This window comes from Lineus longissimus, chromosome 16 (genome assembly GCF_910592395.1).
Source record: "Lineus longissimus chromosome 16, tnLinLong1.2, whole genome shotgun sequence".
Lineage (NCBI taxonomy): Eukaryota > Metazoa > Nemertea > Pilidiophora > Heteronemertea > Lineidae > Lineus > Lineus longissimus.
Genome location: NC_088323.1, coordinates 1 through 53,416, shown reverse-complemented (window position 1 = coordinate 53,416; position 53,416 = coordinate 1). Strand labels below are relative to the sequence as shown.

The 53,416-nt window shown below is 45.0% G+C and overlaps 2 protein-coding genes and 1 long non-coding RNA gene across 15 annotated transcripts; 2 read left to right on the top strand and 1 right to left on the bottom strand.

Annotated features, from left to right (window-relative positions):
• Nucleotides 1–2,041: 2,041 nt before the first annotated feature.
• On the top strand, nt 2,042–40,063 carry LOC135500102 (partitioning defective 3 homolog). 11 transcript variants are annotated; one of them, XM_064791284.1, is made up of 23 exons: nt 2,042–2,161; nt 3,748–4,165; nt 9,756–9,860; nt 10,975–11,173; nt 12,275–12,438; nt 18,702–18,884; nt 19,530–19,810; nt 20,108–20,532; nt 21,093–21,232; nt 21,537–21,674; nt 22,014–22,229; nt 22,431–22,445; nt 23,020–23,451; nt 23,653–23,774; nt 23,929–24,128; nt 24,382–24,426; nt 26,124–26,246; nt 27,955–28,200; nt 28,990–29,167; nt 29,370–29,531; nt 34,011–34,029; nt 35,537–35,774; nt 35,938–36,076. In XM_064791284.1, the coding sequence occupies exons 2-22, from the start codon at nt 4,046–4,048 to the stop codon at nt 35,726–35,728; spliced, it is 3,705 nt and encodes a 1,234-aa protein (XP_064647354.1). In that variant the 5' UTR covers nt 2,042–2,161; nt 3,748–4,045; the 3' UTR covers nt 35,729–35,774; nt 35,938–36,076. The 11 variants fall into 11 exon arrangements, with proteins under 11 accessions (XP_064647354.1, XP_064647345.1, XP_064647347.1 ...); XM_064791275.1 differs by lacking the exon at nt 34,011–34,029 and having other exon boundaries at nt 22,029–22,229; nt 35,938–40,063; XM_064791277.1 differs by lacking the exons at nt 26,124–26,246; nt 34,011–34,029 and adding an exon at nt 27,029–27,112 and having other exon boundaries at nt 35,938–40,063.
• Nucleotides 40,064–42,650: 2,587 nt separating this feature from the next.
• Nucleotides 42,651–45,879, bottom strand: LOC135500622 (uncharacterized). 3 transcript variants are annotated; one of them, XR_010449494.1, is made up of 5 exons: nt 45,534–45,879; nt 44,680–44,895; nt 44,276–44,341; nt 43,492–43,543; nt 42,651–43,269 (listed from the first exon to the last, which is right to left on the bottom strand). XR_010449494.1 is itself a non-coding variant. In XM_064792170.1 (5 exons), the coding sequence occupies exons 1-5, from the start codon at nt 45,624–45,626 to the stop codon at nt 43,122–43,124; spliced, it is 543 nt and encodes a 180-aa protein (XP_064648240.1). In that variant the 5' UTR covers nt 45,627–45,879; the 3' UTR covers nt 42,651–43,121. The 3 variants fall into 3 exon arrangements, 1 of the variants encoding a protein (XP_064648240.1); XR_010449495.1 differs by having other exon boundaries at nt 44,680–44,892; XM_064792170.1 differs by having other exon boundaries at nt 44,680–44,863.
• A 2,298-nt stretch (nt 45,880–48,177) lies between these two features.
• LOC135500438 (uncharacterized) lies at nt 48,178–50,359 on the top strand. The gene is made up of 3 exons (XR_010449452.1): nt 48,178–49,143; nt 49,375–49,525; nt 49,918–50,359. It is a non-coding gene; the product is annotated as an uncharacterized LOC135500438 (long non-coding RNA).
• Nucleotides 50,360–53,416: the final 3,057 nt, after the last annotated feature.

The window sequence follows — 53,416 nt, the reverse complement described above, 5'->3', positions numbered from 1 at the left end:
GGTACGGGTACGGCAGTGGCGTGCGTCTTTTTCATTGAAACGACCTCGCACGGACGGCACCGACATCGTCGTTGATGATGGAGAGAGCGGTAGCCGGTACATATTGAGCACAGTTCACTAGCAGTTTAGTCAATGTGATCACGTGACGAGAGCAAATCTCACGGGTGGGGCGGAAATTCGCCATATTGCTGACATCATCGGCGCCAACAACTGTTTCTTTTGACCCTGCCGGAGTCTTTCAAGACAATAAATGATTGTGTCTGACCCTGCTGACCTCGATTTTGAAAAACTTTTTAAAAAAGGTCATTCAAACGTTAAATTAACTGCAAAGGTAATCTTTTATATCACTGAGGTATATACATACGATATGTTGAGAAAAATCTGTACAACTATCGAAATATACGATTACTTGGAACTATTTCGGCTAATCACTTTGCCACCTGCGCGACCTTGTCACTATTGTGGCGCGCTCGTTTGCATAAGAGGCGAATAAAATCTCTATTCAACATGAAAGCCTTGACGGTTCAGCGCTGAAGGTGTTTGACTGTGGATCGGCTGCTCACGGGTTCGACCCCAGTGAATCTGACGAATTTTTTCTTTTTTCTTCTTACTTATCTTGTTATCTAATCATCCTTCATCCCTTTTTCCTTCCTGCACATGTACAGTGCTTAGAAAATGTCTTTTTTACATTAATGTAGCACTTAAATAGAATAAATTATTATTATCATTGTAATCATTATTATCCATGTACAGATGTCGTAATTTTCATTATTATCATTATCATACCTCGCACCCAAACTTTTCAAAATGCAGCACATACTGACTCCAGGCGTTCGAGTACTACCGAGGATATATCGATCGGCAACTGGCATTTTCGAGGATACATTGGGGCAAAAAAGTATTAGTGTCGGACCGTGCCTTTTCCAATCAGAATTAGTTAAAAGGTATCCTGAGCTTCAGGCTTTTTATACGCCTTAGTCATATCGAGAGGCGGAGGATATTGAAAACCACTGGTGCCTAGAGTGGGTAAAGGGGTATGCTGGCCATGGTCATTGACGTATATTTACTGTTGGTCCAATTATAGCTAGTTCCTTTTTCTAACGCCAATCAACTCCAATAGTCAGTAGTCACACGCTCGAGCGCTATCTGTATACAATTGGTACGTGTACGTTTTCCCAATCGCTGCATGTTAGTTCAGGTTATGTGTCCACTTGGTTTGTCATATGAGAATACATGAACTGTGGGAAAGATGTATTGTTTCAATCACCGCAAATCTGCCTAAGATGGCAAGTTTTCTCAGGTACCAGTGTAAAAGAAATGCAAGTCCCCCCCCCCCGTAATTTAAGTCCGGTCCTTTTGTTAAAGTGAATAGAGTAGCCGAGTTCCTTTGATGAAGATTATGTAGCTAACCCTAACCAAACCATTAACCACATTCGTTGACAATGAACAGCTATTGTATGGGGTCCTGCATTCCTTGGACGTCCATTCCTTTTATACCGGCACGGGCACATATCGTCGGTGATGATGGAGAGAACGGTAGCCGGTACATATGGAGCACGGTTCACAAGCAGTTCAGGTGGCACTACACAGTGGGGACGGACGGGGTCCGTTTTGTCCCCCCCTCCAGAGAAATGTAGTTCTTGGCCGTTTCCATGTTCATGAATGGGTCCAACTTGTTCCAAATACTATTTACTTTGACGGTCTTAGTTTCCATGTGCAGAGGGATCTTTGGCGATTTTATGAGCCTGGAATCTATGCTATTTGAAGCAGGTCTCAATCCCCAGTTCGGCCTCAATATGTAACATACCTTCCATCTGCCACGCGAGGTTGGGCGTAGTTGTGCGAGTGTTAAATTATGCTCGTCCAAATTCTAGGCCATATGACGAAAAATTGATTGATGTACATAATAGTACCAACCTGCCTGGAAAAAAACCTTCGCTTCCCGGTGTATTTTCTCTATCCCAACAAAAAGTCTCAGGGAGCGAAACGACTTCGACCTCGAGCGAAACGGCTGGGGGCGAAAACGTCCGGGAGCGAAACAACCGCAATTCCGAATCAAGATGAAGACTTGGTGTCTCAGGGCTTGTGATATTCCAGGAATTGTGGCAGCTATCTCGATCTCGCCCATCCTTGTGGACAAGCAGGCTCAAGAATGCTCTATGTTAGTGATTCAACATGAGAATGTTTTTTTCCAATTCGGATTTCGATGTACTTTATCTTTTTATAGTGGTGAGGGAAATTGAAAATTGTATGTGTACGATCCATTCCATGTCATGAATGTGTACTGTGATGCAGACTGCAGTGATGTCGTCTGATGATATCAACATGAGTGATAGGCCCATGCCCAGCATACTACTAGCATAAACATTGTTCTATAAGCCTATGTATACGTATATACACAGTCAATACTGTCATAAATGTCTGATGAGGACATTTTAACAAAGTTTGTTTGGCATTGTCTTATCTTGGCTGACTCTGTACAGTATTAAGTTGACTAACAACAGTACCACGGGCACGGTACAATAGGCCTTCTGAGTCTCGTGAAGTTGACTATCAACAGTACCACGGTACAATAGGCCTTCTGAGTCTCGTGAAGTTGACTAACAACAGTACCACGGTACAGTAGGCCTTCTGAGTCTCGTGAAGTTGACTAACAACAGTACCACGGTACAGTAGGCCTTCTGAGTCTCGTGAAGTTGACTAACAACAGTACAACGGTACAGTAGGTCTTCTGAGTCTCGTGAAGTTGACTAACAACAGTACCACGGTACAGTAGGCCTTCTGAGTCTCGTGAAGTTGACTAACAACAGTACCACGGTACAGTAGGCCTTCTGAGTCTCGTGAAGTTGACTAACAACCACGGTACAGTAGGCCTTCTGAGTCTCGTGAAGTTGACTAACAACAGTACCACGGTACAGTAGGTCTTCTGAGTCTCGTGAAGTTGACTAACAACAGTACCACGGTACAGTAGGCCTTCTGAGTCTCGTGAAGTTGACTAACAACAGTACCACGGTACAGTAGGTCTTCTGAGTCTCGTGAAGTTGACTAACAACAGTACCACGGTACAGTAGGCCTTCTGAGTCTCGTGAAGTTGACTAACAACAGTACCACGGTACAGTAGGCCTTCTGAGTCTCGTGAAGTTGACTAACAACAGTACCACGGTACAGTAGGCCTTCTGAGTCTCGTGAAGTTGACTAACAACAGTACCACGGTACAGTAGGCCTTCTGAGTCTCGTGAAGTTGACTAACAACAGTACCACTGTACACTAGTAGGCCTTCTGAGTCTCGTCAAGTGCGCATTCGTATTCTTGTTGAAACCGTTCTGTCCTGTGCTTGTGCAAAAAGGCTATTAAGAGGTGCAGGAAATTTCTACCATTCTGATCTGGCATAACTCAATAGAGACCCTTACCCCAGTTGGAGGAAGTCACTGCTGACCACACAAGCAGCAAACCACACCACATGATCTTTTGTTTGTTGCACCTATATTTAGTTTGGACCAGCAGTGGCTTCCTCCCCCTGGTGTACTTGAGGGTCTATCGAGTCCTCACTGCTGCTCTTACTACAGTTTTTGGTAGCATGCTACAAGTTTGCCTTGTTGCTACCCAGCCCTGGCTGATGTTAATAATATCTGTGATGACATTATCGTCTTGTGATTAATGACAATGTGTTGTGACATGACTGGCATGATTTTGCCTCTTCCACTTTTCTTTTCGATAGATCTATGTTTATTCTCGTTTATATTTCAGACTGGTGAAGGATATCCATTTTGGAGTAAGAAGATGAATTTCAATTGTTCAGTTAAGTGATGAAATGACAAACAAATGAGGAAGCTGTGTCAATTTCAATTGGATTTGGAATACTTTCTAAGTTTATGATTCTATGTGAAGTGGATTGATCGACTGTGTTCATTGTAAGGAAGTTACTTGTGGTCTATTGACTCACTCTTTTCACGAGAAGTTGTCATTTCTATGGAATATTTTATAAAGTTTGTCACTTGTAAGTTAGAATTTCGTCAGGAATCAGACTATGGAATGATCATAGACCATGAAAGTAACAGTCAGTTTTGGAGATGTACGTGTGATAGTGCCGTGCGGGGACGGAAGCTTACTAGTCAGTGATCTGATTGAGAAGTCTAAAGTACGCTACAGAAAAGCCAGTCGAAAAGTAAGTAATTGGTTATTAACTTTCCAGTTGGAAAGTGAGGATTGAAATGTTGTGTAAACCAACCCACGCAGCTGCAGCTGACATGGTTTGGCTTCCCCGGTTGAGGGGGATGTTTCCAATCTGTCTGCTTCCTGTTGCTGACAGCTACAGCCTGGTCACTGACAACTCAATCATGATCAGAGATTAACTGCTGGTTACTTGCTAAGCTACAGATGTTGGCTGGTTACCTGCTAAGCTACAGATGTTGGCTGGTTACCTGCTAAGCTACAGATGTTGGCTGGTTACCTGCTAAGCTACAGATGTTGGCTGGTTACCTGCTAAGCTGCAGATGTTGGCTGGTTACCTGCTAAGCTACAGATGTTGGCTGGTTACTTGCTAAGCTACAGATGTTGGCTGGTTACCTGCTAAGCTAGTCTATGCAGTTGATGCAAGAGGGTAAGAGGACGAAAGCAAAGATGGGTACATGTAGTGGCTATGCAGTTGATGCAAGATGGTGAGAGGAGGATAGCTAGGATATGTTAATGATCTGGGTACATGTAGTGGCTATGCAGTTGATGCAAGATGGTGAGAGGAGGATAGCTAGGATATGTTAATGATCTGGGTACATGTAGTGGCTATGTCGACAAACTGTTGGTGGAAGGTTTGTTTACCTTCCCTGGTGCATTCAATAATCCTGACCATCGAGTGCATTTGTAACTCCTGCTGGCAATAACTCCCAGCGCTCCTCGAGTCCAGGCTTTGGCTTTGGGTTGCGATTTGATGAAAAACACCCTTTTCACCTGGTAAGTTGTTCGTCAAATGTCTACTTGTAGCGTCTGCTAATGTATCTCTTCATCTCTCGAGGTTTCAACATGGACTGGTTCACTTGAAACCCATGTTTCATGTTCATACTCTCAAATTGTAAGTGGAGGAGACATTTCTCAGGTTGGGAGGAATGTTTGTTTACAGGTGCAAAGTAACAAACAAGAGTTAGTAGACATACTTGATGTTGATTTTGTATCCCAATACTCAAGTATTGGGTGAATTTGCCAGTTTGCATGTCTCCAAGTCATGAGACTTTGATTGAAACAGGTTTTTCAGTAAAACTGGAAATGTGAATCACCTTTGGTATAGCTCAGATCAAGGGTCTTCTCACTTTTCATGGAAAAGTTATGTTTTGAAGGTACATGGAAACATTCAGGGTTACTGGAAGAATGCGACATTTTGTTTGAGATAGTGTCCATGTTTCTTCAAGCTTTAGATCCCATTATTTACATACTGTAACATCAGACCCATTTGGAACCCAGCAATAGAAATAAGGGAATAGCAACTTTGACCAACAACTGTGCCTTATAAAGTACTGCATTTTGGAGTGAGCATAACAACAACATGTTTTGAGCATGTCAAAGCTACAATAGTGTACAAAAGTGAGCTAATCATTGATCTCTTTGTTCGAGGATATTGGTTCAGTGATTATGCAATGTAACAGTGCCTTGAATGTGGGATCAGTGGTGCATGATTTAGATGCCAATATTGTTTGTGCTTTATGGAATAGTTTTAGGAATAGAATCTGCACACTGTTTTGGACCAAATTGTTGTGGCAAGCTAATGTATTGCAGGATATGGTCTATGACTGTAGTGTAAGACAAGGTACTGCCATCAGTAACAGCTTCATGGAGACAAGAAATTGAGCTCCTGTGATACATGTTAATTGAATTAACATGTCAAATTGATATCATGTCTGCCCCAGGGGTGAGAGATTGTGTATGCCCTTGTCTGCCCCAGGGGTGAGAGATTGTGTATGCCCTTGTTGTGCCTTAAAACTGAGGACATCCATTCTACGTAACTTTCTGGCATACAGTGTTTCCACTGTTTTCAGTTTTTGACCCAGAAGGGTGCAGCTGGGACAGTCAAGACTGTTTTCATGAACATCTCGAAGTGCACACTGTCTTATTTGTCCTTGCCTGTGTCTCTGATCAAGGTGAACATTTCTCAGCATGTGGGGTGTAAATCCCTCAAAGAAATGCCTCCACATAATGGCATAGGCCTATGTAGAATTGATCCTGCAAGTATATGTATTAAGGCAAGAACTATATATATTTGATGTGCTTACCATACCAGGACATACAGCTCACCTGACATATGCACCCATTTCCCTGTCTGAATTCGTTTGGGCGTTATGGTCGTATTTTATTTGGAATTTTGATTTGTTGAAGAAATGTTCAGGACGTTTCGTAGTTATCAAGAACTGCCCTTTCAAAGGAATAACCTCACTCGTCAGTCTTCAGTTGTAAGTTGGTTTGAAAATCTATCTCTCCTGTGTCAGACAGATCGACTGGTACTAGTTTTGTGGTGGCCATTTGTTTGTAGGCTGACTATAAAAGGGCTAGCCCAGGAAAGGATTTGAGCCAATAAGTGCTTGCAAACCATCCCGTGTTGCTGTTTCAGTGCAGGGCCAGTCCAGGAAAGGATTTGAGCCAATAAGTGCTTGCAAACCATCCAGTGTTGCTGTTACAGTGCAGGGCCAGTCCAGGAAAGGATTTGAGCCAATAAGTGCTTGCAAACCATCCAGTGTTGCTGTTGCAGTGCAGGGCCAGTCCAGGAAAGGATTTGAGCCAATAAGTGCTTGCAAACCATCCCGTGTTGCTGTTACAGTGCAGGGCCAGCCCAGGAAAGGATTTGAGCCAATAAGTGCTTGCAAACCATCCAGTGTTGCTGTTACAGTGCAGGGCCAGCCCAGGAAAGGATTTGAGCCAATAAGTGCTTGCAAACCATCCCGTGTTGCTGTTACAGTGCAGGGCCAGTCCAGGAAAGGATTTGAGCCAATAAGTGCTTGCAAACCATCCAGTGTTGCTGTTGCAGTGCAGGGCCAGTCCAGGAAAGGATTTGAGCCAATAAGTGCTTGCAAACCATCCAGTGTTGCTGTTACAGTGCAGGGCCAGTCCAGGGTCATGTCGTTGACCCCTCGTAGAAAATGCAGTTCGATTCTCTGAATGGCACTTCTTTGAGCCCCAGGGATGAACTTCAGTTTCTGCAACAATTTTACCTGTGCTTGTCACATGTTTGACATGAAGGAGCTTTCTCTCTCTACCCTTGCCAACAGGCCTTGCCACCAAACAAAGTATGAATCGTCTTGATGTGGATGAACTGTACATGTAAAAACCAGTGAGTCTGTCAGGTGTGTTGGGGCAAGACAGATGATGACCCCTGTGATGCACTGACCCTCATCAACCAGAACCATTCTATATTTACTTTACTTCTATTCAGGCATTGTTCTTAGAGAGGAGTGACTGGTCAATCACTCAATGGGTTGAGTATCTTCAGGGGTTCACATTGCACTGATCAAAGCAGTGGAGGTCAAACCACCTTGTTGTTCATGTGTGTTAGTAGTGTGTGTGTGGGTGATCTCATGTTCATGCATTGTACTTCATGGAGTGCAATGAAAGAGTGTTGGTTGCATATGAGATCTCATAAGGTGTCTTCTCCTGGGTGACTTTACAGCCAGATCTCATAAGGTGTCTTCTCCTGGGTGACTTTACAGCCAGATCTCATAAGGTGTCTTCTCCTGGGTGACTTTACAGCCTGATCTCATAAGGTGTCTTCTCCTGGGTGACTTTACAGCCTGATCTCATAAGGTGTCTTCTCCTGGGTGACTTTACAGCCTGATCTCATAAGGTGTCTTCTCCTGGGTGACTTTACAGCCAGATCTCATAAGGTGTCTTCTCCTGGGTGACTTTACAGCCAGATCTCATAAGGTGTCTTCTCCTGGGTGACTTTACAGTGATCACAGATTGCCTCAGCTTGGTCGAACTGAAGTCACAAGCAGCTAAAACCTGGCAGTGATGTGCTACATTATTTCTCATGCACATTGGAATAAAAATATTGCAGCTAAGATGAAAAATGGAATACATTTCATACTTTATCACCCATCTGTCACATTCCCAGCAAAAGGTCACATGACTACAATAGCCCCCAATGGTCAGTGTCTCTGGTTCATGTTGTGACAGGTGGTTTGTTCATAGGAAGTTCAGGGCTGAGTTGGGAAAGGGTCGAAAAAAGGGTGGGAACTTTAATGGGTGCGTGGGCTGCGGGTGTTGACACAAATGGGCCCCTGTGCTGGGTCCATTCAACTGCACAAGTCAGAGAATATCAAAATCATGCTTGCCCTGGAGAGCTGAGGGGGACACTCAGCCCTGTTATGTGCAGCCTGAGCAGGTGGCTGTGGAACACAGACATAAATTATGGCAGATAAAGTCTCTTCTTGTGATTCCATCCATTTGCATATCATGCTTTTGAATTAATCCTGCAGTAATTTTGTCAGGTTTTCTGTGCTGAGAGTATCCAGCATCAAAGTTGTAAAAAAGGCAAATAAAAAATCACCCACCATACTGACGAAGCAAAAACCTTCTGCCAACTCAGGCCTCTGAATTGATGGTTTTGGCGCCAGACTTAGGAGCCATTCTGGCCTCGGGTACTGGGAAATGTGAGAGAAGGTTTGAGTGGGAACGAACGAGAAGGCCATTTTGGAGAGCACCGACTGCCATTGCAGTGGTGGCAGTGATCAAACCCCGCCAACTGAGTCAGCCGGGTGATGTGACTTTGATAGGATGTCCAGATTCCTCTGGTGTTATTCACTCATAAAAATAGTCTGGCCCCAGGACACAGATCTAAGTGTAGGCTTGAGTAAGAGAAGATCTCTTGAATAGTCTATTCATGAAAGCCTTCTCTCCCATTCCATATCCACAATTCATAATAAGTGTGACATAGCTGAGGTCTTAGCCAGCTCTATGCCTGACATGCTTGAGGGTCCACCATACAATAACAGCTAGACATACCTGTATGTAAACGGATATTGTGGACACACATCAAACCTTTGGGGTGTTTAGATGACACAAAAGGTATTGGCAGGTGGCATGGCATCATGCCATTCTAATTTCACATACACACATCCCGTATACAACTCACACTGAAAACAGAAGGAAATGTTGTCATGTGTTGACACTTTTTGTGTTTACTTGTGGGTTGGACAAGTCACCACCAATTTCACCAACTTTTCAACTGTTGATAAACCGGAGCCTCGGCTTGGTTGGCATCATCAGTTTCATGAGATTCGGAACAAAATATCCTTGACAGTTCATATAGTTTCTCCTGTCAGACCTTTCTAGAAACTCACAGGAGACTTGGACTTGGAGACACATGAATACATCATGTACATCATGACATATAATGAGTAAAGATTTGAGCGTCAACTAATAAAGAATGTTTACAATGTATTTAGCTGTACATGTACAAACAATATTAGGTGATTTGTACTGTAAAGTAGGAGGAAACCGGAGCCCCCAGACGAAACCTGCGCTTCTGAAGGGAGTGACCCTGTCACATGAAGACATGGACCGACTGGAAGTCGAACTTGTAACCTCGGAGGTTAAATTCCCCAGTCTCACGACTGCCCCACTCTGACACTTAGTGACAGCCCTGGTATGAATTGTTGACCAGACCCTAACAGAATACGATTTTCTCCTTTTCTCCTGAGGTAGCTCCACTATGCCTTTGATGATATTCTGAGTGTTGAGTATGCGAGTTGTTTTATGTTGACCTCCTCTCATTGCAGCCCCTCGACCACTGGATCCATGTGCATACTCTGAAGACAGCCAACGATGACGGCATTCTCGATCCTGATGATCAACTGATCGATGTCGCAGATGACCGTGAACAGGTAAGTCATGTCAAGGCCAACTTTCCCTCCACACCTTATGTGAAGCCTTCAGCCTTCCTGCAGACACAGACGTGTTGGCTGTCACACGCGTTGGCCTACCAAGATTTATACCAGGACTTTTCATAAGTGGGGTGTGGGCATCTTCAATGCCTTGTCCTTCAGACAGGTCGCTTGACTGGCATGTATGTCTGAATTCTATTCGACTTGAGTTCCCCTGGTTTTCCCAGTGTCTTTCCTGTAATACATACAGCAGACAGCCTGTAATGCACTACCTGCCAATATGTCTTGTATGGACTTATAATGCCCCTGATACGTGACTTGATTGATCTGATGGGCAGCAGGCATGCCAGTCCAAGTACGAATCAGTTGATTTGGGCCATGGTTTGATCTCTTGTTCACAGCTGGTGCAAGTACCTCGGCCGTGCTTCACCTGATAGATTACAAAAAAATCCTGTGCCAAATTTGACAAAAACTAGGTCATTGATTATATTTGATATAAATTTCTTCTTATATAAACAAACCCTATTATGTATTGTACTGTTTATCAAGCACAATGTAGGTAATGTCAGGGCCAACAAGCACCCAATTATGGTATGTGATTGATGGAAGTTAATCTGGGTGCACTTATCACGATGATTGATAAAGAACTTGTTGATGCAGGTCTATTGTTTCATTCACACCATTTGTGGTGTGTGGCTTTGTGGCTTGATAAGTGCCCATTTGTTTGGTTGATGTTGGAGCTAGTTCCAAGGCATGTTATCCTTGGCAAAGTGAGACAAATAGATTCACCATTGCTGCTCCACTGTAAAATAAAGGCTGAGTGTTGTGCTGTCCATGGTGCATACACTTAGGATCCTGTGTTATTTCAGTCCATGGTGCATACACTTAGGATCCTGTGTTATTTCAGTCCATGGTGCATGCACTTAGGATCCTGTGTTATTTCAGTCCATGGTGCATGCACTTAGGATCCTGTGTTATTTCAGTCCATGGTGCATGCACTTAGGATCCTGTGTTATTTCAGTCCATGGTGCATGCACTTAGGATCCTGTGTTATTTCAGGGCAGAGAATTTCCAGTCGACCGACTGAATGTTGTTTCCATGTTATGTCTTTCAGATTATTGCCTATTTTGAGGAGCAACGAGCGCCCTCTTTGCCCCATAATGGAGGCGATGGAACGAGTGCAAGTTCCGCTGGGACGGCTAGTCCCGACATCTTCCATGGGGGAGACTTGCAAGAGAAGGCATTCCGTCCGATGTATTCATCCAGAAATCATCAAAATGATGTGCTCATCACCCCGAATGATTTAACTTTGGGTATGTTTCTTATAGTCATGTACATGATGACTAGCTAGATCTATTCCCCAAACATTCCAAATAGCACCTCAATGTGTCATTACCATATTTTGCATTTGAATCAGAACTTGATGATTAAAATACACGCCATAAATTTGCATGTAAAACTACCATTGATCTAAACTTTGCTGTTTATGTAAATGTAGCTGCCAGTATGCTTTTGCCTACCAAGGTTTTGTTACCATTATTCTGATGGTAATATTCCTCATCACAATTTCTAATAATTGGCTGTTTTCTAACTTGACCCAAAATTGTTCATCTTGAACTGTTAATATTTTGAGTCAAGTAGGAATGAGAGCGTTTTGTGGAGAGAAACAAGATGGAGTGTGGTTTAGTAACTGCTGCATGTGAATGACATACTGAGGGCTGTGTACAGCTGAAAGTCAGTGTTCATGTGAATGACATACTGAAGGCTGTGTGCAGCTGAAAGTCAGTGTTCATGTGAATGACATACTGAGGGCTGTGTGCAGCTGAAAGTCAGTGTTCATGTGAATGACATACTGAGGGCTGTGTACAGCTGAAATCAGTGTTCATGTGAATGACATACTGAGGGCTGTGTACAGCTGAAAGTCAGTGTTCATGTGAATGACATACTGAGGGCTGTGTGCAGCTGAAAGTCAGTGTTCATGTGAATGATATACTGAGGGCTGTGTACAGCTGAAAGTCAGTGTTCATGTGAATGATATATTGAGGGCTGTGTGAAGCTGAAAGTCAGTGTTCATGTGAATGACATACTGAGGGCTGTGTGCAGCTGAAAGTCAGTGTTCATGTGAATGATATACTGAGGGCTGTGTACAGCTGAAAGTCAGTGTTCATGTGAATGACATACTGAGGGCTGTGTGCAGCTGAAAGTCAGTGTTCATGTGAATGACATACTGAGGGCTGTGTGCAGCTGAAAGTCAGTGTTATTGTTCATTGATGGAAATGAAGTGCGCAAAGAAGTGGTTGGTGTGTTTCATATCATGAGTCCTGATTAACACAACACCTGTTTAACAGGAACATATCTCCTCTTCTTTGCCATCTTATATTTTGCTATCTTGACGACTGCTTCCTTCATTCCAGGCACCAATCTAACCGTCCGCCGGGGCAGTGAGCCATCACTCAATCAAATCGGCACCAGCGATGAAAACCAAGGTGGAAATAACACTTTACCAAAAAACAAAACCAGTCGTTGGTCGGCCATTGCTTCCATTGAAGATAGTCCAGGACCGTCCAATGATGCGAGGGTAAGTGAATGTAGTTTGTCATCTAAAATGTGGCATGGCTTCTGGTTACTTCGATTACTAACAGCTTGCTGAATACTCCAAGGTAACGTCTGCCAAATTCAATTCCGTCTCATTGATTATGTGTAACACTGGGAGCTCATGTGATGGTGAGATGAGTTCCAGTTGAATGATCAAGCATGGTGTTTACATCTGCAAGACAGTCCTTCTGACAATAAGAAATAGGACCCTTGAACTTGTCCCAAGGAACGAAGTTTGTACATAAGTTTGGTTGGTCCTGTGGCCTCTCCCCTTGGCATGCCCTACGGCACAGAATGCAAGCATGTTTACCCCTGTTGAATGCCAAACAAGGCCCATGTATCAAGTCACACACCAATCAACCAGTGGACCATGCTATGAACTTACCTAACCATTGTGCACAGTAATTATGTTTGCAAAATGTTCCCTATCAAATTTTTCCACAAGACCTCAAGGTAATTGTCTGCATTGTTCACGATCTTTATCTTAATTTATTTATTGAACCTATTTCATACAGTCCATTATGCCACTTCCTGTATTGTGTGCTGGTTATTGGTTCCTCGTGTTGGCATGCACATTCTGTATGAGAGACAGTGGAATGCCCATGGGTCTTCAAGTGACACTGTGATGCACTCCATGCAGTGATCTACTCTCCAGATCAATATGCATCTTCATCGCTTATTCACTGTCATCATCTCGCCTCTGCTCAAGATTTTTTATTCATCATTATTGCATTCAGTCATGCCTGATTGAATTGATTGATTGATTTTAAACATGCAATGTATCTGGCTAGATTTCCTCAGCTATTAACAGGAAAGCGTGTGCACTGATGACCTGGCATTGATTTTGAATGGTCAGAGAATATCCGCCAGGTCTCCAGTCGTGCTCCTCTAAATTTCCAAATCATGCAGAATATTGAGAGATTTGACACGACTGCCTCTGATTCTGAAGAAATTCGTTGAAATCTCTCTACCTGAAAGTGCAGATGAATGTGTTACATCAGTTGGGCTTTACCATAAGGTCCATGTAAACTTCTTTCAAAGATTAGGGAAGTGGAGAGTTTGTATTTGTATGTTTCCCTTGTCTTGAAGAGATGATCTCAAGAGGAGACTTTGGAGCAGATTGTGTCAGTCTAGGGGTCCTCTGAATCTAACAAAGGCAAGGGTATCATTTTAAATAGGATGGGCCCTCAAATCCGCTTGAGACCATGGGTCACTGGTTGAAGTGGCCCTTCAATTGAATCCCTCTCCCTGACCCCAATCCATCACCAGGTCAAAATGCATCTTAAACTCTGAGGGACCTCACTGAAGGAGAAAATTACTGCAATTGTCATGAAACTGTATAAAACACCAAGATAGGACTGAACAGCGATTATCTAACTTGTCTTATTCCTTTGAATAGACAGGTGATTTTGATGAGTTGGTGACCTTTTCCCCTCACTGCTGTACTCCTCTCACCCTTACAATGATCAGTCTGAGATGATTGTGAAATAACCAGGATTCCTACTATCTGCTGCCATCCTCGTCCTGTCGGAGATAACTGCGGTGATACGTCATCAAGAGTGAGTTGGCATTGCCTGTCACAAGATACAGCGGCAGTTACACAACCCAGGCTCTCTTTCTCCCACTGTCGCCTTGAATATCTCTGCAGCTGAAACACTCTTTCGTAAAAGCAGAAAAAACACAAGTTTTGTGTGAAATCTTGGTTCTGTACAGCAGCCGCTGGTCCATGAGTCATCTTCTGATGAGTGATGCATAAAGCTGCAACCCTGGATGTTGTCAGTTTATCCACCAGAGGATAAAGCATCCATCGCTCACAGCATTGATGGAGCAGTTTTGAAGAGATTCTGTGATTTTGAAATAGGTATTGTTCAAATTGACGGACTGGTGGTGGTCAAAGTAGGCCTGAGAGCCTAGAGATTAAAGGGGAGGGGGCAGGAGTAATATCAATGAATGTAGGTAAGAATCCCTACGGTAAAAATCCCAAAAATGTTAAGGTAGACCGTAAAAATCCGAAAATTATTTATAAATTTTTCAGAATCTTTTATATTCTGAGATATTTGGAATATTTTGAGATATTCGGAAATATTTTTGCCATTTTTTATCCATTTTGGAATGTTTTGGTTTTGGGATGGAAGGAATTTTTGTTAAATTAGTTTTTTTAAGAAATAAATTTTTTGTTTTTTTTGAAAAAAAATTGGTAACAATGCTTAAATTGGGTATTTTTTACATGTATAGTGGAGTTTTTAAATAAAATTTGAAAAAATGGAAGGAATTTTTGTAATTAGTTTTTTTATGAAATAACTTTTTTGTTCTTTTTTTTAAAATTGGTAACAAATACTTAAATTTGGGATGTATAGTGGAGTTTTCACATTGATTTACGGTTGGCTGTGCTGATAACTATTGATATTATGTTTGAATTTGATTTGTGAGCACTGATAAAAATATTGCCTACTTTTAGGTGTAGACCCTCTGTTCATGATTGTGTCAGAGTAAACTTGACAGCTGGCTCACCACTTGATGCAATATTCAAAACCTCTTTCATCTTGTCCATATGCTCATTCATGGATATAGGGCCTGTTCATGATTTAATTAATGCACCACTAGGCCTTCTGTTCAATGTTGCAAAGTATTTAATGTGAACTGTTACCCTGCATGGAAGTTCCTCATCCAAATACAGTTAACTCATCAACAAACAGTGCTGCAACCATATTTTGACTTCATTTTGCCCAGTTTTGGCAGCAACTTCTGTCCTGGGTTGTTTAACAGACGATTCATCGTCGTCTCCACAAATCCATCTTGTTGCTCACTTTCTTGTCAGGGTGAAAATGAATTTGTGTGGTGCAGGGCTTGTGGGTGTTGGGCATGTTTCCGATGTCTTCCCGGCATGCCCGGGGAGTGACACGACCTCCCTCACACTACCAAGTATAGTTTTACATAACGATGGCCAATATCTATAATTGGGCTTTCATTGACACCAGTATATCATATCACTTGTGGTTCAACTCCAGTTTTTGTAGGAAATTGCTAAGATCAAATTCCTGACAACCTCCACTTCACATATAACTCTATGTTGATGTGTTCTCTCACTAACTGAGATAAACTGCACATTTGCCACGGTCTCGTTCCCGTTATTGCCTAGAATTACCATTGGAACATTCCTTTATTGAGCTCGAGTTCATTTAACATGATGGAACTTTGTCTCTGCATCAGCTGTGTTCTGAGGCAAGTCACTGATCTGCAGCAGCCATTGCACATTCTTGAATGCTTATCTTTCTGTTTCTGCTTTCAAAGAAAATAACACCTACATTGTATCTTGTTATGAATATGAGTTATCATCTGTGAAACTGGGTGACGCCTGTGCACAAGAGGCAGGGTTCATGTCACTGTAAGTGATACCTTATGTATGGTTCCTTATGTATATTGAGGCTCCCCATGCAGGGATACATCAAGTTAGCCTGGTAGCTGGCTTTCTTGGGGTGGACTTTCCCTGGGAACATAGTAAACATGAACTGCTTGATAATAACTACATTACAAGATATGTTACAGTGGTATGTTTGGAATTTTATGGAGAGAAAAAGTGGATGGTCTTGCTTGTATTGCCGCTGGAGGCAAGATAAGCTATCAGCAATTGTACCAGGACTTTAACCCCTTCAGACCAATTTGACTGATAAGTGATTATGGGTCACCATTTCTGCTGATGTATGGAGGCAGCAACACTGTTAGACAAATGGACGAAGGCTTGTAGCTCTGGAAGACATTCTGTCAGATGGAGGAAGAGCCCTGGGTGTGACAGTCTGTCAGATGGAGGAAGAGCCCTGGGTGTGACAGTCTGTCAGATGGAGGAAGAGCCCTTGGTGTGACAGTCTGTCAGATGGAGGAAGAGCCCTGGGTGTGACAGTCTGTCAGATGGAGGAAGAGCCCTGGGTGTAACAGTCTGTCAGATGGAGGAAGAGCCCTTGGTGTGACAGTCTGTCAGATGGAGGAAGAGCCCTTGGTGTGACAGTCTGTCAGATGGAGGAAGAGCCCTTGGTGTGACAGTCTGTCAGATGGAGGAAGAGCCCTTGGTGTGACAGTCTGTCAGATGGAGGAAGAGCCCTTGGTGTGACAGTCTGTCAGATGGAGGAAGAGCCCTTGGTGTGACAGTCTGTCAGATGGAGGAAGAGCCCTTGGTGTGACAGTCTGTCAGATGGAGGAAGAGCCCTTGGTGTAACAGTCTGTCAGATGGAGGAAGAGCCCTTGGTGTGACAGTCTGTCAGATGGAGGAAGAGCCCTGGGTGTGACAGTCTGTCAGATGGAGGAAGAGCCCTGGGTGTGACAGTCTGTCAGATGGAGGAAGAGCCCTTGGTGTGACAGTCTGTCAGATGGAGGAAGAGCCCTGGGTGTGACAGTATGTCAGATGGAGGAAGAGCCCTGGGTGTAACAGTCTGTCAGATGGAGGAAGAGCCCTTGGTGTGACAGTCTGTCAGATGGAGGAAGAGCCCTTGGTGTGACAGTCTGTCAGATGGAGGAAGAGCCCTTGGTGTGACAGTCTGTCAGATGGAGGAAGAGCCCTGGGTGTGACAGTCTGTCAGATGGAGGAAGAGCCCTTGGTGTGACAGTCTGTCAGATGGAGGAAGAGCCCTTGGTGTGACAGTCTGTCAGATGGAGGAAGAGCCCTGGGTGTGACAGTCTGTCAGATGGAGGAAGAGCCCTTGGTGTGACAGTCTGTCAGATGGAGGAAGAGCCCTTGGTGTGACAGTCTGTCAGATGGAGGAAGAGCCCTGGGTGTGACAGTCTGTCAGATGGAGGAAGAGCCCTGGGTGTGACAGTCTGTCAGATGGAGGAAGAGCCCTGGGTGTGACAGTCTGTCAGATGGAGGAAGAGCCCTTGGTGTGACAGTCTGTCAGATGGAGGAAGAGCCCTTGGTGTGACAGTCTGTCAGATGGAGGAAGAGCCCTGGGTGTGACAGTCTGTCAGATGGAGGAAGAGCCCTGGGTGTGACAGTCTGTCAGATGGAGGAAGAGCCCTGGGTGTGACAGTCTGTCAGATGGAGGAAGAGCCCTGGGTGTGACAGTCTGTCAGATGGAGGAAGAGCCCTGGGTGTGACAGTCTGTCAGATGGAGGAAGAGCCCTGGGTGTGACAGTCTGTCAGATGGAGGAAGAGCCCTGGGTGTAACAGTCTGTCAGATGGAGGAAGAGCCCTGGGTGTGACAGTCTGTCAGATGGAGGAAGAGCCCTTGGTGTGACAGTCTGTCAGATGGAGGAAGAGCCCTTGGTGTGACAGTCTTTCAGATGGAGGAAGAGCCCTGGGTGTGACAGTCTGTCAGATGGAGGAAGAGCCCTGGGTGTGACAGTCTGTCAGATGGAGGAAGAGCCCTGGGTGTGACAGTCTGTCAGATGGAGGAAGAGCCCTGGGTGTGACAGTCTGTCAGATGGAGGAAGAGCCCTTGGTGTGACAGTCTGTCAGATGGAGGAAGAGCCCTGGGTGTAACAGTCTGTCAGATGGAGGAAGAGCCCTGGGTGTGACAGTCTGTCAGATGGAGGAAGAGCCCTGGGTGTGACAGTCTGTCAGATGGAGGAAGAGCCCTGGGTGTGACAGTCTGTCAGATGGAGGAAGAGCCCTGGGTGTGACAGTCTGTCAGATGGAGGAAGAGCCCTTGGTGTGACAGTCTGTCAGATGGAGGAAGAGCCCTGGGTGTGACAGTCTGTCAGATGGAGGAAGAGCCCTTGGTGTGACAGTCTGTCAGATGGAGGAAGAGCCCTGGGTGTGACAGTCTGTCAGATGGAGGAAGAGCCCTGGGTGTGACAGTCTGTCAGATGGAGGAAGAGCCCTGGGTGTGACAGTCTGTCAGATGGAGGAAGAGCCCTGGGTGTGACAGTCTGTCAGATGGAGGAAGAGCCCTGGGTGTGACAGTCTGTCAGATGGAGGAAGAGTCCTTGGTGTGACAGTCTGTCAGATGGAGGAAGAGCCCTGGGTGTGACAGTCTGTCGGATGGAGGAAGAGTCCTTGGTGTGACAGTCTGTCAGATGGAGGAAGAGCCCTGGGTGTGACAGTCTGTCTAGTGTCTCGTCTAGTGTACATGTCTCTTAGTGAGACACCTGCTTGATTTGTCTCTTTCAAGCTTGGCTATCATCCCAATTAATACACTTTCATTTCCTCCAGCAGACTTTTTAATTATTGGCTTTAAAACTTATTGATATGACCGTAGCAAAGCTGATTTGCTTATCACCATAGCAACTGCTTGATTGGCATGCCTTGTTTTCTAGGAAGCTGTGTACAGTGACAGTGAGATGAGTGAGGAACGCCCCCCTTCCAACCTCAGACGTATCGGAGAGGAGGGAGAGTTGTCCACGTTTGCACGGGACTCGGCGAGAAAGTCACTCGGGAATATGCCAGGGATGTATAAGTGGCTTGATGCACATGAGAGGCTGGAGGATAACTACCACCAGGTATGATCAGCGAGCAGTTGGGGGGGGGGACTTTCTGTATGTCGCAAGTGGGTCACTGCTGTTTTTAGCTTGGGACCAAATACGGCTGAGCCTTGGTTTTAGGGAAGAGTCTTACAGAGAGAAGAGCTCATTCTATCAGATGGCCCAGGAAAACATGTGACATAGGCAAGGACATGTGATTGAGAAAACGTTCAAAGCACATGCATGACTTAGTAGATTGTAGTGTTTTGCATGAGCACTCACAGTCCCCCCTTGAAAACCAACCTTGCTTGTTTGATTCTTATGGTCTTTGTGCATGATCTTTTTGATTGGTTTGTGGCACTGAACATGGTGAGTGAACAATCCAAAGTGTTGAATCATGACTTGAATGTCAGATTGAGGCTAGGTTTGCAAGTGCTGGGTATTCTCCACTGTGGCTACCACAGTAAATAAGGTAGTCAAGAACTGTTTACATCATTATGTCAGCAAATTAAGGACTGACCTTATAATCCTCCAGAAGGAACTCTTCTTCAATGTAGAATCTCTAAGATTTGCAAATGGTCGGAAGCATGTGGCAGTGTATCTTTGATCAAGTGGCATTTGAATGATCATCGCCTCAAACAAGGTGATAATATTGACCATGCTAACCTTGTCATTCTCTTGCAGTTCCATGACATGCGCAAGGAGCCTCTTGGTGGTCATGGCTACCAAAACGGTGACACTGTCCAGCCGGCGGATGATAAAGGCTACGTGATCGTGATGAAGAATGAGTGTGGACCCCTCGGTATCCACGTCGTACCTCATTATGATGATGAGGCAAGGGAGTCGGGCCTGATCGTGCAGGGCATTGAGCCAGGAGGTCGCATTCATCGGGACGGACAGCTGGCTGTCCAGGATCAAATCATTGAGATCAATGAGACTCCACTCATGGATGTTAGCTTCACAAAGTGAGTAAACTGGCATCTAGGGTATCTGACTTTCCATGGGTGTTGGACTGATCTCACAATCTGGGTCGAACACGCTCCAGATCTGGTTAGAGACTCTCACCAAATAAAGAAGCAGTGGCTGAGCTCAGGTTATGCTATTCCTCTGCCCCATCCTGCAGTGATGCCACCTCAAAAATCTCTCACACAAGAAGGTTACACGGGCAAGGCAATGTCAAATTGGGGTCAAGATGATGTTTTTGGTTGCTTTACTGACTTTGGGTGTGGCGGTGCCCTCATGTGTATCTATTGTCTTTGCAGAGCGCAGGAAGTGTTCAAAGGTGCCCTCCAGTCTGATGAGATTCGCCTTAAAGTCATCAAACATAAACTAAATGCTGTCAAACCACCGGATAAAAAGCCTTCAAAGCAACCACCTCCCACGCCACCAAAACCAAATTTGAAAAAGTTAAATCTATCAATTCCAAAAGAAAAAGATAAAAATGATAATATAACAAATTCTGCCATGGTTCCAACACAACCTCAGACTCCACCTGGTGGTGAGGTACCATATCGTCTTTCCGAACGCCCGCCTTCTCCAAAGACACATCCGTCCTCTCCAAACCAGGCCCCCCCACCTATCCCGAGTCGAGCTCCTGAAACCACTCTATCAGGTGGTACTTCTGATAGGCAACTGGTGACGAATACACGTAAAATCGGCAAAAAGATTCCAATACAGTTAGCAAAAGGTGAGTAAAAATTAGACAAGGTGGTTCCTGTTTCACATTCTGACACCCTGGAGACACCCTTACTGACCTGTGTCACGATTCATCCTGGGTTGAGAGGATAAACAACTCCTTGATCAAGTCTGTGCTGTGCATCACATTCTGCACCCTGGAGACACCCTTACTGACCTGTGTCACGATTCATCCTGGGTTGAGAGGATAAACAACTCCTTGATCAAGTCTGTGCTGTGCATCACATTCTGCACCCTGGAGACACCCTTACCGACCTGTGTCATGATTCATCCTGGGTTGAGAGGATAAACAACTCCTTGATCAAGTCTGTGCTGTGCATCACATTCTGCACCCTGGAGACACCCTTACTGACCTGTGTCACGATTCATCCTGGGTTGAGAGGATAAACAACTCCTTGATCAAGTCTGCGCTGTGCATCACTTCCTGAGAGGATTTCTTTTCTGATCTCGGAGGTACATGGCTTGCTAAAGGACATCAAGTTGAAAACATTGGTGATGTTTCATCAGTGGCGTGTGACCATGATGACTAATGCCTCGTTACTTGTGTTCCAGGTGCTGATGGTCTCGGCTTCAGCATTACAACCAGAGATAATCCCGCTGGCGGTAACGCCCCAATTTATGTCAAAAACATTCTTCCAAAAGGTGCTGCTATTACGGACGGAAGGTTAAAACCCGGTGACAGGTTGTTAGAGGTAAGATAGGTGGCGTTCAACTTTTCGGTGAAGAGATTGATTAAGATTGTCAGATAAAGTGAATCCGTCAACTACAAAAGGTGAAGATGGATGCTAGACTGCCAGAGAAGCTGCTGAAATATTGCCAGCTTCTCATTGGTCCATTTGAATGAATGCTTGTGATGAGACAGTTTGAGCAGATGGCGCTCTGCTTAACAGGTTTGAAGTAAGACCAAACTAGTGTCTCTCAGTTGAACATGATTACTGACGGCTCCAAGGGTCGGCATGTCGAGAGTTTGTCATGAGTGATCCTATCTTATTTCAGGTGAACAGTATTGATCTGTCTGATAAGTCTCAGACGGATGCAGTCGGGTTATTACGCAATGCCAAGCTCGGCAGTTTCGTGGAGCTGCTGGTCTCGCGTCAGGTGGTCGAGGATCGCTTCTCTGTGCCAAGGAAACTGGTAAGGAAAGAATCACAAGAGGAGCATATGAAATAACTCTCCCCAGGGTGTAACATTCATCCTTTATCAACAGAATCGGCCATACCAAGACTAACAACAACTCCAGATTGCCTCTCATTCTGTGGGAATCTATGATTGTCCTAGTGAAGAGTGCTGCCACCAGAACATGTCTTTTGTTGCAGTTTTATTTGTTTATTTTTAGTCATTTTTCTCAATTTGCTTGTCGGCTGTGTAACATGAGCTTTGGTGTTTTTCTCACCAAACAGGATCGCTTTATTTCCTTCCCCATGCTTGTAGGCTGCATGTAACATGAGCTTTGGTGTTTTTCTCACCCTACAGGATCTGTCGTTACAGACTCGAGATCAGGGGATTGAGACAGACGACGAACAGCCAACAAGAGAGACGATCCGATTGGATATTCCCTTGAATGAGACAGGGTCAGCAGGGTTGGGCGTGAGTGTGAAGGGTAAGACACAGAAACGTGAAGGAATCGCTGGCACAATCGATGTGGGCATTTTCGTGAAGGCGGTGATGCATGGAGGGGCTGCTTCAAAGGTAAGCATGTCTGGCTTGGTGATACCTTATTTCAATAATCACATTTCTACCTATAAATATGTCTGTAATGATTGAGTCGAAAAAATATCAATTTTATTAAAGTAGTGTTTTTGATTTCAATTGATTGCTCCGAGTCAGACTCTCGATTGTATAATAGCCGACCAGCCACTATTATAATGAATGTTCCTCTTTTAACAACAGTTAAACAGTGAAGAGGTAAAGTCTGTGTTTAATCTTCAAACCTTCCAGCTTGATCCTCTGTGATCATGGATTATCATGTCCGATGTCAAACACTCATCCTAGCTTTGTAAGATAGCTATTGCCTTCGATCATTGGGTAGTGAATTACCTGCCAGTCACAACAGGGTTCAGGGCATTGCAGGCTAAAGCTTGATATGGTCTCCTGCTCTGTCATAAAGCCAGGGCATTGCAGGCTAAAGCTTGATATGGTCTGTCACCTGCTCTGTCATAAAGCCAGGGCATTGCAGGCTAAAGCTTGATATGGTCTCCTGCTCTGTCATAAAGCCAGAAAGTCCTTATCGAATTCATCTCATTTCAATTGTATATTTGTCTGCTTTTGATATATTCAACACATATTTTAAGTAATTCCTTTCATACGAAACATTCCTTACTTGATTTCGAATAGATATTTGAGATGAAGGCTGCCGGCTGATTTATATTCTTTGATTCTCAGGTGACCCACTGTGAACTCTGTATGCCATATAAAAACCAGATAAAAATGTTTTTTAGACACCAAAAAAAACCCTAAACCTATATTTTACGTATTTCAGGATGGCCAGCTAAGGGTTAATGACCAACTTATTAGTGTGAATGGACAATCACTGATTGGTAAAACGAATGCCGCATCAATGGAACTATTACGTCGGTCGATGCAGACCGAGGGACCCGTCCCTGGATACATACAGTTGGTAGTGTCACGCAAAATAGGCGCACCAACGCCCACTCCTGAACAAGGAGGACTATTCTCTTTTGAACATTTAGGCTTTGACAATAAATCTCCAACTGACATGGATCACAACACATCTGAGGAAGAGCGCACGTTCAAAACAATTCATGCTCAATCAAACTCAGTATCAAACTCAAGAGACCTGGCGCACAGTTCTGAACAATCATCTCGAGGGCGCCACTTTAATGATTGTGTGACTTTGAATGCGAAGAATGAGGAGAGTGTCCTGATTGAAGAGGATTCATATGTGGCAAGGGTAAGATGACACAAGAATTATCAAGGTGATCTTATCCTGATCACTGTAACATCTTCTCCTTGAGTAGCCTGGTGTCTGTTGTGGATGATGGCTCAACACTTGAGACAGGCTCATCCAGCAGTAACTATGTACAATGTGTATAGTACTGTCATAGTTGGGTGGCGCGCATTGTTAGTTTATGTTCAAGTCTTGTTGTTGCAGGGTCGACCACGTCCACATTCAACCATTGGATTTGTCCGTCCCACACCCCCGGATACTCCAAGTTCAGGGAGCTCACATGAGGAGGATGGGGATAGGCCGAGGAGACGCAAGCCATCAGATATGTAAGTGTAAAACAATATATCAAGTACGGCTATGATCCATTAATTATAGATGAGCACATGGCTCTGCTTGAGCTTCACCAGTTCTGGGAGGCACTTTATCTCAAGAGCTTGGTATTCTGTCTCTACTCTTTACCATCGTCTCTCATTCTTCCAGGACAATGGATGACTCAATGGTGCTATTTTCGCGGGAAGGTTTCGGTCGTCAGAGCATGTCAGAAAAACGGCGAGGTCACATTGACGCTAAACAGATGGATTTTTATCAAAAACTGAAATCGGAGAAAGGGAAGGAGAATGAAACGGTGAGAGTTGACAGAGTGTCACCACCTACTGTTCAGGTCAAGAGAGACACCGCAGGTGAGTTGTTGGAAACTGTTTGGTGCGAGATTTCTGGAGAACTGGTGAGCACAGTGAAAGTTCTCTCACGTGTCTTGGTTGAAAAGCTTTGCAGCCAAACTTTCTGGAGTTCATTTCACTTACTAACCAACTTGCTTGGCTCGTAAGTCCTATCTTATCACAACTAACTTTAACGTCACTGGTAATAATGTGTAATATATTGTTTTGATGTGAGTGATGTTTGACTGACATGATTTGGTGTCTTTTCCCTTAGACATCTTACCCCCACACCCGTGGATGTGGCGACATTACACAATGAGTAAGTCGGGGACGACTGTTTCTTCACTTTGTAGAATCACTGGTTTCACCTCTGGAGGTTGCACTCTCAAGTTTGGCTTGTAATGTGGCTTTAGCAGTGGGGGCTGTGGACGTCGGCAGATAACCTCAAGTTTGGCTTGTAATGTGGGTTTAGCAGTGGGGGCTGTGGACGTCTGCAGATAACCTCAAGTTTGGCTTATAATGTGGCTTAAGCAGTGGGGGCTGTGGACGTCTGCAGATAACCTCAAGTTTGGCTTGTAATGTGGCTTTAGCAGTGGGGGCTGTGGACGTCTGCAGATAACCTCAAGTTTGGCTTGTAATGTGGCTTTAGCAGTGGGGGCTGTGGACGTCTGCAGATAACCTCAAGTTTGGCTTGTAATGTGGCTTTAGCAGTGGGGGCTGTGGACGTCTGCAGATAACCTCAAGTTTGGCTTGTAATGTGGCTTTAGCAGTGGGGGCTGTGGACGTCTGCAGATAACCTCAAGTTTGGCTTGTAATGTGGCTTTAGCAGTGGGGGCTGTGGACGTCTGCAGATAACCTCAAGTTTGGCTTATAATGTGGCTTTAGCAGTGGGGGCTGTGGACGTCTGCAGATAACCTCAAGTTTGGCTTATAATGTGGCTTTAGCAGTGGGGGCTGTGGACGTCGGCAGATAACCTCAAGTTTGGCTTGTAATGTGGCTTTAGCAGTGGGGGCTGTGGACGTCGGCAGATAACCTCAAGTTTGGCTTGTAATGTGGCTTTAGCAGTGGGGGCTGTGGACGTTGGCAGATAACCTCAAGTTTGGCTTGTAATGTGGCTTTAGCAGTGGGGGCTGTGAACATCTGCAAGTGACTCGAGTGGTTCATGAGGACAATGATGATGACACTGATCATGTTGATTGCTCTTCATGAGCATTATTGGGCCTTGTGACAGTGATTGATTGAAGTGAGCTTGTGTCCAACTGTCTGATTTAGCTTGAAGCCTCACTTGAGAGTGCAACCTCTCTCCTTTCAGCCAGGTTTCTTGTTGTAGTGCACGTTGAATTCCTTGTTTCCAGTTCTCTTCTTTGCTTTGGTTGTCTACATGTTTGAATCAGTTGTTCCCTCCGTGTGACTGTTTATATTATTGGTCATTGTGGTTGTTGCATGTTTTTGGGACCTATTTGGATTGATTCTTATGTTTTGGATTGTCGGTAGGCCATCTATTGCCATCACTGGGAACCACTGTATTCTTTGATGGGGAAGCATGGAAAACAAAGGATGTTTGGCATAGAGTATAGCCAAGTAGAGGGTATAAAGAGAGATAGTAGAGTAGTCTGGGGGTAATGAGGTTGCATGGGTATGGTGGTCAAGGGATCCAGAGAGACCAGGCCTGAATGGGACTTGGCCTCCAGACCAGGGTCTGCCCGGAGGTGGTCTCTAATCTACTTGTACCTTCTGGCAGAGAAACTTTCCTGTCTCTTCCACCATGTTTGCATGTTTATCTAATCAAGTTGCTGCATTCATTTCCTTCTGTTGGGTTCTTTAAGAATGTTGTGGCTCTATTGTTTTAATGTTGTGTTAGAGTGAGTTCTAGTTCGTTTATTTTTCATCAATTATTATGTTTAACCTTCTTGTGTAAAGGTTCAAGTTGTAACTTGACACATTACTAACCAATATATGTCGTAACCACATATGGTGTGATCCTAACATCTCTACTCTCTGCCTCATCTATAACAGAGGAACCTCCACCCAGCTATAACACGTTGCCCATCCGTCGTACCAATCACCCAGCGTACGTTGAAGTGACCGCAAGCTTGGATCGCAGATATAAACACTTGAATCTCACTCCAGGTTTGGCAGGTATTGAAAGAGCTGGGAGGTGTTGGGTGTCGTGGTTATGGCTTCCTGCTATCTGTCTGCCAAATCAAACTCTTCAGAACCTTTCCAGGTGACACAATATGTTTACTATCGTGTCTTTATAATAAGGGAGATTGGGGTATAAGAGTGATGATATCGTGAAATATCCCTCATGGGACAAAACGCCAACCATCGTTTCTCTACTGTTTTCAGTCTTCCCTGAATTGCACGCCTCATTCCAGGTGAATGCCCAACTCACAATGCAAATTCCTTTTGAATATCACCTGTAAAAAGTCTGAAGAGTTTGCCTTTGACGTCGACATAGTTGTGACTATTTCATTTTGATTTCTGTTTTATTACCAGATGTTGAGGTTTCGGTGGGGTCTATGAGGTGTGTGTGCCACTCGAACCAAAACACACAACTTGCCAGCCAAACTTTGCCATTCTTTGCTTTAGATAGATAGTTCATTACAGGGTAGACGTTGGCAGCTTTCACACCCTGATTGTATCATTGTTTGCTTGTTCTTGTCTCTTTCATCAATCTATCCACATTCATGTTGAAACATTTCCATGGTTTGCACTATTTTATACATTTTGGAACTGGCCAGAAACAGATATTGGTGGAATAGTGCTGAGGTTGACCCCCAAATAACAAAGATAAAATGCTCACAAATGTCTGCCTGGTTTACAGTATGGTTTAGAATTGCTGGTCAGCATCTCATCCGTTAGAGCTTCTGGTGGTGGTCACTAGGTGGCATTTTCTAACATATAAGCTTACGTTGCAGGTGCCCCTCCACCCGGTCCCCTAGTGCGAGTTGGCTCTGCTGAATCTCTCATCCGGTCTAACCTCTCCATGCATGGCCTGGGCAGTATGTATCTCATCTGGTTACACTCATTACCATAGTTCACCTGCACAGACACTCTGGTTGCACTCAATGCATTGCAGTACCATAGTTCACCTGCACGGACAGTCTGTTTGCACTCAATGCATTGCAGTACCATAGTTCACCTGCATGGACAGTCTGGTTGCACTCAATGCATTGCAGTACCATAGTTCACCTGCACGGACAGTCTGGTTGCACTCAATGCATTGCAGTACCATAGTTCACCTGCACGGACAGTCTGGTTGCACTCAATGCATTGCAGTACCATAGTTCACCTGCACGGACAGTCTGGTTGCACTCAATGCATTGCAGTACCATAGTTCACCTGCACGGACAGTCTGTTTGCACTCAATGCATTGCAGTACCATAGTTCACCTGCACGGACAGTCTGGTTGCTCTCAATGCATTGCACTACAACTCACGTGCTTAGAGAGTCATAACCCATTTTAAAGTTTATTTCTCTTTACCAGTGAATAATATTTGTACAAAAGACATGACTTACATTGACATCCATCATGCTGTTAACCCCTTGGGACATGACTGCATTCTGGGTCTTGAACAAAGTCACTAATGAGCCCATCCAGTGTTGCCTTCTATCTAACCATTTGTTACATCATTGCACGCTTGACTTACTGACTTGCTAGTCACAAAAGTGACCTTGACAACACTGCAGTTACTGTAGAACTTAGATTCCTAATTGTAAGTACCTCTTTCTCACAGAAACGAAGCTTGTGTTGAAAGTTGTGTATTTGTCACATCTTTGTTTGATATTTGCTTGCATGATTTGAGTGTGAGCATGGTTGACTTGGCCCGCTTCTGTATTGTAGATGCCCACAATGACGTGAAGGTGTCTGTCCCGGAGGATATTGGTCCAACCCTCGGCATGAAGAAGTCAAGCTCTTTAGAAAGTCTCCAGGCGATGGTGAAGGAGGTCGTTGATGAGGAGGAGGATGCCATGATGTGGCATGGCCCGAGTGCTGTCGTCAGGGGAAGAGGATGTAATGAAAGTTTCCGAGCCGCTGTCGATCGGTCGTATGATGGGCCACATGTTACAGTTGATCAGATGGAGTCATGTAAGTGTCATTAATGCTCACCAGAGGGAGGATGCTTCATAACAGTGCTGTGCCACTCTGAGACAGGTTGTGACCTATGCTGTACTGCTCTGAGGTGTGTTGCTGACCTGTACAGTGCCACTCTGAGACAAGTTGTGACCTATGCTGTACTGCTCTGAGGTGTGTTGCTGACCTGTACAGTGCCACTCTGAGACAGGTTGTGACCTATGCTGTACTGCTCTGAGGTGTGTTGCTGACCTGTGCAGTGCCACTCTGAGACAGGTTGTGACCTATGCTGTACTGCTCTGAGGTGTGTTGCTGACCTGTGCAGTGCCACTCTGAGACAGGTTGTGACCTATGCTGTACTGCTCTGAGGTGTGTTGCTGACCTGTACAGTGCCACTCTGAGACAGGTTGTTGACCTATGCTCTGCTGCTCTCCTGCTCATGACCCAAAATCCTTATTAGCCGCCATCTTTTTGGTCAATTTTGGACCCGACGCAAAATCAAATATGGCTGCCAGGCTGTGCATGTGCATTTTGATGATATCTTGAATGAAGTCTGAGCTCTTGGAAAATTAATTTTATCAAGCATAATTGTATGACGCATGCTAGAATCCTTTTGCTTCCTTAATAATTCACTCAATCTGGCATGATGAACTGAAAGGAATGGATGGGGGCAGATGGACACTCTATTGGCAAGGTCAGATTCCGTTGCCTATTTGGGCCTTGACTGATGTGCTTTCACGTCAGTGTTTTGCCCAGCGTGACAAGCCAGTTGTAAGTGTGTGAGAGTTTGATCTTTCTCTTCAGTGGCTGAGGAAGATAGCGAGATAGCGTCGAACCATGGCAGGAAGTCAGCAACCAATTCAGCGCGGTCTTCGATGAGTTTTGAGGGTCCGAGTGAGATCACAATATCGCTGAAAGCGGCAAAATCAAAGGCGCCCAAGGAAAAGGAGAAAAAGGGAGGAATATTTAAAGGTCTTTTCAAGTAAGTTGTGACATGTGATGGACTGGTTGAAAGGTCAGGATTCATCAGTTATGAAAAATTAGTATAATGCATACAATGCTTATGGTCTAGTACAGTACATTTTGGTATATAACATGTATAATGACCCCGATAGTACTCAATTTCATGGACTAGCCTGCCAAGTTCTTGCTTCCGTTGTTAAAATCCTTCACTTTTCTTCCAGGTTTGGTCAGAAACGAAAGACCATTGAGATAACACGACCGCCATCTAAGACTCGCAGTCACAGTCCCGGTCCAAAGGGGAAGGCCCCCGATCCTCCACCAGCGCGACAGGAGAACTTGGACCAGCACAAGGCGCGAGTGGCCGCTCAGGAAGAGCAGGATAGGTAAGTAATGGCGTCAACCTAGGTCAGGGACTGAAGGGAGAGTGTGGCTGGTCCTGCTGATGTATTTCATGAAGGGTTAGAGTAGTAATGGCGTCAACCTAGGTCAGGGACTGAAGGGAGAGTGTGGCTGGTCCTGCTGATGTATTTCATGAAGGGTTAGAGTAGTAATGGTGTCAACCTAGGTCAGGGACTGAAGGGAGAGTGTGGCTGGTCCTGCTGATGTATTTCATGAAGGGTTAGAGTAGTAATGGTGTCAGCCTAGGTCAGGGACTGAAGGGAGAGTGTGGCTGGTTCTGCTGATGTATTTCATGAAGGGTTAGAGTAGTAATGGTGTCAACCTAGGTCAGGGACTGAAGGGAGAGTGTGGCTGGTCCTGCTGATGTATTTCATGAAGGGTTAGAGTAGTAATGGCGTCAACCTAGGTCAGGGACTGAAGGGAGAGTGTGGCTGGTCCTGCTGATGTATTTCATGAAGGGTTAGAGTAGTAATGGCGTCAACCTAGGTCAGGGACTGAAGGGAGAGTGTGGCTGGTCCTGCTGATGTATTTCATGAAGGGTTAGAGTAGTAATGGTGTCAGCCTAGGTCAGGGACTGAAGGGAGAGTGTGGCTGGTCCTGCTGATGTATTTCATGAAGGGTTAGAGTAGTAATGGCGTCAACCTAGGTCAGGGACTGAAGGGAGAGTGTGGCTGGTCCTGCTGATGTATTTCATGAAGGGTTAGAGTAGTAATGGCGTCAACCTAGGTCAGGGACTGAAGGGAGAGTGTGGCTGGTCCTGCTGATGTATTTCATGAAGGGTTAGAGTAGTAATGGCGTCAACCTAGGTCAGGGACTGAAGGGAGAGTGTGGCTGGTCCTGCTGATGTATTTCATGAAGGGTTAGAGTAGTAATGGCGTCAACCTAGGTCAGGGACTGAAGGGAGAGTGTGGCTGGTCCTGCTGATGTATTTCATGAAGGGTTAGAGTAGTAATGGCGTCAACCTAGGTCAGGGACTGAAGGGAGAGTGTGGCTGGTCCTGCTGATGTATTTCATGAAGGGTTAGAGTAGTAATGGTGTCAGCCTAGGTCAGAGACTGAAGGGAGAGTGTGGCTGGTCCTGCTGATGTATTTCATGAAGGGTTAGAGTAGTAATGGTGTCAACCTAGGTCAGGGACTGAAGGGAGAGTGTGGCTGGTCCTGCTGATGTATTTCATGAAGGGTTAGAGTAGTAATGGTGTCAGCCTAGGTCAGGGACTGAAGGGAGAGTGTGGCTGGTCCTGCTGATGTATTTCATGAAGGGTTAGAGTAGTAATGGCGTCAACCTAGGTCAGGGACTGAAGGGAGAGTGTGGCTGGTCCTGCTGATGTATTTCATGAAGGGTTAGAGTAGTAATGGTGTCAGCCTAGGTCAGGGACTGAAGGGAGAGTGTGGCTTGTCCTGCTGATGTATTTCATGAAGGGTTAGAGTAGTAATGGTGTCAGCCTAGGTCAGAGACTGAAGGGAGAGTGTGGCTGGTCCTGCTGATGTATTTCATGAAGGGTTAGAGTAGTAATGGTGTCAACCTAGGTCAGGGACTGAAGGGAGAGTGTGGCTGGTCCTGCTGATGTATTTCATGAAGGGTTAGAGTAGTAATGGTGTCAGCCTAGGTCAGGGACTGAAGGGAGAGTGTGGCTGGTCCTGCTGATGTATTTCATGAAGGGTTAGAGTAGTAATGGCGTCAACCTAGGTCAGGGACTGAAGGGAGAGTGTGGCTGGTCCTGCTGATGTATTTCATGAAGGGTTAGAGTAGTAATGGTGTCAGCCTAGGTCAGGGACTGAAGGGAGAGTGTGGCTGGTCCTGCTGATGTATTTCATGAAGGGTTAGAGTAGTAATGGTGTCAGCCTAGGTCAGGGACTGAAGGGAGAGTGTGGCTGGTCCTGCTGATGTATTTCATGAAGGGTTAGAGTAGTAATGGCGTCAACCTAGGTCAGGGACTGAAGGGAGAGTGTGGCTGGTCCTGCTGATGTATTTCATGAAGGGTTAGAGTAGTAATGGCGTCAGCCTAGGTCAGGGACTGAAGGGAGAGTGTGGCTGGTCCTGCTGATGTATTTCATGAAGGGTTAGAGTAGTAATGGTGTCAACCTAGGTCAGGGACTGAAGGGAGAGTGTGGCTGGTCCTGCTGATGTATTTCATGAAGGGTTAGAGTAGTAATGGCGTCAGCCTAGGTCAGGGACTGAAGGGAGAGTGTGGCTGGTCCTGCTGATGTATTTCATGAAGAGTTAGAGTAGTAATGGTGTCAACCTAGGTCAGGGACTGAAGGGAGAGTGTGGCTGGTCCTGCTGATGTATTTCATGAAGGGTTAGAGTAGTAATGGTGTCAGCCTAGGTCAGGGACTGAAGGGAGAGTGTGGCTGGTCCTGCTGATGTATTTCATGAAGGGTTAGAGTAGTAATGGCGTCAGCCTAGGTCAGGGACTGAAGGGAGAGTGTGGCTGGTCCTGCTGATGTATTTCATGAAGAGTTAGAGTAGTAATGGTGTCAACCTAGGTCAGGGACTGAAGGGAGAGTGTGGCTGGTCCTGCTGATGTATTTCATGAAGGGTTAGAGTAGTAATGGCGTCAACCTAGGTCAGGGACTGAAGGGAGAGTGTGGCTGGTCCTGCTGATGTATTTCATGAAGGGTTAGAGTAGTAATGGTGTCAACCTAGGTCAGGGACTGAAGGGAGAGTGTGGCTGGTCCTGCTGATGTATTTCATGAAGGGTTAGAGTAGTAATGGTGTCAACCTAGGTCAGGGACTGAAGGGAGAGTGTGGCTGGTCCTGCTGATGTATTTCATGAAGGGTTAGAGTAGTAATGGTGTCAACCTAGGTCAGGGACTGAAGGGAGAGTGTGGCTGGTCCTGCTGATGTATTTCATGAAGGGTTAGAGTAGTAATGGTGTCAACCTAGGTCAGGGACTGAAGGGAGAGTGTGGCTGGTCCTGCTGATGTATTTCATGAAGGGTTAGAGTAGTAATGGTGTCAACCTAGGTCAGGGACTGAGGGGAGAGTGTGGCTGGTCCTGCTGATGTATTTCATGAAGGGTTAGAGTAGTAATGGCGTCAGCCTAGGTCAGGGACTGAAGGGAGAGTGTGGCTGGTCCTGCTGATGTATTTCATGAAGGGTTAGAGTAGTAATGGTGTCAGCCTAGGTCAGGGACTGAAGGGAGAGTGTGGCTGGTCCTGCTGATGTATTTCATGAAGGGTTAGAGTAGTAATGGTGTCAACCTAGGTCAGGGACTGAAGGGAGAGTGTGGCTGGTCCTGCTGATGTATTTCATGAAGAGTTAGAGTAGTAATGGTGTCAGCCTAGGTCAGAGACTGAAGGGAGAGTGTGGCTGGTCCTGCTGATGTATTTCATGAAGGGTTAGAGTAGTAATGGTGTCAACCTAGGTCAGGGACTGAAGGGAGAGTGTGGCTGGTCCTGCTGATGTATTTCATGAAGGGTTAGAGTAGTAATGGTGTCAACCTAGGTCAGGGACTGAAGGGAGAGTGTGGCTGGTCCTGCTGATGTATTTCATGAAGGGTTAGAGTAGTAATGGTGTCAACCTAGGTCAGGGACTGAAGGGAGAGTGTGGCTGGTCCTGCTGATGTATTTCATGAAGGGTTAGAGTAGTAATGGCGTCAACCTAGGTCAGGGACTGAAGGGAGAGTGCGGCTGGTCCTGCTGATGTATTTCATGAAGGGTTAGAGTAGTAATGGCGTCAACCTAGGTCAGGGACTGAAGGGAGAGTGCGGCTGGTCCTGCTGATGTATTTCATGAAGGGTTAGAGTAGTAATGGTGTCAACCTAGGTCAGGGACTGAAGGGAAAGTGTGGCTGGTCCTGCTGATGTATTTCATGAAGGGTTAGAGTAGTAATGGCGTCAACCTAGGTCAGGGACTGAAGGGAGAGTGTGGCTGGTCCTGCTGATGTATTTCATGAAGGGTTAGAGTAGTAATGGCGTCAACCTAGGTCAGGGACTGAAGGGAGAGTGTGGCTGGTCCTGCTGATGTATTTCAGTAGTAATGGCGTCAACCTAGGTCAGGGACTGAAGGGAGAGTGTGGCTGGTACTGCTGATGTATTTCATGAAGGGTTAGAGTAGTAATGGTGTCAACCTAGGTCAGGGACTGAAGGGAGAGTGTGGCTGGTCCTGCTGATGTATTTCATGAAGGGTTAGAGTAGTAATGGTGTCAACCTAGGTCAGGGACTGAAGGGAAAGTGTGGCTGGTCCTGCTGATGTATTTCATGAAGGGTTAGAGTAGTAATGGTGTCAGCCTAGGTCAGGGACTGAAGGGAGAGTGTGGCTGGTTCCTTAAACATCTGACTGCCATCTACGGAGCGAACTTTTCACTGATTGAAATATAATCTTGATGAATTGTGTTTTACTTGAAATATTCTGAATGATGAGCAAACTATTTTATTTGTGATCAGAACGGCGACGGGGCATTTCCAGCGCTGCAGTCATGTCTATTGTAAGAATAAACTGGTACGGAAGCTGTTTCTTTCAGGTTTATGCAATCTTCTAAGGTAGTGGACCGTTGCGTCTCGGCATGCTTTCTTCATTGTGATGCTAGCATTCATACTCTCAGGCCATAGGGTCATCACCAAACGCCTCTTACCAGATCCAGGCTGTGAATGAGAATGATACATTCCCATTAACGAGATGGCTGTATTTGGTCGATTATTTAAACTAACAGCTCTGCTTTTCAGCCGGGTTTTCATCCAAATGTGGATCAAATTATTTTGTAGCTTTTGTTTTAGTATTGGCTATTCATTGTTTAATTCAGGGTGAAAGTTTTTGTTCTTCTTAACAAACTTGTTTCTCAGTTTAACTGACTATGGGAGGATGTTCAGCTAAGGTGTATTTTCTACTTCATTCAGTAATTTAGACTAATTAAAACCTGACAATTCTTTATGGATTATTAATAGAAACTCAGTTGTGTTCATACATTGTTAAACAGTTTGATACCAGTCATGATATTTTGCAGTATATTGTAAAACTCTCACTCGGCGAGAATGATAATGCCACACTTGAGTCTATTACCTGTTCTGAGCATGAACCTTGGATGTGTTCCATTCTGTCCCCTCTCTCTCAACTCTGTCCATGGATGGAATGAACAACACTTAGTTTTCACCTGATGACTTTCATTTGAACTTCCTCCAATGTAACAGTTAACCTCTACCTGATGGTCACTTGTTTTGGAATATATATGGCCAGACGAGTTGACCTGTGTAGCCAAGTATTCCTTCAAATAAGAGATATTTCTCTGTGAGCCACCTGTGCATGCCCCAGGAAAATATTTGATGCAATTTCCTATTGACATGATTTTCTTCTCCCATCTGCTACACCTAATACCCCAGCTGGTACACCTAATACCCCAGCTGGTACACCTAATACCCCAGCTGGTACACCTAATACCCCAGCTGGTACACCTAATACCCCAGCTGGTACACCTATACCCCAGCTGGTACACCTATACCCCAGCTGGTACACCTATACCCCATCTGCTACACCTATACTCCAGCTGGTACACCTAATACCCCAGCTGGTACACCTAATACCCCAGCTGGTACACCTATACCCCATCTGCTACACCTATACCCCAGCTGGTACACCTAATACCCCAGCTGGTACACCTAATACCCCAGCTGGTACACCTAATACCCCAGCTGGTACACCTATACCCCAGCTGGTACACCTAATACCCCAGCTGGTACACCTAATACCCCAGCTGGTACACCTTATACCCCAGCTGGTACCCTTAACAACCATAATCTGTACATCAGCCCAATTTGAAACTGTTCCACTAATAACTCCATCAATCTACCTATCTATCATGATACCATGCATTACCATTAACAAATACTCCTGTCTCGTTCTCTCTCGGACCGAACACCCCTTGTTGACCAGGTCCAATGTTTAAATGTTCATAGTAAAGCAAGACAGTGCATTAGGTGATTTATGATGCAAGTCATTCACTGCCGAGTTCATTGTTTGTACATTTTAAACATAACTAAACATGATTCATTTCAGAATACAAGAACACTACCGTCGTCTCAAAGAAAAGCAACACCAAATCGATCAGCATCAGCCTCAGTACGGTCATCATACCCAGCGCGATATCGAACTGTCGGCACAAACACGCGAAGAGAGGATCCAACAACTCCGTGCCGAGCATCAACGCAAACATCAGGAGCGCCAAGGCCGGTATCCACACGAAGATAAAGAGGAGGAATATGAGGAAGAAATGCAGGAGAATCTGGATGACGAGGTGAGTCAAGCCTGCATCCAGGTCGGATTCCATAACAGTAGTTGATCCATTTTGCTTTGGCAGCTGTCATCAGCTTCATGGTTACTCACCATTTCTAAGCCAAGAACTTCAAAATGAAATCCATCACCTAATGGCCTAATCTTGATTGTTCTCTCTCTTTTAGCTCATGGAAGATCAAAAATGGGGACTATACAGTGAAATCACGCCACAGTTATCAGGTTCAAGCAGTGTGCAGTCGCATCAACGGTTTACAAATAGTGCGCATTCGCAGCAACCGTTACCGAGTTCAAACATGCATTCGCAGCAACCATTACAGAGTTCAAACATGCATTCGCAGCACCGATTACAAAGTTCAACCGGTTTACAGTCGCAGCAGCGTTTATCAAGTTCGAGTAGTGTGCAGTCTCAGCCACAGATTTACGACGGGCGACCTCGTAAAACACCCCCTGATGGCCGCTCTTATAACAATTATCAAACTTTTGATGAAATCGACGAGAACAAGGAGCGGAATGATCATTATCGCGATCAGTACTTGAAATACCAGGAGGTGCTTCATGCACAGCAAATGCAACAGATTAGAATGGAACAACAACGACAACAACAAATAGCTGGAAAGTATGGTGCACATAATGGATGTGAAAAGCCTCGATCGGCAACGCCGGTTAATGCTCTGGGATACATGTCACATAAGAAACAGTTAATGGGCTCACTCTCAGCATCCCATGCTGATGAGTCTGCAGGGAACATTCACTTTGATTATGATGATCCAAGACATGCGTATCAGGAGCCGCAATACGCAGTTGTGCAGCGGCGCAACAAACAGCCAGGCCCGGCTAAAGTGTGATGATTTCTTCTCCCTTATCTGGTTGTGTGACTGGATAAATATCCTTGAAACGTTCAGTGCCATGCTTCAGCTGTGTCAGCCTCTATACAGCATGTACAGGACTGTGCATTGTGTAATCAATGGTGAGGCTGACTTGTTTGATGAAACTCTAGGTATACTCTTCATGGCAATAGGATACACCAGCAGATTACGGGTAAAATGAACCTCGCATTCGATGTGTTGAAGGAACTTCAAAGCAAAGAGAAGATGAAATGTCTTTGTTTTGATTGTATAAAAATGTGACAATATATTACATGATATTTGTATGCTAATGTTCATTACAATCTCCTCCTATTGGGGAGATATCTTTGTAGTGGACTGTACTAATCTAGTTCCTTGACTTATCAATGATGGTGCTCTAAACAGCACTATCATCTATAGCTCGGGGCCCTGGACATATTTTTGTGTACACACATGGTATTATTGTTTATAACTAATATATGCATGGAATCTGTAGATTTTGTAGATAACGTGACAGTAGTGTACAAAGGTACTTGCCAGGATTCAAGGTCAGCCAACTCTTGTTGGTCAAGGTTGATCATCCTCTCAAGGTCATGGTATTGTTTCGTCAAATCTGCTTACAAATTCAGAAATTCTGGACCATAGAGTCAGTCCTGCACTTATGATATATTGTTGTTGCCATTTTGACTCGGCTAATGAGGCGAATTTGCAAAGTCAGAGACTGTAATTTGGCATCCAAGGCATCCTCTCGTATAGCCTGATATGTAACCGATATCAAGTTCAAATTCAAACAAACTCTACAACACCCCATTAAAAATGTTCAAATACACTCCGACTGATGTTATATCATTCCACTGTATTGTATGTGGCAGAGAAATCGACATCGATCTTCTTCGGGGATGCCTTTATGCAGAGTTTACAGTAATGCACCTCCGTCCACTGCTTTTGCTTTTAGCGTCCATTTTTTCATGAAGATTTATCACCATTTTGACTTTCTTTGATAGAGGTACATGTGTGTTACACCCTGTTTGATGGGTGAAAAAGCTAACCAATTCAGTCCAGAATGATGCCTAAATCTTGAATACTGTCACCTTAAGAAGACCAACAGTAACTATGTAAAGTTAGCTTCTAAATGATGATGAAATATCTGCTTAGTATTCCTACAGAGCCTGCCATTATGTATTTTAGCTGTATATTGATGTAAATATATGATAATGCAAATGTTGATAGGCTGTATAAGTGAGGCTGCCTTGCGTTTTATACAATGCTTTTTCTGCTATTTTATGATGTTATGTGTCGAGGAAGGTATAAACTAAGTGGTAACTCTGGCCAGGGGTATACATCTCAGAGGGTGAAGGGAAAGGACATGTACTGTCAATCTATTGATAGGGTTTTTGGTTGTACAGCTACAGGGTTGTGGGAAATATACTTGACTCATCAGACCCTGAACTGCCTTGTTTTAAAGAGGCAACGAATATTGAGTCATAATGCTCCAAGCAGATGAGACAAAGCAACAAGCTCGGTAACAAGCTCGGTAACTTGAAACAAGTTCAATATCACGAAAGCTGCATCATAGGTAAAGAGTCTATCTAATCTAATCATGAGGACCAGATGGAATAAGGAACAAAATTTCCTCCTCAACGAATAAATTTAGTTTTTTTACCAACTGTAATAGACATAGTAGTTTAGATCTAAAATGTGACTGGGAGAATATCAAGATAGCAAAATAGCAATGTTTTTTAGTGATTGATCATCATCTTGTTTAATTTTAGAACTTGCCATTCTGCTGTCCATCCACTCTACTATAGATGTACAGTATAACGCTGTCCATCCACTCTACTATAGATGTAAAGTATAAAGCTGTCCATCCACTCTTCTATAGATGTACAGTATAACGCTGTCCATCCACTCTACTATAGATGTACAGTATATCGTTGTCCATCCACTCTACTATAGATGTACAGTATAACGTTGTCCATCCACTCTACTATAGATGTACAGTATAACGTTGTCCATCCACTCTACTATAGATATACAGTATAACGTTGGCCGTCCAAACAACTTGTGCTCAAAACAGCCATTCTGATTTTGAAATGTTATAGCTCAGATTGTAAGCTGTAATTCCATCTGTATCTAACTATTACTGTAGATGTATCATCTATTTTAGCTACGCTGGCTTTGCAGCTTATGGTTTGTACTTGAGCTGGCCGAAAGTAGTTTCAGCAAAATAGTTGCATTTTCATCTGAATTTCCTGTAGCTGGGCCAGGAAATGTGCCAGGATACCAATATTTTGGTCGGGCAAGGGATATGGTGATGTAAGAGACGTCATCATGCCTCATGTCACAATCAAGTAAGCGACCGCATTGTCGCCTGAATGATATGAGACAAGAAGGTGATGTCACAATCAAGTAGGTGACCACATTGTCGCCTGAATGATATGAGGCAAGAGGGTGATGTCACAATCAAGTAGGTGACCACATTGTAGCCTGATCGATATAAGAGAAGAGCGTGATGTAAGAGACGTTATCATGCATGATGTCACAATCAAGTAAGACTTCGTTGTAGCCTGATTGATCTAAGAGAAGTGGGTGATGCAAGAGACGGCATCATGCCTCATGTCACAATCAAGTAAGAGACCGCATTGTAGCCTTATGGTAGGGAATAGGGCAGTGTCACAAGAACTAATCTAAACTCAAGGGAATGAAGGAGAGATTTGCACTGACCTACTTTTATAACCTTCTGCCCTACTTAAAGACTTATAGCTAAAGCAGTTGTGTTTGGTATCGAACTAAAGATAATGAACAGTAGGTTTGTGCTAACCCATTTTCATTACCAACTGACCTACTTGGAGATGGTTAAAGCGAAAGGTGTCATCGGTCTTTGATATCAAACTTAAAGTGTTTACCCTGATCTACTTTTATGACTTTCTAAACAACTTGAACACCGTTAGAGGAAGGCAGTCGCGTTAATGGTATCAAACTAAAGGTATTGAAAGAGCAGTTTTGCGCTGGCCTGCTAACACACGGAGCTAAGGCACTGAAGGTATTGAAGAGCGGATCTGACAAAAGAACCCCTCAACTACTTTATTCACTGCAGTTCAAATATAACGTTCGCAACTGTCATCCACCCTAGGGGCCAAATTCATAAAGGGCGTGTAAGGGTTAGACGTGTGTAACTTCTCCCTGATTAGTTAGAGGGCCTATCCATATTCTCTGAAGATTTACATGAAGTTGAATTTACTTCAACTTTCCAATTTCCCCCTGCACCCAAGCAACTTGCAAGGTGTCCTCAACTCATCCTGAAACTGTGTCCCTCTCCACCCCAGTCACTTGCTAGTTGTGTCTAATCCTAAACCTTGGTCTGTCGGCTCTGAGAGACAGTGTAAATACAACTTGCTCATTATCATGTAAAATGAGTAGGCAATAAACTATTATTATATATTTATATGTCGAGTTATTTTTTCATGGCGTCAATCCAGTAGTGTAATATTGGAAGCCAGTGCTATATTCTGTACAGTTCATTCAGCTGCATCCGATTATAATGAGGATAGTTTTACTATGTAACACTGAATATTTGTAACTAAAAAACGACTTTCTCATGTTTTCAGGTTCGGTCAAATCGTTGGTCATAAGATATTGTCAGTGGTTGATAGTGTCCTCTCATAGAAGGTGTTTGGGGAGGATTCAAAGAGGGCAAAAGTCATTAACATTTGAGAGCATACCGTAAGGACAAGTGACAAGGATGAATGATCTGTGGACTGATGGAATGGATGACTGCTTATCATCATGACTCTAGGTACAGTGACCGTGGTCATTGTGTGCCCACACTAAGATGTAGAAAAGGCTTCACATGAACAAGATGGAACAGAAACAGTATGTCCCAACACAATTTAGTCTTGGATACCTAAGGGATGTCTCTACTATATTCACCAGCCTTCCTGTGGATACCCGAGGGATGTCTCTACTATATTCACCAGCATTCCGCTGGATACCCGAGGGATGTCTCTACTATATTCACCAGCATTCTGCTGGATACCCGAGGGATGTCTCTACTATATTCACCAGCATTCTGCTGGATACCCGAGGGATGTCTCTACGATATTCACCAGCATTCTGCTGGATACCCAAGGGATGTCTCTACTATATTCACCAGCATTCCGCTGGATACCCGAGGGATGTCTCTACTATATTCACCAGCATTCCGCTGGATACCCGAGGGATGTCTCTGCTGTATTCACCAGCATTCCGCTGGATACCCGAGGGATGTCTCTGCTATATTCACCAGCATTCCGCTGGATACCCGAGGGATGTCTCTACTATATTCACCAGCATTCCGCTGGATACCCGAGGGATGTCTCTATTATATTCACCAGCATTCCGCTGGATACCCGAGGGATGTCTCTGCTATATTCACCAGCATTCCGCTGGATACCCGAGGGATGTCTCTTCTATATTCACCAGCATTCCGCTGGATACCCGAGGGATGTCTCTACTATATTCACCAGCATTCCGCTGGATACCCGAGGGATGTCTCTACTATATTCACCAGCATTCCGCTGGATACCCGAGGGATGTCTCTGCTATATTCACCAGCATTCCGCTGGATACCCGAGGGATGTCTCTACTATATTCACCAGCATTCCGCTGGATACCCGAGGGATGTCTCTACTATATTCACCAGCATTCCGCTGGATACCCGAGGGATGTCTCTGCTATATTCACCAGCATTCCGCTGGATACCCGAGGGATGTCTCTACTATATTCACCAGCATTCTGCTGGATACCCGAGGGATGTCTCTGCTATATTCACCAGCCTTCCTGTGGATACCTAAGGGATGTCTCTGCTATATTCACCAGCATTCCGCTGGATACCCGAGGGATGTCTCTACTATATTCACCAGCATTCCGCTGGATACCCGAGGGATGTCTCTACTATATTCACCAGCCTTCCTGTGGATACCTAAGGGATGTCTCTGCTATATTCACCAGCATTCCGCTGGATACCCGAGGGATGTCTCTGCTATATTCACCAGCATTCTGCTGGATACCCGAGGGATGTCTCTACTATATTCACCAGCATTCCGCTGGATACCCGAGGGATGTCTCTGCTATATTCACCAGCATTCTGCTGGATACCCAAGGGATGTCTCTGCTATATTCACCAGCATTCCGCTGGATACCCGAGGGATGTCTCTGCTATATTCACCAGCATTCTGCTGGATACCCGAGGGATGTCTCTACTATATTCACCAGCATTCCGCTGGATACCCAAGGGATGTCTCTGCTATATTCACCAGCATTCTGCTGGATACCCGAGGGATGTCTCTACTATATTCACCAGCATTCCGCTGGATACCCAAGGGATGTCTCTTCTATATTCACCAGCATTCTGCTGGATACTCGAGGGATGTCTCTGCTATATTCACCAGCATTCCGCTGGATACCCGAGGGATGTCTCTACTATATTCACCAGCATTCCGCTGGATACCCGAGGGATGTCTCTGCTATATTCACCAGCATTCCGCTGGATACCCGAGGGATGTCTCTTCTATATTCACCAGCATTCCGCTGGATACCCGAGGGATGTCTCTACGATATTCACCAGCATTCCGCTGGATACCCAAGGGATGTCTCTACTATATTCACCAGCATTCTGCTGGATACTCGAGGGATGTCTCTGCTATATTCACCAGCATTCCGCTGGATACCCGAGGGATGTCTCTACGATATTCACCAGCATTCTGCTGGATACCCGAGGGATGTCTCTGCTATATTCACCAGCATTCCGCTAGATACCCGAGGGATGTCTCTGCTATATTCACCAGCATTCCGCTGGATACCCGAGGGATGTCTCTGCTATATTCACCAGCATTCCGCTGGATACCCGAGGGATGTCTCTACTATATTCACCAGCATTCCGCTGGATACCCGAGGGATGTCTCTGCTATATTCACCAGCATTCCGCTGGATACCCGAGGGATGTCTCTACTATATTCACCAACGTTAAGGTGGACACCAAAGGGAACCCTGGAACCCACTCCTCAAGACATGAATGAGGGGAACCAGTAACACACTAAACTTGAATCTCTGCTGATGTCATCTAGACATTACCCAACAATGATGGACAGTATCATTTGACCAAGGATTGAGAAGAACCGTAATGCTTGTGAAAGTAAGTTTTTACAAATCTTCCTGTGTTAACCATGAGACTTTGGAAGCATTTCATTTTGTGAATGCACTTTCAGACATGAATGAAATATGCCAGAATTTCAACTCGGCATTTGACCACAAAAATTCATAAAGAAAATGCAGCTTTGCATCCACCACCTGTTGAAAGTGAGCACATCTATGAACTGTTGAATTTTGAAAATGTTGTGGTTTACAGATTTCAGTTGTAAGCTGTCCTAAGAGGCAATATCTTAATTGTGAGAGTGGCAGTGATATGCATTAGTCTAATATCCAATATCTTTTATAACTCCTTGCTCAGTGTACTTTTAGAATCATTAAATGTTTTTTAGTGTCTGGGACAAAATGCTGAGTCGTCCTCGAAGTTGTTGCTTCTGGGCGATCAAGGTTTCTTCATACTCCTTGGCTTGAGTGAGGAGACTGTCCAAATGATCAATGCACATGTTCTCAGCTATTTCACAGTCTCTGAAATAGTGAACATAAAAGAGTCGATTAAATGAGTGTTAGAAGCTTCAAAAGTATGAGAGTGATTGGCACGACTCCGATTGGCACGACTTTCACAGAATATTGCTCTGCTCAGCCTCATGGGAATCATTGGAAAGTTACATTGAAACACTGTATACCTGGCAATCCAACAATACGAAATGAAGACAAATAAGCACCCCCCCCCCCCCACGGTCTACTTACATGAAGAGGGGTCTAAATGCCCCGTGGATGTAATTTAATTCCTCGCCAATTTCTGAAATATTCAAAAGCTTCAATTATGATAAAATATTGTAAAAACTTCAATAGATATGACATAACATAATAGCCCATTATTAAGAAAGGCCTTATAACATGTACTCGGAATGAGACATGTTGGCTGATAGGGCCTAGCCCATTCATTATGTGGTGGCATCAAGACAAGCCACACCAGCTGCCAGTGCTGGCATCAAGACAAGCCACACCAGCTGCCAGTGCAGGCATCAAGACAAGCCACACCAGCTGCCAGTGCAGGCATCAAGACAAGCCACACCAGCTGCCAGTGCTGGCATCAAGACAAGCCACACCAGCTGCCAGTGCTGGCATCAAGACAAGCCACACCAGCTGCCAGTGCAGGCATCAAGACAAGCCACACCAGCTGCCAGTGCTGGCATCAAGACAAGCCACACCAGCTGCCAGTGCTGGCATCGAGACAAGCCACACCAGCTGCCAGTGCAGGCATCAAGACAAGCCACACCAGCTGCCAGTGCTGGCATCAAGACAAGCCACACCAGCTGCCAGTGCTGGCATCAAGACAAGCCACACCAGCTGCCAATGCAGGCATCAAGACAAGCCACACCAGCTGCCAGTGCAGGCATCAAGACAAGCCACACCAGCTGCCAGTGCAGGTATCAAGACAAGCCACACCAGCTGCCAGTGCAGGCATCAAGACAAGCCACACCAGCTGCCAGTGCAACATGTATGTCTACAAATAGTAAAAACAACTTACGCTTCATAAGATGTGAACAGGAGGTCATGTGGCCCTCTTGGTCCGAATCTTGTTGATTTGGGGCAACTGAAGGAGAGAAGGTCATCAACTGATATGCTAGCAAAGCAACCACTTGTATTCATCCCAGTGCATTAAGGAAGATAGTGTGAGTTGTGGTTTGCCCAAGTCCAGGATTGCCTAAGACTCTACTAGTTAGTACACCTTTTTATCAAAAGTGAATCATTGCTAAGAGAAACACCATTAGGCTGCACTGTTCACCTGACACATGACTTGAGCTCTTAGCAAACACAGAGCCTTTCAATGACTCTCTTTGGTTCCTTCTTAGAATGAATTATCACTCAAGTTCTTCACTCCGTGAGGCCAACTTGTCAGAAGACCAGATTATGTCCTACACATCATCGTACCTCTACTTCCATTGTGACTGGTCCCCTCTCCACCAGTGTTGGCTTGGTTCTCTTGGCCATGCCTCTGCTGCCCAGAACAGGCTGGGTGTTCCCTTGAAGGCTGTTTATCCTCGTTGTAGAAGTTGTCACCATGACAACTCCCCTGTTCATCCTGGCAGTAGAACTGCGACTGCTCACACAGACTCTGAAAATTATTCTCTCCGGTGAGATTGACTACTGAAACCCAGAAAATTTATCCCGGGTTTTAATTTTGCGTTCTGACCTGATCCGCATTAAGGGTTGACCATAGGCACCGCCATTTTGGCTACAACTTGAAATCCTGAAGCAATTAGAACACCTTCCAAATGAAGTCAACGCCAATTTCAATTGCGGGAGTCTGTTACCTAGCAAACAAAGAACTGACTCCCACCCTTGACATTGGCATTCACCTCGTTTTGAAAGAGTAATTGCTTCAAGGATTTCAAGTTCTAGCCAAGTATGGTCAACCCTCAACAACATTGTCCACACATTATGGGATTTATGCATTTAAAAAATATGCATACGTGAAGCAGGAAACTTCAAATAAATCTTGCCTCCATATTTTTATTAGCTACTTCCTAGGCCCACTTGTTTCTGGTTTAGTTTGTTTGGCCTTAGGCCTAATATCTACTAATGATAAAGTATCTGGAGTAGTGTTTATGTAGCTTCAAATCATTCAACCCAGAACTATTCGGGGGTGGGGCACACCCCGATTACAAGTGGTAAATCTCATCCTCCTAAACAATAGTACATCACCACATGCACTACCTGTCGAAAACAACTAAGCAGTTTTAACTGATCTATTTGTAAGAAGATCTCTCTAGAAGGCAGCCTACCTTCTTGGATTTCTTTGCACTAATTGCAGTGCTACCATCTTCTCTATCTATTGCACTCCTTCCTCGAACATCTCCAGCTAAAGGCTCCGACATTTTGAGAATGAGATTGTTGTCTTATCTGATTCTGAAAAACTAAAACACTACTGTAAGGTTAAGTTAGCCAAGTCACATTTTTATGAGTCCGTATCCATCAATTTAATTGGATTCATGCAACAACAGTCAGATCATCAAGTCATCAACAAGTTTTTGAAGCAGTTCCGACATTCCATTTCAAAGAATTAAGAAAGGAAATTTGTGAAATTGGAAAAAAAATTCTCATGTTGACTGACATGACTGAGAGTGTGGACTTGTTCTCTGCGATTCGATGGTGGCTCAAGTCCCTAGACTAGAGGTTGACTAGTCTGAGTAGGTCAATGTTTATCTCGGAATCAATCAATCATCCTGCCTAACCTAGCCCTAGGGCTAGGCTATAGGCCTAGGCCTATGATTCATGATTGCCACTGAAAACAAATCTCGCTGTCACTGCCAGTGCTGTGGAGTTGTTTTCAACACTGCCGCCCCGCCACAGCACAGGGACTTGATGATGAATTATTGTTGTCAGACGAGTGACCATATCAATGACTCGTGAACTAGGCATATAAAAGTGATCTGTGAGTGTGACTCTGTCAGTCTGTGGACATGGTGGAGGCCCTGTGCACAGTCGAGTCATGACAGTCCAGTCCATGCAGCCACACACTGAGCATGAGTAATGGCTTATTCCGGAACTGTTTTTTCGATTTATTACAAAATTTGAGTGATACATGGACATGCACGGCAATATGACGCATTTTTATGAAACAAAGAACTCCTGCACTGACTCGCAAATGATTTGTATTTTCCTTGGGCATGTTGGGGCCTACCCACCAAGTCTGTCAATTTTCCAAGCAGACGGATTTCGGTATTTGTTGTGAATTTTAGTGGTGACTTCCACAGTAGCCGTGGCTGGAACGTCAATGTCTTATTTCGCACGTCTGGTGGCTACGCACCGCTAATAGATTTCAAGCCATTATCTTTGAGACATCAACTGCCTTAACTTTTTCCCAATATCTCACTCGAACCTAATATTTGCAGGGCAGAAAGACCTCACCAGGGGCATCAATAGAATTTTTGATAGGTCATGACCATGATAATTTCAGGGTTTGGGGGGGGGGTCCGGGTCTAAGGTTTTTGGGGTCGTTTTTGTCTCAATTTCACGCGTCCACCACGTTTCACGGCTCAGCGGATTGACTGGATCCCCAAATCTTCGCCGGTGAAAATGTGAGGCTCAAAAGTTTACTAGAATGCTCGCCAGAAACAACTTTAATCCATTGCACAGATAGCACCCCTACTGGACAATGAGACCACGCATTGATTTCTGAAAGTACTACTTTCCGATGCGATCCACGCTGATTGGTCAATGCGGAGCCGAGTTCGGTCAGCCCGTTGCGATTTATTTTTTCACACCAGGTGACGCCATTTTGTTTCCCATATTTGGCATAATTTATGCCGCAGCGTCATTGCATGTAGGATTTTACGTAGATCGACATAACTTTGCTTGATGCAGCGGGTGGACCAGGTTACTTTCCTTATCTTCATTAAGCACCTTGTTCCCAGGTATTTTACGGGGCTTTTGCACCTCGTCGAATGAACTTTGGTCTCATTAGGGAGTTTTTTTTGTTATTCATGCGCGGCCAAGCCCTAACCGTAGTTCCTAAAATCATTGATTTCTCGGTCCTTACAGTATGTCAGCGTTGATTCAGCAGTTGTTTTGGCAAAACATGTTTTTTTGGAGTTTCTGAAACCTATAGCGCTACTCAATAGGCGACTAACAAGAAACTACGCATTTATACTGTTGTTGCCGACGTATGTGTACACTGAACTTGGGATGTGCGTCGGCCCCGTGTAAAAATGCCGTCCAGTGCCAGTTGGTGCGTTTTTCGCTGATTTGTGCAAAATTCAACATATCTCAAAAGTTCAATGGTTGACCCTCGATTTTTTTTTGATTTTTGTGTAGCGTAAGCAACTGTCTTTCATGGGAGAATGGTCTCTGTAAGAATTATTCAGGAAGAAATGTATAATATTTGGGGTTTTTCGTGATTGTCCGGCCCAATTGGCAATATTGCCATTTGGGATGGTGAACATAGCTAGGAGCAAATGCGACGCTTATGATTTATTTAAAGAAATAAAATGCCCGATTTAACATCCTGCAGAATCAGGGGAATCGGGCGTTTCCAGTGATATACGACACAAATGGGTTGTTCTCATGCATTCACTTTGGAAACGAGCGGGTCTCCGATCACAAAATCCATTTGATTTACTCTGCATCTTACGAAAATAGTAATCACTATAGGTCGTTAACCATGGTAATGATCATTGTATGGAGTGTGCGTGCGTGTGCAAAAATTAGCAAGCGATGCCTTCCAGTGGCTAAAAACAACAAAACTGCCGAGTCAAGTAAAAATCGCGCCCTAGAACAAAAGAACAGCTCCAGGTAGGTCATCCAGTGTGAACTCTGGCTAAAGTACCTGGAGACAAGGTACCTAGTGTTGATTATCTCTGTCAACCTCGTTCGCCTGTTGCCTCTCAGAGCACTCTCATAACCTCATTCGTATGAATAAATTATGACGCGTGTGCCAAATATGGGAAACAAAATGGCGTCGGCTGGTGTGAAAAAATAAACCGCTTTGCCGAAGTGGCGAGCTGTCGAGTATTTTGAGCAAAGAACGACGGTGGAATGAAGGAATAAAATAAAGGAATAGCCTTAAATGCTAATCAATGATCCATCCTGCCCAACTGAAAAGGTTAGGGTGCTGTTTAAATGTTACTGAGCGTGTGATTTTGAGAAAGCGCGAGCGTGTTTGTCCGGAAATAGATCATCCGCGAAACGGAATAGACTTCACTCCTCCATACGTGTACTGTGTGGGCCCGTGGGGGCTATCAAATTTGCTGACAAGCAAATTTCAAATTTCTAGTCTGATTTTGTTTCTTGATAAGTGCTCTTTTGTTTCGATACTGTGCATATTTTACGGGAACCAGGGACTAGACGGTAGATAGGTACTAGGACTAGTAAAGGTATGGAAATGGTGCTCACTCAAGCAGTCAAGGCGCTGTAAAAAAGTTCACAAATGTCTACAAAAACAGGTGTCCCGTTAGTCTCTTTTTGAAAATGTTCACAGACTCTGATTCTCTGATATTCCTTGGAAGTTCATTCTGGAGTCTGGGTGCACTGACACTAAAGGCCTTGTCACAACCACAATGTTTGGATACAGGCACGGCCAACAGCAATTGTTCAGCTGAACGAAGTGACCGCCCTGGCTTGTACACAGTCAGAAGATCCCTGATGTAGCTGGGAGCTTGGCCCTTCAAGGCCTTGAAAGTCAGCAGCAGAACCTTGAAAACCACACGGGACTGCTTAGGCAGCCAATGAAAGTAATAGGGGAGGTTTTGGATGATCCATGTGCTTCCATATTGTGACAGCAACGGCTGCCTCGTCATCATCTTATGGCCGAGGTTCTGGGATTTACTTGAGAAGCGGTACCCGTTGTATGACGTCATGAGGCCGATGCTGATGGTGCTGGAGAAACTGGTCCAGGTAAGAATGATCTGTTATTGGTTTGTGTGACCCGGGCCTACTCGTGCAAGTTTCTCTTGACAATGCCACTGATACATTCCCCGGAGTGAAGGTCTCCGAGGGTTAGGGTTAGGGTTGTCCTCTTCTATACCGGCCTGAAGCGCCTTGAGCAGATGAAGGTCCAGAAGTATGCCAGCATGCTTCATGGAAGGATAGTCACTGAATTCCCACCTGTTGTTCTCTGACTTTCAGACCCCCACCAGCTTCACCAGACCAGAGCGGGTTGTCCTCCTCTGTACCGGCCTGAAGCGCCCAGAGCAGATGAAGGTCCAGAAGTGTGCCAGCATGCTTCATGGAAGGATAGTCACTGAATTCTCACCTGAAGTAGACTAGCGTAAACAGTGTAAGTGATTACAGTTCTTCTTCCACAGGATTGTGAAGCCATCAACCTTCAAGGTCCAGTGGCGTTATCACCAAGCTGTCGGCTGCCCAGTCACCTTCCATCCAACAGTAGCAGTTCCCATCATCAAACAGGACTTAAAAATATCACGCTATTCCCACTACAATCTTGACTGGACCTGAGTGAGCACACCTTGTTGCGTTCAGCTTTTGGCAGATCGATGCATTGTTAATGAATTGCGCGTAGGCATGGGTTATCACTGACTGAGCTTGAAACCAACTTTGTAAGATTCCTACATGTACACCAGGGATTTCAAGTTTGAAATGATCTGCAGGCCTTACTGCTTGTGTATGTAATGGTTAAAATATTTCACCCTTGATTTCATATTGTTGCAGTGAGTCATGTGAACAGTGAAGGGATGTGCGCGCGAACTCTCAAGTACCTGAACGCAGTCCTCCTGGGAAAATGGATCCTGAACTGATGTTATCCCAAATGACATAACTGTTCCTTATCACGCCAAATCAGGGATCGTATCTGGCTGATTGGTGTTACTTCATCATTCACGATCTAAAGGATAAGATTAAGATGCAGCGTCACTTCCGGATGTGTACAGCCCCGACAACTTGGTTCATGGAATGCATCACTGGGTTTCAACTGCTTGATCTGCCAGAAGGTAACGCAGACTGAACTTGTGAGCTGCACCATCGCAGACATCATATTGGATTGATGTTTGTGATATATAACGTGTACAATAGTCATTTTCTAACGAATTATATTCTACAATCTAAAAGCATGTATTGTTTCACTCACTACCAATATCATTTTTCCTGCATGTCATTTTGTTTTTGTTTTCTTTTATTCCTGTATGTCCAGTCCCAGTCACAATTGACATACCCGTTGCTCTGCGTAAGCTGTGCTCAAACTCTGACCTGGTGCAGCTTAAACACGTGTTGTGTGCATAGCGCTGACATGTCAAAAGCAGACCTTGCTGTACTAACAGGAAGAACGTTCCAATGGCTCAATTGTTTGTTGTATTCGGTGGACGTGGACAAGTGAAGATTTTTATGCCGCCCATATAGCCAATTGAAAGACATATCCAATTTGCACTGAAATACCCTGCATAACAAAAGAATATGATGCATCGAGTCAACATGCGGGAGGTATAGCTTGAGTTGCTTCTACACCATTGTACCTGTTCAGCCTGAATATACACTTTGAACATAGTCGTTTTCCTTTGAAGCAACCTGAATAGGGAGCTCCACATCAAGAACATTTCAGCCTTTAAAGACAACAACCTACTGTCTTTGAGGCACCATGAATAGCTAGCTCCTCATCCAGTATATCTAACCCTAACCCTAACCCCTTTGAAGAGAACAACCGATTGTCTTTGAGACACCTTGAATAGCTAGCTCCTCATCCAGTACATCTCACCCTTTGAAGAGAACAACCTATTGTCTTTGAGACACCTTCAATAGCTAGCTCCTCATCCAGTACATCTCACCCTTTGAAGAGAACAACCTACTGTCTTTGAGACACCTTGAATAGCTAGCTCCTGATCACAACCTACTGTCTCTGAGTCACCTTGAATAGTTAGCTCCTCATCCAGTACATCTCACCCTTTGAAGAGAACAACCTGTTGTCTTTGAAGCGGAAGACAATGGTCACAACCAGGCTAGGACATCACACCGACTTGATGTCTCCACCTGAACGATGGAAGACAATGGTCACAACCAGGCTAGGACATCACAACGACTTGATGTCTCCACCTGAACGATGGAAGACAATGGTCACAACCAGTCAAGGACATCACACCCTGCCTGAACGATGGAAGACAATGGTCACAACCAGTCTAAGTTATCACACCGACTTGATGCCTCCGCCTGACTTGATGTCTCCGCCTGAAAATGGAAGACAATGGTCACAATCAGTCTAGGACATCACACCGACTTGATGGCTCTGCCTGAATGGTCACAACCAGTCTAGGACATCACATCGACTAACCCTAAAGCTTCCAACCCAAAAGCTACTAACCCTAAAGCTACTAACCCTAAGGCTACTAACCCTCAAGCTACTAACCGTAAAGCCACCCTGAAACCACTAACCCTGTAGCCACTAACCCTGAAGCCATTAACCCTGCAGCTACTAACCCTGAAGCCGCTAACCCTGAAGCCGATAACCCTGAAGCCGCTAACCCTAGGGCAACTAACCCTAGGGCAACTAACCCTAGGGCAACTAACCCTAGGGCAACTAACCCTAGGGCAACTAACCCTGGGGCAACTAACCCTGGGGCAACTAACCCTGGGGCAAGTAACCCTGGGGCAACTAACCCTAGGGCAACTAACCCTAGGGCAACTAACCCTAGGCCAACTAACCCTAGGGCAACTAACCCTAGGGCAACTAACCCTAGGGCAACTAACCCTAGGGCAACTAACCCTAGGGCAACTAACCCTAGGGCAACTAACCCTAGGGCAACTAACCCTAGGGCAACTAACCCTAGGGCAACTAACCCTAGGGCAACTAACCCTAGGCCAACTAACCCTAGGGCAACTAACCCTAGGGCAACTAACCCTAGGCCAACTAACCCTAGGCCAACTAACCCTAGGCCAACTAACCCTAGGCCAACTAACCCTAGGCCAACTAACCCTAGGGCAACTAACCCTACGCCAACTAACCCTAGGCCAACTAACCCTAGGGCAACTAACCCTACGCCAACTAACCCTAGGCCAACTAACCCTAGGCCAACTAACCCTAGGCCAACTAACCCTAGGGCAACTAACCCGAGGGCAACTAACCCTAGGGCAACGAACCCTAGGCCAACTAACCCTAGGGCAACTAACCCTAGGGCAACTAACCCTAGGGCAACTAACCCTAGGGCAACTAACCCTAGGGCAACTAACCCTAGGGCAACTAACCCTAGGGCAACTAACCCTAGGGCAACTAACCCTAGGGCAACTAACCCTAGGGCAACTAACCCTAGGGCAACTGACCCTAGGGCAACTGACCCTAGGGCAACTGACCCTAGGGCAACTAACCCTAGGGCAACTAACCCTAGGGCAACTAACCCTAGGGCAACTAACCCTAGGGCAACTAACCCTAGGGCAACTAACCCTAGGGCAACTAACCCTAGGGCAACTAACCCTAGGCCAACTAACCCTAGGCCAACTAACCCTAGGCCAACTAACCCTAGGGCAACTAACCCTAGGGCAACTAACCCTAGGGCAACTAACCCTAGGGCAACTAACCCTAGGGCAACTAACCCTAGGGCAACTAACCCTAGGGCAACTAACCCTAGGCCAACTAACCCTAGGGCAACTAACCCTAGGCCAACTAACCCTAGGGCAACTAACCCTAGGGCAACTAACCCTAGGGCAACTAACCCTAGGGCAACTAACCCTAGGGCAACTAACCCTAGGGCAACTAACCCTAGGGCAACTAACCCTAGGCCAACTAACCCTAGGCCAACTAACCCTAGGCCAACTAACCCTAGGGCAACTAACCCTAGGCCAACTAACCCTAGGCCAACTAACCCTAGGCCAACTAACCCTAGGCCAACTAACCCTAGGGCAACTAACCCTAGGCCAACTAACCCTAGGCCAACTAACCCTAGGCCAACTAACCCTAGGCCAACTAACCCTAGGGCAACTAACCCTAGGCCAACTAACCCTAGGCCAACTAACCCTAGGCCAACTAACCCTAGGCCAACTAACCCTAGGCCAACTAACCCGAGGGCAACTAACCCTAGGGCAACGAACCCTAGGGCAACTAACCCTAGGGCAACTAACCCTAGGGCAACTAACCCTAGGGCAACTAACCCTAGGGCAACTAACCCTAGGGCAACTAACCCTGGGGCAACTAACCCTGGGGCAACTAACCCTAGGCCAACTAACCCTAACC

Excerpts from the sequence above, each read along its gene's own strand:
- LOC135500102 (XM_064791273.1), top strand. The coding sequence starts at position 4,046 with ATGAAAGTAACAGTCAGTTTTGGAGATGTACGTGTGATAGTGCCGTGC. Across the intron at positions 24,129-24,381 it reads GGTCAAGAGAGACACCGCAG|ACATCTTACCCCCACACCCG; the intron begins GTGAGTTGTTGG and ends CTTTTCCCTTAG. Across the intron at positions 29,168-29,369 it reads ATATTTAAAGGTCTTTTCAA|GTTTGGTCAGAAACGAAAGA; the intron begins GTAAGTTGTGAC and ends CTTTTCTTCCAG.
- LOC135500622 (XM_064792170.1), bottom strand. The coding sequence starts at position 45,626 with ATGTCGGAGCCTTTAGCTGGAGATGTTCGAGGAAGGAGTGCAATAGAT. Across the intron at positions 44,864-45,533 it reads GTGCAAAGAAATCCAAGAAG|AGTCTGTGTGAGCAGTCGCA; the intron begins GTAGGCTGCCTT and ends AATAATTTTCAG. Across the intron at positions 43,270-43,491 it reads GCATTTAGACCCCTCTTCAT|AGACTGTGAAATAGCTGAGA; the intron begins GTAAGTAGACCG and ends TCACTATTTCAG.